At 31.6% G+C, this 72,089-nt stretch overlaps 4 protein-coding genes across 8 annotated transcripts; 3 read left to right on the forward strand and 1 right to left on the reverse strand.

Moving 5' to 3' along the window:
- Positions 1–5,625: 5,625 nt before the first annotated feature.
- On the forward strand, positions 5,626–9,001 carry LOC139848031 (protein TPX2-like). 3 transcript variants are annotated; one of them, XR_011759797.1, is made up of 12 exons: positions 5,626–5,795; positions 6,024–6,094; positions 6,182–6,255; positions 6,577–6,655; positions 6,745–6,882; positions 6,957–7,085; positions 7,172–7,309; positions 7,397–7,499; positions 7,968–8,097; positions 8,180–8,315; positions 8,423–8,541; positions 8,660–8,728. XR_011759797.1 is itself a non-coding variant. In XM_071837766.1 (12 exons), exons 1-12 carry the CDS (start codon positions 5,750–5,752, stop codon positions 8,778–8,780), a joined length of 1,245 nt encoding a protein of 414 aa, XP_071693867.1. In that variant the 5' UTR covers positions 5,626–5,749; the 3' UTR covers positions 8,781–9,001. The 3 variants fall into 3 exon arrangements, 2 of the variants coding, with proteins under 2 accessions (XP_071693867.1, XP_071693868.1); XM_071837766.1 differs by having other exon boundaries at positions 8,462–8,541; positions 8,660–9,001; XM_071837767.1 differs by lacking the exon at positions 6,024–6,094 and having other exon boundaries at positions 5,690–5,795; positions 8,462–8,541; positions 8,660–9,001.
- A 2,086-nt stretch (positions 9,002–11,087) lies between these two features.
- On the forward strand, positions 11,088–15,387 carry LOC139847529 (nicotianamine aminotransferase 1-like). Its single transcript, XM_071837211.1, has 7 exons — positions 11,088–11,413; positions 12,908–13,247; positions 13,860–14,078; positions 14,177–14,236; positions 14,444–14,602; positions 14,691–14,784; positions 15,080–15,387. The coding sequence occupies exons 1-7, from the start codon at positions 11,157–11,159 to the stop codon at positions 15,193–15,195; spliced, it is 1,245 nt and encodes a 414-aa protein (XP_071693312.1). The 5' UTR covers positions 11,088–11,156; the 3' UTR covers positions 15,196–15,387.
- A 1,840-nt stretch (positions 15,388–17,227) lies between these two features.
- LOC139849840 (reticulon-like protein B17) lies at positions 17,228–19,149 on the forward strand. The gene is made up of 8 exons (XM_071839459.1): positions 17,228–17,789; positions 17,885–18,047; positions 18,137–18,211; positions 18,296–18,437; positions 18,524–18,593; positions 18,667–18,732; positions 18,818–18,940; positions 19,028–19,149. The coding sequence occupies exons 1-8, from the start codon at positions 17,303–17,305 to the stop codon at positions 19,147–19,149; spliced, it is 1,248 nt and encodes a 415-aa protein (XP_071695560.1). The 5' UTR covers positions 17,228–17,302.
- Positions 19,150–23,685: 4,536 nt separating this feature from the next.
- LOC139848192 (protein NUCLEAR FUSION DEFECTIVE 6, mitochondrial-like) lies at positions 23,686–26,904 on the reverse strand. 3 transcript variants are annotated; one of them, XM_071837926.1, is made up of 4 exons: positions 26,736–26,904; positions 26,530–26,651; positions 24,512–24,550; positions 23,686–24,066 (listed from the first exon to the last, which is right to left on the reverse strand). In XM_071837926.1, the coding sequence occupies exons 1-3, from the start codon at positions 26,873–26,875 to the stop codon at positions 24,543–24,545; spliced, it is 270 nt and encodes an 89-aa protein (XP_071694027.1). In that variant the 5' UTR covers positions 26,876–26,904; the 3' UTR covers positions 23,686–24,066; positions 24,512–24,542. The 3 variants fall into 3 exon arrangements, with proteins under 3 accessions (XP_071694027.1, XP_071694025.1, XP_071694026.1); XM_071837924.1 differs by lacking the exon at positions 24,512–24,550; XM_071837925.1 differs by lacking the exon at positions 23,686–24,066 and having other exon boundaries at positions 24,181–24,550.
- Positions 26,905–72,089: the final 45,185 nt, after the last annotated feature.

Genomic DNA, 72,089 nt, shown 5'->3' on the forward strand with positions numbered 1-72,089 from the left:
CGAATTATTTTATCCTTATTATTCAATGGTGATAAAACTCTAAATTTCAATTCATATGAGTCATGGAAATATTTTTATTGTTAGTTATGACATCCTCACTCAAATTTCGGGACGAAATTTCTTTAACGGGTAGGTACAGTGACGACCCAGAAATTTCCGACCAAAATTTAAACTTAATATTTATATGATTTCGACACGAGAAGTAAAGTCTATTTATTTGAATCTATAATTTTGAATTTTGTTATAATTCATCTAACATGTGACTATTACCGACGATTCACGAACACTTGTTTGCAAATAAATGTGTATATATAAATAAAAATATAAGTATATATGTATATATATAATATTCCGAATTAATAAAGTTTACTTTAATTAACTGGAATTTAAAATACAAAATAATATATAGAATAATTAAGTATTTATAAGAATGGATATATAAATTCCATATGTAAATAAAAAGTATTCAATTTATATATATATATATATATATATATATATATATATATATATATATATATATATATATATATATATATATATATATATATATATATAATTATAAATACAATTATAATACAAATTTATATTTATATACACACAAAATATATATAAATATATACATATATACGTATCCATACTAATATATAAATAAATATTTAGATAAACACATATCTATATAAATATGTATTTTGTTGTAAATCTTCCAATCTGTAGCTAAATTGATTCTGTCCATAATCCCTGTACCAATCACGACTTTAAAACACACTAACATCCAAGAATTTGTTAACCATCGGTTTCATAGGAGATTTTTTTTGTATTTTCTGTCAATTTATATAGTCGACTAAAATTTCCATAAAATAATTCGTTTCTGTTAATAATTAATACCACACTACTTCACAAAATCACATACAAATCATAGAATCCATTTACAACTCCTAAAATCGAGCGAATTAATCATAAAAGAAGAGGAACAACAGATACGGCCCTGTTCGTGGGTAATTTTTCAAAAAGTTCAATTTTTATTAAACTTTAAAATCTGATAATGCAATTTCGTTTGAAATGCTTTATTAAAACTATCTGCAAACTTCTATTTTCTAATTTTTAGTATCGACGATGAATTCTTGAGTCAAAGTTGGATTTCAAAAAGTCAATGAAATTGTTCATCGCCAAATTCGAATTTAATTCGACGTTTTAGGATCAATTGAAAGTTCAGATAGTTTCTAGGAATCGTTTATAACTTCTTTCATGTTATAACTTTTAACTAAAACGAACTAAAAATCAAGATTTGAATTTGAGTTCATGAAAAGCTTTTACGAACTGTACAGCAATATATATACATATTTTTTTTAATTCTTATTCTATTTTTAAATAAATTGACCAACTACTTGTCCTTTTTGTTCGAATTAATGAATTTAAACTTAGTTAGTAAACAAATAATTTGATTACATGTTCTCTAGTCGATCCAGTCCAGGAAGAAGAAAGATAAATTGATTACGGGTTAAAAGGAAATAAATTGTGTTTAAAACCAGAAAACGGGCACAGCCCAGATGGTTTGATGAGGGTGTCGGGTTTCGAGAGGTTCTGGGTTCGAATCTGTTCTGGTGCAATTCTTTTTAAAGAACCTTTAGAAGGTAGTTTTACATTTTTTTTTTTCTTAAAAAAAAATTATTATTATTATTGTTAGTATGAATATTATAAATTACTATTTTTATTGATTATTATTGTTTTTATTAGTATTATTATCATTATTATTATTATTAAATATTATGAACATCATTTATTATTAGAAATATCAATTAATATTATAAGTATTATTATTATTATTATTTATCACTCATTATTATTATTTATGATTAGGTAAGTATAACTATTGTTAAAATTATTATTACTAATATTATCATTAGTATTATAAGTATGACTTAAAACATAAATTTTTTTTATTTTTTTTTTATTTTTTTTACCATTTTAGTATTAGTATCTTTTTATAAATAATAGAATTGTTAATATTAACATAAGGATTATTAATTGTATTATCACGAGTATTATTATTATATAATTGCTAAAATCAGTAGCATAACTATCAATAACAGTACAATTAATATTTTACAATTATAATTATTAATATCATCATTATTATTAATAGAATCATTAACATTAATATCTCATTAGTAATATTAAGTATTATAATTACTATCATTTTTATCACTATTAATATATATATATTTTTTTACTATTATTAATATACAAATAATATCTATATATATTAAAAATATATTTAATACATATAACTTAACAAAAATTAATATTTTATATAACAAAATGAGTATGTGAAACATATATATATATATATATATATATATATATATATATATATATATATATATATATATATATATATATATATATATATATATATATATATATATATATATATATATATATATATATATAGATTATTAAAATAAAAAGGATATAACTAATAAATTTATATTGTTCGATTACAACCATGTATATTAATAAATACACAAATGATATAGGTTCGTGAATCCGAGGCCAACCTTACACTTGTTCAATGATGTTATATGTATTTTTACTACAAAATACAGTATGGTGAGTTTCATTTGCTCCCTTTTTAATTGCTTTTGCAATATATATTTTTGGGCTGAGAATACATGCGCTGCTTTTATAAATGTTTACGAGATAGACACAAGTACTTAAAATATATTCTACGTTGAGTTGTACCACTGGCATACTTCCCTGTAGCTTGGTAACTACCATTTACATGCGGTATTGTAAACGCAAATCCTGTTGATAGATCTATCGGGCCTGACAACCCCAACCGGACTGGACGACCAGTATTCAACGGTTGTACAGTACTTCGTTTCGGTGACTACACTTGGTACGGTGTAGTGAGATTTCATAATAAAGGGAATATGCGACGTGATTAAATGTTAAGTATGGTTACCAAGTGCTCAACCACTTAGAATGCTTTACATACACTTGCGAGTGTATTATGTTTATGATTATGAAATCTTGTGGTCTATTAATATATTGAAATGATTGTTATGATAAACTAATGAACTCACCAACCTTTTGGTTGACACTTTTAAGCATGTTTATTTTCAGGTACAAATTAAGTCTTCCGCTGTGCATTTTGCTCATTTTAAGGACATTACTTGGAGTCTATCATCGCAATGGGACCAAATGTTGATGACTTCGTCCAGGTGGATAAGGACGGGTCTTTACAGAGAGAATAAGGCATTATTAATTAAAAATGTTGTACCGTTTGGTAATATGAATTTTGCCTTTCCTATCCCTTCTATCAAGTTAGCAGCACCTGATATTGTATGTATAGTTCCTTCCGTTGGTTTCAAATCAATGAAATATTTTTCAGATTTAAGTATAGTGTGTGTAGTACCACTATATGCTATACAGAGATCTCCACTACTTGATTGATGTTGTGTTCCAGCAGAATTCATATTAAACTTCATATATAAGAAACAAACAGTAAGTATATAAATGTTACACAAAATGTTTATTACACACAAATAGATAAAACTGAAACATTTGACATACATAGAATTGAAACATCAAACATAGAACTGGAACATTTGATAAAATATATAGAACTGAAACATTTGAGAAAACATGATGACAAAGGTTAAATCGTTTTATTTATAAAAGAAAACATATTAATTTAATTCAAGAAATCTTCATATAAATCAGATGGTTGTTCAGTGACTGTTGGATCAATATTATCCACAAAATTTACTTCCTTTTCTTTACCTTTCAGCGAATCCTGATACATCTTAACAAGATGTTTAGATGTTCGGCAAGCATTAGCCCAGTGGCCCATTCTACCACATCTGTAACAAGATTCTTCAGAATTTTTAGAAGAATTTTCTTCAACATCTTGTTTAGTGGGCTTGTTTTGTGGTTGATATTTATATTTTCGTGAATTATTATTTCTTTGACCACCACGACCACGGCCACGTCCACGCCCATTCCCATTACCATAAGGATGGTTTCTACCATAGTTATGGCTTTTGGCATGATGATGGCGATGGTTATTATAATCACGACCTTGCCCGCGTCCTTGTCCCTGTTTATAATTATTTGCAGTATTTGCTTCAGGGATTGCAAGTGTACCAGTAGGACGGGATTGCTGATTTTTCATTAATGGCTCATCATTTTGCTCTGCAACCAAGAGATATGAATTAAGTTCAGGATATGTGTTGAACTTTAGCATTCTCAAATTTCTTTGCACTGTGATGTTGGCAGCATTCATTGTGGAGAAAGTTTTCTCCAACATGTCTGCATCACTTATTTCATGTCTACAGAATTTAAGTTGTGAGACTGTATTATACAGAGCTGAGCTGTATTCATTTACTTTCTTAAAGTCTTGGAACCTTAATGTTCTCCATTGATCCATAGCAGCTGGAAGTAAAATTTCTCTTTGATTATTGAATCTGCTTTTGAGACCTTCCCATAAAACATGGGGATCTTCTACAGTCACATAATTATTTTGTAAGCATTCATCAATATGTTGATGAATAAAGCAACATGCCGTTGCTTGTTCTTTTTCAGAACAAGTGTTGTTTTCATTTATGGTTTCAAGAATGCCCATTGATTTAAGATGCATTTTTACTTTTATAACCCATGGCATGTAGTTGTTTCTCGTTGATTCTAAAGAAGTAAATTTAAGCTTTTCCAGATTCGACATTTTCTATTATCAAAAATTAAAACAAACAACATGATAAATTAGAGTCAATTTATATTCATAAGTATATAAACATTAAACATAAATTTAATATAACATAAATGATAAGTAGGCGACAGTGTCGACCATATGTAAGCAATCATAAATAAATGTTATATAACATAAATGATAATTAGGTGACAGTGTCGACCATATAAATGTTAGATAATAGAAATATAAATGTTAGTAACATAAATGATAATTAGGCGACAGTGTCGGACATATAAATGTTAGATAATTGAAATATAAATGTTAGTAACATAAATGATAATTAGACGACAGTGTCGACCATATATTATTCAGGTGGTATAACCGACCATATATCATTTAGGTGGCAGAGCCAACCATAATTAGTATTAAGATTATCGTGCTGATAACGTGTTATAATTCAGTAGGCTTATAACTACCTTTAGTGGTTTGTTTCTTGATGTTATAATTCAGTAGGCTTATAACTACCTTTAGTGGTTTGATTCTTGATTAAGAATACTAATAATGAAGTGTAAGAACAAAGATGATAATGAAGAGAAAGAAAGAAACACTTTGTAAATGTGAGAAAATGGTGCAAGTTTAATGCTTGCATTCATGGCTATTTATAGCAAAAATATCACAAGTTTAGATAATACAATAATATTACTTTTGTGTATCAATAATTGACTATCAATTTATATATATATTATATATTTATATATTATAACAATCATTACCTTTTGTAAAAAGACAGGAGAAAATGCGCTTTCTCCTAACGGTCATAATAATAATAACACAGTAACATTTCTTAATTACAAAACCGTTAACTAATAATTACCTTCTCCTCTCATTCGCCCAATTTCTTAACAAAATCAAATCAAATCAATTTTTCATCAATCATCAATCAATTTTTGATATTCAAATCTCTCACTAACAATAATAATACTACTCTCTTCATTGATCTTAATTGCCTTCTTTGTTTTGTTTTCAAATTTAGCTCCGTCATAAGCTGTGAATCAAATGGCTAATTCATCATTCCACGAACAATTTACCGATTCCCCTTCAAGTAAGGCTTTCGTTCGTTATTTTAATTCACTTAATGATGAATTTTGAGATTGTATACTTAACTTAGGGTTTTGCACTTAGGATTACTTATTTGCTTATAGCACTTTCAGTTGAATAGAGTAATAATATGATTGTTAATGTTAATTACTACAGTAGTAAGTAGAACTGGTGTTGATAGGCTCGCATATGATCGATTTTGTGTTCCCTGGTTTACATTTTGTGCATACAGATACTGCTACAGTTAATGATCATATTGGAAGCCTTTTTGACTCTAATCATAAAGTTGAAACATGTCAAAAGGTTTGGTAGATACAAACTGTGCATTTGAAATGTGATTTTTTATTGTGTTTACGATTATTGATCGTTGTATCTGAACTATAATTGCAGAAATCTGAACAATGTGAGCACACAGGGTTGTTGAATACAGTCAGTAATATCGATTTGGAACCAGAGAAAGAAAGGTCTGCAGATTGCTTTGAAATGTGGCTTTATATTTTTGTTTTCATTGTAACTATATGCTCTGAATGTTGAATAGCTTGTTATGGAAAATGCAATTAACAATAAGTAAAAGATTAACCCATGCATCTTAGATGTACTTATGTTTTGCCGAATGAGAATGTGCTACAAATGGAACACAATAACCAGTTTATCGTTAGAAAGATGGCTAGTATATTATGTTATCTGTTACATCTGCCATTAAATGAATCAGTCATGACTATCAAACGCCAACCGCATATATAACTAACATCTTATGCTTGATTATTCTGTTCTTGTGTCTATAGGCATACTGGGACAACGATTAAGGTTAGACCTCCTCATTTGGCTCAACAAATCGGGATGGAAAAGATTGAGCGACGACAGGTTGGTTTTGATCATCATTGCTCATTTAAGATCCTGTCTGTAAATGGCAAATTTTTAGTAACATTTGATATTATCCGTTGAGCTTTCAGAAACCAAGTATTGGAACACGTCATGCATCTCCCAAGGCAAGAGTAGGTATAATGCTGCAAAGGACGCCAAAAATGATGCAGAAGAGGCCTAAACAGATGACTGTGCAAACCTTTAAGGCTCGACCATTAGACAGAAAAGTAATTATATTATTTGTTTAACATAAACAATATATTTGGATTATATTTTGGGGGCTAATATATTGTATTGACAGAATATTAAAACTCCAATATCCGAGATATCTTTTCTACAGACATCACTGAGTACACGGTCTCATAAGATTGAAAGTGTCAAAGAACAAGAAAAGGCTACAAAATTTAAGGCTAGACCCTTAAACAAGAAGGTATAAACTGATAAGATTTGAACATGTATAAAAAGTTTCTGTTTCAACGCCTTCATTTAGTTTATCATGTCTCTTGCAATGCGTAGATACTTCAAAGTAAAGGGGAGTTGGGGCTCTTTTCAAGCCAAAAACGACGCACTACCGTACCTCAAGAATTTCATTTTGCAACCAATGAAAGAATTCCACCACCGAGAACAGTTAATAATGCTGAATTTTATGAAAAGGTTTGTGAAGAGGTGTATCCCTATGTCATTTTGAATTTTCTTTCTGTTATCAAGAAAACATCTAATGTTTTTTTTTGTTTTCTGCAGATCGCGTCATGCTTAGAATCCCCAAAAAAGAAGCTGCTTTTAAGGAATACTATTCCACGTCCTTTCGATTTCCAGACTGATAAAAGAGGAACAGGGAAAGAAAGTAAACTCGTTTTAGAGATCATACCCAAACGATTAAAATAAGAACCAACTAGGATCCCCAAATCTAATCAAACGATTGGGCAAGTTGGGTAATGGGTCAAAAAAGGCAGGTTCAGAATAAATAATGGTCGGTGGGCTTTAAAATGAAGCAAGCCAGGCCGACCCACAACCACCTTTTGTCCATTTCAATTTATAATAGTAATCAATTGTTAAAATCTTACTACAAAAACTAGATACACATCGTTGGACAGTTTTTAGCTCGTTTAACCGAAATGACTCGTTCTACAGTTAACTATGTTTTTCATCCGACACATTTTACTTTTTTGAGAAAAAAATATCCTAAATTTAATAGTCCTAATTAATGGGTCAAATTTGACGCCTCTTAACATATCATTCTGCATGACTTTTCGCAAGTGGTATTCTGTATAATGTACAATTTTGTGAGTGATGATGGTTCGCTTGAAACCAGAACTGAGACACCACACAAAGCACCCTGTTAGATTGGATACTTTAGTGAGGTGTGAAAACGAGTTACAGAGAGACATGGAAGAAACAAAGCAGTTGAAGTATGAAGAAGCCAAGATAAAAATATTGAAAGAGTAAGAAGTTTTATTTTTGTAACCACACTAGTCCGTAACTAATTAGTCAAACATAAAACTATAATGTTGCATGATCTTGCAGGGAACCTACTCCAGTTTGTGAAAAGATCCGCAGACCTCTAACTTCAGTTCAGGTGTATAATCTGCATGTGGAACAGAGACCTAATGATGGAACAAAATTCGATAAAAAGTTTAAGGAGAAAAACACTGCAAAGATGGTACCTTTACTTAATTATTTATATTTCAATTGTAGTCTAGAGCATATTCATCTACCTTATATTGCAAAGATGGTAACTTTACGTAATTACTTTTCGTTTAATTGTAGTCTAAAGCTTATTTATCAACCTTGTACGGTGCGTAATAGGTGTGCGAAGAGAATTCTTTGAAACATGATACTAGAAATGTGCCTAGGTTTAAACAATCTTTCTTATCCCAGAAGTACAGGTGAGTTTCTTGCATTCGTTATTAAAGTTTATTTATTTTTTATATATAAATAATAAGAAAATGCCAACTCTTATTTTGTTTGTTCCTTGCTAAGAACTAAAGATTGTGTATACTGAAGGTCTTCCGAAGAAGTCACAAATTCCATGTCCCCAAGGCCGGATGTTATTACAAGGAAGAACAGAAGAAGTAAATTGGTTGTTACTACTGCAACTTCAAGTGCAGCTTCAAACATGAGGTAACAATAGGAACACGTGTGTAAAACAGGACCTTTTGTACGCAGCTAAATCGAATGAATGCGCTGAGGTGAAGTAAACGCACTTATGAGTTCTTTAAAATTTTCCATCTTTGATGAGATTTTGTTTGTGAAGGGTAAGCTTAGTATTAGCACACTCACTGTGTGGAGAAATATGATAGTGGCAGAATATAAACAATCTACAATGTTATTACAAAGTTTATTTGATCTGATCCTTTTTACATATCGTTTAGTTGCTATAATTATAATTATTACTCCGTATCATTATCACTATATTGCATTTGAATGATGTTGCTGAATGGTATCATTTACTCTATATAAAGTTGATCATATCTTTCATGTTTCAAGATATATCTAAGAGATAAAAAGGAAGAAAACTGGCAAAGTCCTTCACAAAGGCTAAATGCAGGTTCTGAGTATTGTGTGTAACAACAGATCTTTAGCAGAGTCCATTCTTGCAACATCCCTTACAACCTCATTCAAAAAACTTATTGCAGCGTACACAAAGTTGTTGAGATATGTTATCATCCATCCATATGATTAGAAGATAGGCAAAATAGACTTGATAGGATCTGTTTAGAATTGTTAATGGTGGGGTAGGACTCTCGATTTCTATAAAAGTCTACATGAACGTCAAAGAATTGCTGAATTGCATTTGTTAAAATGATGGATGGTTTTGTTGAGTCAAAAATGATGGAATTGGACATAATTGTATTTGGAAAGTTAAAGTTATTTATTAACCGTTATTTCTTTTAATCAATCATCATGTCTCTTGCTTAAAGCTCGGGTATTTACTATTTATATCGATCATCGTACCTCTTCATTCTTATCTTTTGAAAAAATTAACCAATGGTTCACACATTTTCCTTTACACCTTGTGGTTCGCAAATACCCGATACTTTTACATTTATTAACAATTTTGAATAAATATGACAGTAATTTCTAATGATATGTCACATGGTTGTTCCTAAGAATTTAAGTATTAGAACTAGGCAAAAAATGCTCTTAGGTCGTAACGAATAATATAAGCTATTAAAAAGTCTATTAGAAATTGTGATGTGGTCCAGCGGTTGGTGGTACCTGCCTCCTTTAGGAGAGGTCGGGAGTTCGACCCCCCGTTGGCTACATAATAAAAACACAATATCCATCCATGACACATTTCCCATATCGTTTGGGGGTTAAAGGGGAGGGGGGTTTTACTTGGCCGTGCCCTTGGATCGGTTTCAAGGTTTCCTCCCGGGCAGCGATGGGGGCGGGGTTTATCGCTGCATCGACATAGTCGAAACGGGAGATGATCGCAACGGGTGGTTAAAGTCCCCCTCGGGTGATCTCAATCGCTGTTCAAAAAAAAAAAGTCTCTTAAACCCTAATGAATATTATAAACATTTTTAAAAAAGACCTTTTGAGTTTTGCTAGAATGGTAGTGGGCTTTGATTTATTCTTTTTCTTGGGCCCTTAAATTGGGCCCCTGAAAACCCTATGCCCTTAGCGGTCGATCACTTTGTTCCCCTCCGAGCCTTCCCTGATATGTCATCCGTGCAACGTATACAAAACTGATAAAAAAAACCTTTAAAGAGTAATACCGTTTACCGTAAACGTGATTAAAAGCCATCATATCATGTTCGCGCTAAAAGTCGGTTAACACACAGAATAACCTTAATGGCAGCGTTCAACGTTTAAGCCATATATGACGTAACTATATGCGCCGTTCATAAAAATAAAAAAAATAAAAACGTAATCCGTATGCTTCGAATTTTTAGGGATTGAGCAATCAACAGTCGACTCTGAATTTTAAGGGTTGACTGGCCAATCATGTCATGACTCGTGATATATGGAGGTAAGCCTTAGATTTTACGTATAAATATGACACATGGACGTCCATTATTTGAACACATAGAACCTGGTAGAGCTCATATACTTTCTCACACTAATAAAATGTTTCTCTTTCTAGAATTTGAACAAGACAACCAATTAGGGTTCAGATTATATTTGTATCCCATAATCATCGTTAACGGAGAACGATCATTAACATGATTAAGTGTGCACTCTTACGCAAACCGATGTCCGGAATATGTACCATCAATTTGTATGTTGAGAAGTCCAAACTTCAATTTACTATTTTTGGGCAATTTGTAATTTTAAACTAAATTGTTATTGTTATACGGAAGAACTTTATAGCACGGATAAATTTTAATTTCATGAATTAATTATTATTTATTTTTATTATTATATTACAGTATTATTTTATTTACGTATATTTCACGACAAGAAACATGTGCTAACCAATAAATGAAGAAAGATTCCAGACGTAAAACGAAGTGAAGAAAATTACAGTAGTCCGTACCCCGTAGTTAACTAGAAAATGAAAAGCTGGAAATTGAGAGGGAACAGGGATATAAAAACAGCATCTGAATTCTCAATCGCACGTGTTATTGATGAAGTCAAAACAAATCTTAATCCAAAAGATGAAAGGCCAATTATACCACTCAGCATCGGAGATCCATCCATCTTTCCATGTTTCCGTACAACTCAAGTAGCTGAAGATGCACTTGTTGCTGCTCTTCGTTCTGCTAATTTTAACGGTTATGCACCTAAAGGCGGTCTTCTTCAAGCTAAAAGGTATTATTATTAATATTATAAATTATTAGTGTTTGTTTACTCTGTAATTAGTGCTTTTAGTTCTACATGATTAACTGTTTATTCAACTCCGATCGAGTTATGGATAACACGTTAATAAGCATACTCAATTTGTGCATTATTAGTTAATGATTGTTTTGTTATCCACCCCTTTAGAAAGTAGAAATTCGGAAAATATACCCTTTATTGCGAATAAAGTGTGTTTTTCGGAATAAGCGACATTAACACTCCGTCCTGGTTACCGTGAATAGCCCTTAGCGAGATGAAGATCTCAGTCCAATCGACAAGACCGACCGGCAACATGGAAAACCCTACAAGACCGTAGGTAAAAACCCCCTAATTCGAGAGTAGTCCTCTCGTGTAGATGATGATCCAATCGTGAGGTATGAAAAAAGCGCAAGTTGGAAATCCGTACAAAGGGTTGAGAAGATGTAGGTTTTTACTCCATATTTATATATGGGAGATTAGGTTTTAGGGTAACTTGTGAGCAAAGTCAACTTACAAACTCTAATCAATAAACCCTGCGTCATCAAGTCCCCTAGTTTGGTATGATAACATTGTCAGGTATCATATTGAACTCCTCATTACGTTGTGGAAGAACAAGTTCACAGAAAGTTGTGCGAACAGCAGTGCTTATTTCCGCGGGAACAACTGCGCTAAACAGCCACGCAAAAGAGCGTGTGAAAAAGCTGCACGAAGGATTTCGCGAACAGTTGCGTGGCATATACTATGTACTTGAACCGCATAGGGTGATACATTCCCATATTACATATCATCTTCTTATTCTTTATTATATGTTCAGCTTTTTTTAACGGCGGTTATAAGTCACTGACGGGGTTCAAATGCGATGTCAGAACCCACCTGCCCGATCATTTTCCTGGACGAACCAATAGAGTACTACTGCCCCTCAGAAAGAAACCCCCATGACGGATTCATACGGGCATCCCGTGTGGTAAACCCCCTTGAGTGATTCTCAAACGATAGACGTCCGAAACCTCGGAGAGCCCATAAAATGGCTGGTAACTACAAGGGAAAATAATTTTGCAGCACATGGAAGTCGAACCCCTGACCTTAAGAGAGAAATCAGGTCACCACTAGTGTGATTTGACCCTAAGATTAGGACTCCAACCACTAGACTTCTTGGATAGTCCATCAATCCAAAACAATAAATTTTATTAAATCACTTGCTTTTCGAGTGACCAAGTTGAATTCTATAAGTTCCTACAAATCAAGGGAGAAACAAAATTGGATCCCCTGCATCATGTTTCCATCTAGCTTTAGACTTAAAGGGTGAGAAACAATCAAAATATGAAAAATGGGTTTGCAGCATTCGAGTCGAATTATTATTTGATGTGATTATCATATCTTAAGCTAATATAAATATTGTCTTAACATTTTCCTTTAAAAGCATATATTACGAGTTTGAGCAGGTGCAATTGAGAAGCCTATAATTTAGACTATTGTGTGTTACAACAGGTCTTTAGCTGAGTTCCTTTCATGCAACCTCCCTTATAAACTATCACCTGATGACGTGTACGTAACTCTTGGTGCTAAGCAAGCAATTGACATTGTATTATCAGCACTAAGACGTCCCGGTGCAAATATATTGCTTCCTAGACCTGGTTATCCGGCTTATGAAGCTCTTTCGGTTGTTAATCAACTTGAAGTTCGCCATTTTGACCTTGTTCAAGAAAAAGATTGGGAGGTCGACTTAAATGGAGTTGAAACAATAGCGGATGATCGAACCGTTGCCATGGTCATCATCAATCCCGGAAACCCTTGTGGCAATGTATACACTCGTGATCATCTTCAAAAGGTGAGCTAAATTATAAACAAATTGATAAGTATTATGTACTGCAAAGCCAAAACTTAAAAAAAAAAAAAAAAAAAAAAAAAATAATAATAATAATAATAATAATAATAACCTTCTAAATTTCTTACTTAAACACAAGGTTGGAAAAGTCGCCACATAGACGAGTCGGTTGGAACTTTGAAATGACTAGTCAGTCGAGTCGTGGACTAGTCGACGTTGGCTAACGTTGGCTTTAAATATATATATTACACATAAATATATTTGACATATATATTACACATAAATATATTGGACAAATATATAATTCAAACGTAAATATTTAAAACATATGTATTGTGCACAAAATCTGAGTGAAGAAATATTTACAACTTGACCTAAATTTGACCAACATTTACTTTCACCCGACTTTTTATAATTGACCAACTTATTTGACGTTTTTGGGCGAACTGGGACGGGCTAGTTATTAAACCGCCTAGTTGGCCAAGACGGTCGTTGTTTACAACACTGCTTAAACATAAGTATTCCTTATTTGCCCTTAACATTACACAAGTTTGTGCCTGTTTCTAAACATAAGCATTACGGATCGTTTTATTTGAAATTTTTGCTTCTTTAAAGATTGCTGAGACTGCTAGAAAGCTGGGAATACTTGTGGTAGCGGATGAAGCTTATGCACATTTAACCTACGGTAGTAACCCGTTTGTGCCAATGGGGGTATTTGGGTCTATTGCGCCTGTTTTAACACTCGGGTCTCTATCAAAGAGGTGGATGGTTCCTGGGTGGAGGATTGGCTGGATTACACGAAGTGATCCTGATGGTATTCTTGAAGAACAAGGGGTACGTGTGTATGTACTTTATTCATTTCGACTTAAATTTGAAAAAGATATGTGGTCATACTGTATGCATAAGTGAGATATATATACTTTTGCCTTCAGATTGTTGAGTGCATCAAGAGATCTCTTAATACCAATACGGAGGCTGCAACATTCATACAGGTATGCAACTCATTAGAAATTTTCTTGAAACAAAACTGTATGCTCTTTAAAGGTCTTGATGAATAATTTCTTTTAACACACTTTAAGACTAAAAATACTACTAATTTTAGCATATGATTTTCCTTTATATATACATTATCATACGAAAGACATTAAATCATGAGGTACAGAACATGTCAAAATTAATGATGTGATTTATGGGATCAGGCTGCACTACCTCAGATTCTTGAAACGACAAAAACAGACGCTTTTTTCACGAAGACTGTCAACATATTGAAAGAAGACGCTGATGTGTGTTATGAACAGTTGAAGGAGATCCCTTGCTTTACATGCCTACAAAAGCCTCAAGGATCTCTCTTTTTAATGGTATATCAAATACTCCATAAATTATCATATTTGCTGAAAACTGTATATTCTAAATTTGATGTTTAACTTGTGAAAAAACTTATTGCAGGTGAAGTTAGACTTGACCCTGCTGCAAGGTATAAACAATGATATGGAGTTTTGCTCAAAACTTGCTAAAGAAGAGTCTGTCATTCTTCTGCCTGGTAAGTGGGACCTGCTTTGAAAAAGTCAAACGTAGAAGTGTATTTCAAGGTGTTGATTAATTTTGAAATGGGTTACATCAAGCTAAGTATTGTGGTTATTAAAAAGGATTTTACTGACGAGAACCCTAAGGCTGTTGTTAAAATGCAAAAATGATTTGTAAATTTCAATAACCGCCATTAAAAAGTCAATATTAACCGTTATTTACAACGTATTAATGCATATTAACGACAACTCTAAGGGTTGTCGTTAGAAAAATCCTATTAAAAAGGCAAGTATTGTTGATCATTTGTGTAGGGTTTGTTTTGAGGATGAAAGATTGGGTGCGTGTGACATTTGGTATCGAGCCATCGGCTCTTGAAGAGGGACTAGCGAGGATTAAAGCATTTTGCCTGAGGTATGCAGCCAAGTGACCAACCAACACTAGACAAGTTTTTAATTTAAGATGCAGATCATGTATTTAAACAACACGAAGTTACCTGTAATGGTGTTATATGATTCATACACCCCCAAAGCAACTGCAATAAGCACAAATACTACAGAGTGATAAATGAAGTGATATAATGGTGGTGCACAAATAATTGGATATGAAGTTTGGGTGTTGATCTATTGTGATGTGCGTTATATTGTGTTATATCTTGTATAAGAATTTGAGGTAAGATATTTTTTAATTTGATTATGATATGATAGGAGAGGACACTTCGTTTCATGTGAAACACTAAATACGAAGGTTGCAAAATCGCTATTCGGGGAGTAATCGATCGAGATTTTGGAGGAAGTAATCGGAAATTTCGGGGTTTAATCGCATTGGACTTTTTATACGTTTAAATAATAAATTTCAAAACTATATGTGTGAGTATAGAAGAAAACCGTAAACTTTTACATAATTGTTCAAAAACGTACATATTAGCGTTCAGTTTGTTCAAAAACTCTAAGGGTGTGCTTGGTTGGCGGGTATTAAGGGGTGTGGAATGGTAATAGTAATGATAGATAATGCTTGGTTATAATAATATAATAATACTATCATTACCCATTAATATATAATCCATCATTCCCCACTAATTCGGGGGTAATCAACTAAAGGAATGAAAAATCACAATTTTATCACTCTTATTTTCTCTCCCACTACTCACATATGGAATAACTATCTGATATAGTTAATACTTATTTTTTGAACCTCTACAAATTTGCAAAAACGTAACATTTTTAAAATTATTTTTTTAGTAAACAGTTAGTAGGATTATATACTGTTTTAATCTCAATAACAAAAATTTCAAGTGCTACTCGTATTATTCATAGATATGTAATATGTATTATAAGTTGGTGTTAATTAATAAAAATCTATTGCGTATCAGTCTGTTTATTTATTTATACATAGCTTATCATGACAATTAATTACCTTACATAGGAAATTTATAATTTTATGTAGTACTTTAATTTTAATAATGTTATGTATTATACAAATATTATGTATTATGTATATGGTAAAAATACTTGCGTTATAGAAATAGGTTTGTACACTTAAATAGTACATATTGCATGTATAATAAAATTACATATTATTGATTTAACTTACCAAGCAACGTCAATGATAATGATATACTATACTATACTATATTGATTCCATTCCTTTAGTAATCCCTTTCCCTTTCTCATTCCCATTCCTTTATTAGAACCAAGCGCACCCTAAATTTCAAGCTTAAATTAATGTTGAAATGTTGAACAATTTTCATTTTCACCGACTTTGATCAATAAATTCGATTTTGACTCATTAACCAACAATGATTAATTAAATGAATTATGCATGTTAATAAGTTGTACAACACAACTCATCAATACATGATGGTGGTGGTTATAAAAAGGCATTTGATCTAAGCGGTTTTGATGAGCTCTTTTGACCTTAAGATCATGAGTTCAAATTCAAGTGTTGAACACTATTATATAATTATTCGTGTAAAATTTGTGTTAGCTGTGTGAATTTGTCTTTAAATACATACATACATATGTGTGTGTGTGTGTATTGTATTGAATTTATCACCCTCATCTCATATAACAAAATTATAATTGGATTTTAAAAAATAATTAGATTAGATGTTAAAAAATTCAAAATGTTTTTAAATTAATTAGCTAGTATTAGTCCTATTATCGCTTTCCAAAAAAAAAAAAAAAGCATTACTCCTATTATTGTAAAGTTCGAAGTATTTAGAAAGTAGTTCAAAATCGTTACCTATAATTTGGTAAATAAAAATCACTTGGGCCAATGGGGGACATGGAGAATATTTTCATCACACACCGCATATTTATCCCAAAGTTAGCAAACCTTTTGTCAAAGTTTCTATCCGTTGATTGATTTCTTTCAGATGTGCACAAAACCCCACGCCCCACAATCATCATCTTCATCCCCTCCTAAATTTTCAAATATATATCTTCACCCCAACGGCTACCTGCAACAAAGTTTCCACCTTTTTATATCACCCAAACAAACCCACAAATATTTCTTCTTTCACTCAACCAAAATCAATGGATTCACCGATGAATTCACCTCCACCGTACACCCGATCCGACCCTAAAAACCGGACCAAATCTGCATCCCGTTTGGCTAGAACCAGTAGCCAAGAACCACCACCAACATTATCTCTTGATTTGGTCTCTTACTCACCCAAAAACACAGTTTCCCCTAAACCCCAAAACCCCCTTTCACTCCATGATCTGTTACTGCTTTCGCCTTCCCCTGCTAAGAAATCAAGAACCCGCGATATTGGTGAAGAGATCTCGGACCTATACGGGTCCCGCAGGCGATGCAAGAACCGGTTTACTAATCTGGGTTCACCGAGAAATAGTCGTAGATCGAGGAGGCGAATTGAGCAAGAGATTAAAGAAGATAAAGATTTGATTTGTGATGATGAACTGGTTGCTGCTGCTAACAATGTTAAGGCCAAGAAAAGGAGGCATAGTAGTAGATCAAAAAAGGAGAAATCGATTTCTTCCCATTCGGTTCCATCTCCAAGTAAGAAAAAAATTCAATCTTTTTCCGTTTTGGGTTTCGATTTTAGGGTTTCTTAATTTCTTGCTTAATTTTCTTGATTGTATTGTGAATTTCAGAAGGAAATGATGGTGATGATGAATATGGGTATAATTTCGATCGAATTGGATTACTGGTTAATGATTTAATAATGTGGAATGATGTTGCAAAATCAACACTTTGGTTTGGGTTTGGTTCACTTTGTTTCATATCTTCCTGTTTCACAAAAGGTATTAGCTTTAGGTGAGTGATGATGATTATTTCCTCTCTTTCGATTTCTACTAAATTTCATGCTTTTTGGTTTAAAGTAAAGGTTCAATCTTTATTTTCAGCATGCTTTCTTTGATATCTCATATCGGCCTTCTTTGTTTGGGCGTTTCATTCTTCTCAAATATAATCGCTCAGAGGTCAGAAGTAAACCTTGATTACATTGAATTCGTGTAACGTTTATATTGGTTTTTGTTTAACTTGATGGAGTCACAAATTTACAGAAATGGTATTGAGAGCAAAAGAGAATTTAGACTTAAAGAAGATGACATATTAAGAGCTGCAAGAGTTGTACTTCCAGCATTGAATTTTGCACTTTCAAAAGCTCGAGACTTGTTTTCAGGCGAACCATCAACGACCCTTAAAGTAAATCGATGTCCATAGTACTCCATAATTCATTAACCTTAATTTACAATATGAATCACTAACAAAAAATGGTACATGTTTTTCAGGTTGCTCCATTATTACTACTTGGATCTCAATATGGGCAAATTGTAACATTCAAGAGGCTTTGTGCACTTGGTAAGATCAATCTCAACATGTCCTTTTCGGGATGATGTATGAAAACTTACATTTCATGTTTGCCATTATGCAGGGTTCTTTATTGGCTTTACAGGTCCAAAACTGTACTCGTTATACTCAATACAAATATGCAAGAAAGGTAAGGATGAACTGAAACCAGCTGCAATTTTTTATTTTTAGCACAACGTTAAAATCTTATATTGTGTAACGTTTATACGAATCAGGTGAATGCCTAAAAGAGAGGATATTAGAAACATGGGGAGGTTGTTCACACAAGAAAATTGTAGCAGCATCGGTCGTCACAGCCTTTTGGAATCTGACTTCGATCAAAACTCGCATTTTTGCAGGTAAATTGTTGTTGTGCTAGTCTTAGTTGACTTTGAAAGTCAAAATTTTTCTAACCAGATGGGTCGGGTTTGGTTATCTGTATGCAGCATTCATATGTTTGGTGATCTTTCGATGGTATAGACAAGAGTTGCCATGGGAGGTGGAATTAGAGAAGGAAAGTCAACAGCAACAGAAGACGTTGACTGTGGTTGAAAATGTTAAAGCTTAATAGAATTTTGTATACCTATTTTGTATTCTATGTAAAATAAATGTATCTTCTACTTCTATAATGAAATCGATCGTTTTATAGCGTTGGTATTATTCTACTTCTACAAGACTATCTTCTTTTTTTCGCTTTTGTCAATTTCATGATTTTCGACAAGTGAAATGCTATACTTTGGAAAATGGTGTATAACTTTGAATGCCAAAGTTGCTGAAGCTTTAGTTAGCTGTTGTCTTAGTTTTAAACTTGAATGTCATAATAGTAACTAAGTAACTATAATACAATTATCAACAATAAGATCAACTTTGAAGGCAGAATACTTGTTTTGGTACTCACAAAATTAAGATGTGAGATTAGGGAGGTACAGTTGCATTTTGAGGGAAGAAAAGGGAATCGGACCCCAAATGTTGATTTGTTTTATAAACGGCTCAGATTCATTGCATCGTAATAACACTGCATTTTAGGTGAAATGCGGTATTGTTAAGATGCATTATGTGCATACTGCATTGATGCAATTTTGTTAAGAAACAACAAAGGCTAAGATCATCTCCCCTCATTCCCCTTTGAAAGCAGTTGCGCCTCAAAAACTTGCCATATAATGAAATATGGCAATTATTAGCACATTCATTTCATATGGTTGCTGCTTAGAAAGCCATTGATGAACTGAATGGTTCTAGAATTTACGGTCGTCCAATTTTTGTAGGGAGACCTAGAAAACCAACGAATGGCCGCTTTGAGAGGTCGAAGGTTAACCCTGTTACAAGGCTTCGCTGTAAAATTTTCCCTCGTTATTCGGTAACTAGTTTCTTACAGTATGCGGTTCTTTTAATTGACGTCGTCCCTTTGGTGGATACGAAAGTATCGAGCTTTCTGATTTCCTGTAACGCTCATGCGTCTAAGATTTCCAAGTTTGGTCCGTACGGTTGTATTTGCTTCTGTGGAGATTCAACTAGTTTCAAAAATGTGATCAATGCTAGTTCTGATGTTTTTTGTTTGATCTCTCCTAATGCTTTCTTTCGATTTGTATGGATTGAGATTACGGGTATCCCTTTTATTTGCGCGTCCAAGAAGAGTGTGTTAGCTGTGGCGGAGTTGTTCGGTGATGTTATCACTGTGGCTCGTTCATCCTCGAAATTAGATTTTGTTAGTTCATTTTACGCGTTCGTCAAAACTACTACTGTTAAGCACATACAAGACTTAGTTTTGGCCTACGTGGAGGACTCGGTTTGTTCTAGAAGTGAAGTCTTGGTCTCCGAAGTTTCCGACGTTTCTACTGTGAGTCATTTTATTCCGATCATCATTTGTTGGTTTCTACCAATCGTTTTGTGGTTTCTAGTGGCCCGTTGGTTGATGCTGGTTTTCGTTGTGTTGAAGACACTTTGAAAAATAATACACATGAGACATTATATGATTTTTAATATGTGGACGTCCATAATGGTTTGAAGATATCCTCTTTATTTAATTTAGATGGTGCGCCTGCTGTTGATTACAATCAAGCATGTGGTTAGGATAGCGATTTGCATCCGGAGATCCCACCTTCGGTCATTAAATTTGGTACTTTGGATGACGTTGTTGTGGGTGATTCTGTTTCTGTTTCGATTTTTTCTGGTATCAACACGAATGCCTCCCCTGGATGTTGTAACGACCCGTCAAAATCGCTATTGACGCGGCACGTTAATCATTGATTCCACAGTGAGGTTTTGACCTCTATATGATACGTTTTGATAAAATATTGCATTCATTAAAATAAGTGACTTTCTAAACATAGAAAGTTATAAACATGTGGGCGAGTGCTTAGGTATAAGCAAAACCCCGAAATACATAAGTCTTTAATTTACAGGTTGACATCACAGTCCAATTATTTATTACACAACGCAGTTTTATTTTGAATGCAATAAACTTTGTACAAAGCATGAGAGACTCCATGCAGGCAACAAGCACATCACAGCGGAAGCATTCTAAGGACCTGAGAATAAAACATGCTAAAAAAGTCAACACGAATGTTGGTGAGTTATAGGTTTAATTGCTCGAGTCATAAACATGTATAAAGATAGACCACAAGATTTCATCAAAAGTTTATCAATAGATTCTACGTAACAGAGCACCCTGGTAACTAAACTTAACGCTATAGTGATAATTACCCCATTCGTTTTAATACACGCAAACCAACGTGTCTTAAACTCAAATAACATACGTCCGTTAAAAGGCTAGCGCTCTAGCTCGGACGGGGATGTCAAGCCCTATGGATCCATATACAATTATTCGCGCCCACCAGTCCATATCCTATGTACTGGCAGTTACTAGTTACCAAAGCTAAGGGATTTCCGGTTTAACCCAGTGTAGAATTTAGTATGTACTTGTGTCTTATCGCGTTTAAAATAAATTGCATATATTCTCAGCCCAAAAATATTTAAAGTATTTAAAAAGGGAGACTATAAACTCACAGTTCAATATTGAGACTCAATATTGTAGGCAAATTGCGTAGACGTAATGACGGTAGATGACTGTATGGTTGGCCTTGGATTCAAGAACAATACCCCAAACAATACCCAATATTTCCTTAGCTTAAAGCGGTTTGAAACCCGAATTAAAACACCCTCGAATATACTTTATTATTATTAACTTAAATTAAAATTATAATTATAATTATAAATTAAAATTTATATTACATAAGAAAATATATTGTGAAGTATTTCGTCGAACAAACTGGCCTTTTTATAGTACTTTTCGATTTACTGTAGCTCATGCGATCGCATGAGTTTTCAGTGTTTTTGCCATGTGATCGCATGGCCGCCTTTTCTGTTTTTGTTTGCTAGTTCGTCGACATCAAATAGTATTTTACTGTAGCAAATAGTGTTTTACTGTAGCAAATAGTGTTTTACTGTAGCAAATAGTGTTTTACTGTAGCAAAGTCATTTTTACTGTAGCAATTAATGTTTTACTGTAGGAAAGTCGTTTTTACTTGTACATCTTATAATATATATATATATATATATATATATATATATATATATATATATATATATATATATATATATATATATATATATATATATATATATATATATATATATATACACATACATATATGTATATTTACATAATATTAAATCATAAAGAGAATTGGTTTAAATTAGTCGAAATTTTTCGGGTCATCACAGATGTGGTGAAGAGATTAACTTTGATGCTATAAAGAAAGAAAGTGGGTGTTAGAATTAATGTGGGTTCTATACAGGTGGTGAATGAATGTGGTGATAACATAGACGACACTATTGCCGTTTCTAGGTGTTTTGGAGTCAAATGATGATAACATTACGTTTGCAATTAGATTGGTCCGAGGTAATTCATCTTCGTTTGGATAGCAGTACGGTACACGCACCAAGATATGATCTTTGCTTTTCCACTCGAACCATAACCGGGACTGGAACCTCCATCTAGACCTAAACCTGACACCCGCATACCGCATATGCCATTGGTTTGTCGGTCGCTGTGTAGAAGTTCATTCGTGGTAAGCCACGTAAGGAAGGGATCGCCTGTACCTTACAATTATTTGAAAGATATTCACGTCGCCAGGGAGTACGTGCCACGAACGATTCGTTGGTCGGAAGAGGGCGAAAAAGAAAAAGAAAAAAGAATTGTTGGCTAAACGTCACTTAGAATTGAACGAAGATAGTCCGTTACCGATTTTGATTGGTCGTTGTGGAAAACGTTATTGCGATTGCAAGGTCCCCTCGTGCGAAGGTTTTTGTAAATTGTGGTACGTCTTGAATAAAGACGTTTCAAGAAGTTTACTTGATGAAGCCAATCAGAGGTTAAGAAAGAAGGCGGATGAGGCTTCCACTTCCATCACTTATAAGCTTAAAGATCACATCAATGACTTGGATATTAGGACGCGATTCAAAAGTTGTTAATGGGTTCACATGATGGAAGAGACGACGTTCATCGGCAAATGGTATAGGAAATATGTCCGTGGAGGCTTTGCGGCTTTCGATGACATGATGACACGTTTGGCCGGGGAGAGCGTACCGGGTGATGGATCCGTCAAAGTGTTATCTTACAAGATAGAGAATCGGTCCGAGAAGAACACTTTGAAAAAGACGGTTAATTGTAAGTTGCATAGAGTAGGACCTAAAAGTTGAGAACTTGTGTTTGTCTCGTGATCCTTCGTTTATTTTTTCTGTTTGTTGATTTCTACTTTAGATCGTTTGGTTTGGATCATGTTACTATCGTGTTGTATCGCTATAGAATTGTTTAGTTTGTTTTAAGGTTTTTCGGGTTTTAGTGAAGACTCGTTTATAGATAGCTTTTGTCTTGATGATTGATTTCTAAACGTGAGTTTCCGTTCCCCCCTTTCTTTTGCAATCTTTGTTGACGGCGTTTTCCTTTGGAAAACAAAGTTTTAATTTTTTTCGCCAAAAAAAAAAAAAGAAATCAGTTTGTGTTTATGATTTATAGTGACAGCAATCTAATTTATCTTCGGGTAAACCAAAATCAGAGTATTAAAGTATCACAAGCATCTAATACAAGTTCACTTAATGACTTAATAATATAATTGTAATAACACTTTATAACTAAAACACAATGTAACATGTATCATAGCACAAAAACTTTGGGTTCTACATCATATAAGTACAATTGTAGAAACCCATGACGTAGAGATCGGTTGGTATGGCTAGTGATCTTCAACATAAACCATAAACCATATAACAAGGTAAATTATTAATTTCAAATTTATAACTTGGTTGAAAGTTATACAAGAAGTCAAATCAAAGAACACTAGTTTGAGTCATATTCTCATCAAAATGGCGAAACAGTTAAAATTTGACTGCATTCTCCATTCTTCTGCTTGTAAGCCCCTTGAACACTAATCATACGTCACTGTTGCAGGCTAATAGGCAAGAATAGAATGGTATTCTCATGAACCTATAACAAGTCAAGTAGCAGATAATATGGATTACAAACAAGATGATAAAATAAGAACACTAAAAAAAAGTTAGCAAAATTTAGAACCATAAAGCAATCAATTTTAAAGATAAAAAGATCATAACCATATCACTTCTCAAGACTGTTGAATCTGCCTCATTGGCATATATTTACACCTATGTAAAATTCAAACATATTATGCTTCAACATTTTCTTGATATTATGCTAGAATCCCAATAACAAATATTACAAAGAACGGAATTAGTAACAGATCTTTGAAAGCTAAGTATGCAACACTGCATCACCTCGTGAGAATTTGTATGTAAATGTCTTTAATCCACAATTTCCTTATTGCCTAGGTAATTAAGTAATTAAAGCATGGGTTGACCTAAACGTTCCTAATGGTCGAATGCTTCAGAACAAATAAAATTCCAACTTTTTTCACCTTCTGGTTCTTGATCTTTTGGTGAGTTCTGTCAGCTACCTACAAGAGAGCATCCAAAGTATTTTATCCCAGCAAAAGTGAAATGTTTCTATTACAACTAAATAATAAAAAGAATACTAACTTTTCATTTACTTGCGAAAGCAGTACATTTATTCTAAATCAACTCTTGAATCAATAATCGAAACTCAAATGAATACCAAACTCCAAACCATTCAGTTAGATAATGCACTTAAACTAGAGTTACAAAACGAGGTCACGTCATTTTTTCCTCAAAAAGGCCATAGTACCTCCGAACTAATTTCCTAGAAATCTCCCAGTGTATTTGAGATAATATACAAGCATCATCATAAATGAATTAGAGCCCTTTTACGTACCAAATAAAACATAGTACCTCGGTCTCATGTACCAACCAAATATAAGAAAATTGTGTTCTTACAAACACATGTATAGTCAACTAATTCCTAATAATCTTCCACTTGTTCACTCCACACTTCTTTATAATAACATCCCCCAACTATGAGTGCATAAGATCATTTGGTTGCATTTCTTATCCTTATACTATTGAAAAAGAGAAAGATAGATCGAAACCTAAAATTATGAATCACAAAAACCAATTATGCTTCATTTCATAAACATATGCAAAAATAAACATATGGAAATCACATTTCCATATGCAAATATATATATATATATATATATATATATATATATATATATATATATATATATATATATATATATAGTGGTAGGATCAAGAGGGAAGTAACCAATCGGGGGGAAGCGGGGGGAAGCAAAAACTTTTTTTTTTTTTTTTTTCGTTTTTTGAAAAAACTTTGTTCACGAACATTATAGATGAGATGAAAATATGAACATTTAGTAGAGACACTTTGTGATAAATGTTTTTATTTTGGCGGGAAAACGCTCGAAGAAGTAATATATAACAATTATCGTGTTTTTCGAGCGTATGTTGAGGTTTTAGCTATTGGGGTTTAGATATTAGGGTTTATAGGGTTTAGATATTAGGGTTTAGAAATTTAGGGTTTAGGGTTTAGATTTAGGGTTTAGATTTAGGATTTAGATTGAGTTTTTAACACGAACGGTTTAGAGTTTAGGGTTTAGGGTTTAGGGTTTGGGGTTTGGTGTTTTGGGTTTATGGAATAAACCCAAAACACCAAACCCTAAACCCTAAACTCTAAATCGGGCTAAATTTTTACTTCACAAAACATGGAGAAAAAAAACGTTCATATTCTTCACGAACAATATTACCTTGAATGTTATTTTTGTCGATCGTTTTCCCGCCTAAATAATAATATTCATCACGAAGTGTCTCTTCTAAATGTTCATATTTTCGTGTGATCTTGATGGCGGAAAAAAAAATTCCAAAAAAAACGAAATTTTTTATTTTTTTTGCTTCCCCCCGCTTCCCCCGATTGGTTACTTCCCCATTGATCCTGCCCCTATATATATATATATATATATATATATATATATATATATATATACGAAATTTTTTATTTTTTTTTGCTTCCCCCCGCTTCCCCCGATTGGTTACTTCCCCATTGATCCTGCCCCTATATATATATATATATATATATATATATATATATATATATATATATATATATATATATATATATATATATATATATATATATAAAATAAAAAAACTTGTTAACTTCATCCAGACTCTATTTATGCGATGAAGATTCCCCTATTTCCCAATCTGAAAACACCACAATTTCTATTGCAATCAATCAAAAATCACTATGTTCTTTATAATTTAACTCCTAATTTATCTCCCACTATTCACTCATTTCATTAACCACCTAAAAACAGTCCTAAACACTTTCAAAGCCCCAACCTGTATGTTAAAATTGCATGTCTACTTCAAGCTAGCAACTTACACATGATATACAAAACAATTATTGCACATACTAACACTCAAATTAATGTTACAATAATGAACAAATAAAAAGCTTAAAAATTAGTGAAATAATCAATTACAAGTATTTTATTACCTTCAGGGAGCCAACCAAAGCTAGCACGAGAGAAAATGAGCATAGAAGTCATTAAAGCCGATGACGTCACTGTATGAAACGGTTGCACCGTATCCAAACAAGCACTCAATTCAACTGGACACCTTTTAATTAGATGAAATTAATATTTTAACAAAAATAATGTACACTTTTAAATTGAGTAATTTTTTGTGGTTATTATTACGTACCTGAAAATGCGATTAGAATTAGGTTTGATTGATGGAAAACGGAACGGTGAGGATTTGGCACCGGCAGAGAATTTTCCGGCGACGCTACGGACGGAAGTTGATCGTGTAAAAAACCTAACGGCGGCAGCACCACCGGACATTTTGATAGCTTTTTCGATTTTTTTTTTTATATCAAATTGGATCGGTGCGAGTGGTGTGGTAAATCTTACCGGCAAACCCTATATGCATAAACTACATTACAGTCCCTAAACTTTAACTACATACCAATAAACTCCTAAAACTAAGTAAAAAACTACCTAAAAATTTACACTTCTAAATTCATTAAAAAGGTGTTGATAATAAGTTGCATTTTTTTAACAACAATATTGGCATTAACCACCTTCGCGATCATTTGTCACACACGCGTCAAAGAGAAATCATCCCCCGGAGGATAAATCTAGCGATTTGGTCAATGCCAGAGATTGAACTAGTGACTTTTTAGAACCCAGACTAGTTAAGGTATCGTTCGGGGCAGTGCCTACTTGGTAATAAATTGTATTGTATACCATTTTCAATTTTAATGCATATTTATAATTAATTTATTAAAATTATAGTAAAATGATCATTTGACGTTGAGAATAGAGTCGTAAAGGTGATCTTTACACCACTTAATGTGTTTCAAAGTGGTTTATTGTACAATGCTTTAATGTTTTAAGAATATTTAGTTGTTTTTTTGGCAAAAATAACGAAAACTTATTTAAATATGGAAAACGTTTTCGAAAAGAAAATGTTTTCAACAAAAGATACAAGATGGAACTTGAAGAGGCTCGTACCTAGAAAGCGGCACACTTACAAACTATCTATACCTTAGTGCCGATGAACCGCCTTTACTACAATCTTGAGGACTCGTAAACAAGTTTTGAATTGCTTCACCGTAATCCAAGTCTTCGATGTGATCTTTAAGATTATAGGAACCCGAAGTGGAAGCATCAATCGCCTTCCCTCACGACGTTGTTTATAACTAAAAGCGATGTTAGAATTACTACCCTTTTAAAAGTTGAAATTTTGGCATTTTATACATTTAACTTTCTAATACCTCATTGTATATGATTAGGTATTGTAGTTGTTTAATATGGATCTAGGTCATGAAAGTTATTTTTCGAAGAAAACATGTAATTTTTGATTATATAACTTTTTTTAAAGGTAAAATAATATCTATATTAACACTATTAACACTATTATTATTAATTATTAATTATTAATTATTATTAATTATTAATTATTATTATTAATTATTAATTATTATTAATTATTATATTATTATTATTAATTATTATTATTATTATTATTATTATTAATTATTAATTATTAATTATTATTATTTTATTATTATTATTATTATTATTATTATTATTATTATTTAATTAATTAATTTCCATACATACTAACCACCACATGGATTTTGGTCGTTTCACCCCACCCCCGCCCAAAAAATACCCAAAACGACATGGGACCAAACTTCCACCCAAAATATCCAAAAAACCCCCCACACTATAACTAACTTAAAAAAAATACCCTCAAATCCAGGGGGGGTAAAACGCCACTTTCCTTAATTAAAATAAAAACTCCGCCCAACCATTTCGACAGTCCGTATCTTCCTCCTCGCTCCGAGTTAAATTTCACCGACCGCACCGTTAAACTCGAAATATTTCTGTGAACAAAACGAAACTAACTACGTTCAAAACGGACACTTTTAAAAAAACGCTAAATACACAACAGCCCGTATCTTCCCGCTCGCCGCGAGTTAAATTTTTCCGAAAGCAGCGTCGTACTCGAAATAATTTTATGAACAAAACGATAAAAGGTACGATCGAAACGGACACCTTTTAAAAAACGCTAAAGACAACGATAGCCCGTATCTTCCTGCTCGCCGCGAGTTAAAATTTTTCCGCCAGCACCGTTAAACTCGAAATATTTTTGTGAACAAAACGAAACTAACTACATTCGAAACGGACACTTTTTAAAAAACGCTAACCACAACGACAATCCGTATCTTCCCGCTCGCCGCGAGTTAAAATTTTTCGACAGTAGCGTCTTACTCGAAATAATTTTATGAACAAAACCATAAAAACTACGTTCGAAACGGACACTTTTAAAAAAACGCTAAACACAAAGACAGCCCGTATCTTCCTCTCGAAATAAATATATCAACAAAACGAATAAACACAAACACAAACAGAGCACCCACAATATGACCCGAACACCACTGCCGCAACGCGCGGTCGATAACTTTCTAGTTATTAATTAAATATGGTGGGGATTTTGGTCGTTTACTCAAGAAAAAAACGATAACAGTATGTTGCCTTTTCACACTAGGAATTTGCATTTTGCCCCCCTCAACTAGAACCAACTTACACAAATTACACTAAACTTCAGGGGTTTAAACTGTAAATTCTCTAAATTAAAATAAAAACTCCACCCAACTACTTCGACAGCCCGTATCTTCCTCCTCGCTCCGAGTTAAATTTCACCGACCACACCGTTAAACCCGAAATATTTTTATAAACAAAACGAAACTAACTACGTTCGAAACGGACAATTTTTAAAAAACGCTAATCACAACGACAGTCTGTATCTTCCCGCTCGCCGTGAGTTAAATTTTACCGACAACACCGTCAGACTCGAAATAATTTTACGAACAAAACGATACTACCTATGTTCAAAACGGACACTTTTTAAAAAACGCTAAACCCAACGATAGCCCGTATCTTCTTGCTCGCTGGGAGTTAAATTTTGTCCTCAGCACCGTTAGGCTCGAAATAATTTTATCAACAAAATGAAACTAACTACATTCGAACAGGACAGATTTTAAAAAACAATCAAGACGACAACAATAACAACGACGCATAACACATGGGCCGTTTCCCCTTCTGTAAATAAAACTGCGTTAAATATGAATACACCGGCAGAAATCCTCCGCCGCATCGCGCGATCCGGTCCGGACTAGTTAGAACTAGAACCAACTAAAACAAAGGAAAATGCCAGTTTGCGGCTTGTTGTGGTCTAGTTGTCGGGTATCACCTTGTTCGTATTTGGTTGCGGTTTGCGGTGGTCTAGTTGTCGGGTATCACCTTTCGGTTGTCTAATTGGATGTCGTTTGGCGATTGTGGATCGAGTCTTAGTTTAGAGTGTGTCACATGATTTGTGTTTGATCGATTGGTGTCTCGTTCACTAGAATGATGGTTAGTGTATTGATGTGTCTCGTTCATTAGAACTTTTAATGGTGTAGATTGGTGCAATGGTGTAGATTGGTGTAGTGGTTTGTGCACACGGTTGTTTTAGGGGCTAGCCGGCTAGGTCACTGTGGGTACACGAGATTGTTGGATCTCCCAATAAGACATTGGTCTGAGTTATTCGTAATATTTATAGATCTTCTAATCTGTTTTTTAATTTTAACCAAAAAATGAAGGAAAATGCAGACACGAACTAAACAAACAGCAGCTAAACAATCGAAATTAAATGAAAAACCAAACACGTAGGCTAGAAAAAAAATGTAAGGTTATGTTAAGTTCCAGCCGTAATCTAGATTTTTCTAAATGTTCAAAGAAGTCGGTTGAAAAAGCAAAGTTGAAACAATTACGGCTAGCTAACTTTGACAACTCATGTAGAAGAAGCAAAGTTGGAAACAATGACGGCTAAACCAACTTTGACAACTCATGTGGAAGTAGTAAAATTAGAAACGATGACGGCTAGCCACCTTTTTTGCGTTCACACCAATCTGCGTTCACACCTTCCACCTCCTCAAATTTTCCTTATAAATAGGGATGCAAACCTCATTTGTAATTCATTCAGAAAAGTGTAATCACACCTAGTTAGTGTGTGTGAGTTAAATGTGTAATCCTAACCAAGAGTGAATACATCCCTAGAGAGTGGTGAGAATTCCTAGTGTGTTAGTTTGAGAGTTTTTTATTTTTTGAGTTTTGTAATACTCTGTAATCTATTCTTGTGAGTAATAGAGTTATTTTCTCTCAAATTTGTGTGTACCAACGTCCAGTCGATCCCCTCTTAATCACAATAAGTAGTATCAGAGCTAGGTTAGAGACGTTGGTCGAGTTTTTGAGTTTTATGAAGTTTTCAACCCCGTTTGTGTTGAAAAATTATTTGTAAGGTGATAATGTCGACGGAAGAGTCAGGATCATCTTCCGGAGCCATGATTATGCTCACTGCCACCAACTACACGCTGTGGAAACCTCGAATGGAAGATCTCCTCAGCTGTAAGGATTTGTTTGACCCTATTGAATTAAAAGGTACAAATCCTGATTCCGCCAAAGAGAAAGAGTGGAAGAAATCAAACAGAAAAACTACTGGTCAAATCCGTCAATGGATTGATCATAGTGTCTTCCACCATGTTGCACAAGAGACAGAAGCAAATGTCCTCTGGAAAAAGTTGGAGGACATGTACCAGGCCAAGACTGCTCGGAATAAAGCCCTGTTGATGAGGCGTTTAGTCAACATGAAGCTTAAAAGTGAAACTTCAGTTGCCGAGCATACCAGTGAGTTCCAGAGCTTGGTCAACCAGTTATCGTCTGTAGAGATGTTGCTTGGCGAAGCAATTCAGGCGTTACTGCTACTTAGTTCTCTTCCTGATAGTTGGGAGACGCTGGTCGTAACACTCAGCAACTCAGCCTCGAATGGCAAACTTACCATGTCAATGGTCAAGGATGCCATATTCAGTGAAGAGGCAAGGAGAAAGGACATGGACACAGATCAGACCCATGCCTTTGTCACAGAGAATTGGGGGAGACAACGAATGAGTGGCAAAAATAAATGGAGAGGCAGAAGCAAGAGCAGAGGCAGGTCCGCTGATACCAGAAAACCAATATATAAATGCTATCATTATGGATTAGAGGGACATATGAAGAAGAACTGCTACAGACTGAAAGAAGAACAAGGTCAGAGCAGTTCACAATTGAAGAATAAGGGTGGAGAAACATTAATTACTATCACTGGTGATGTAGCTTATTGTTCAACCCATGATGAGACATGCCTTCACGTCTCATAAGAAGACACGGAATGGGTGGTAGATACGGCAGCATCCTATCACGTGACTCCATACAAGGAATACTTCACAACATACAAAGCTGGTGACTTTGGAGCTGTGAAAATGGGAAATTCCACTTCCGCTGAGATTGTCGGAATTGGAGATATCACAATAAAGACAAGTTCCGGGAGCACAATCACTCTGAAGGATGTTCACCATGTGCCAGATCTTTGACTGAATCTACTTTCTGGAGTAGCTCTAGACAAACAGGCCTATGATAGTCATTTCAGTAGAGGCACATGAAAATTATCAAGAGGCGCTATGATAGTCGCTCGAGGACACATTTGTGGCACACTATACAAAACTCATGTGAAGATCTGTACAGAGGCCTTAATGTTGCAGAAAAAGAGGTGTCACAGAATTTATGGCACCAGAGACTCGGTCACATGAGTGAAAAAGGGTTGTCTACCCTAATAAAGAAGGAGCTTATCAATGTAGACAAGGACACTGCACTAAATTCTTGCAATCATTGTCTGTTTGGTAAGCATCATAGAGTCTCATTTAATTCCTCTTCAACGAGAAGATCAGAGTTACTCAGTCTGGTGCACTCTGATGTTTGCGGTCCCTTGGAGGTTGAATCAATTGACGGCAACCGATACTTTCTAACATTTATCGATGATGCTTCTCGAAAGGTGTGGGTATATTTCTTGCAGACGAAGGACCAAGTTTTCGATTACTTCAAACATTCCATGTCATGGTAGAACGTGAGACAAGAAAGAAGTTAAAGTGTCTTCGATCCGATAACGGCGGTGAATACTCTTCCAGGCAGTCGATGCCTATTGCAGATCATATGGCATCCGACATGAGAAGACAGTTCCACGTACCCCTCAACATAATGGTATAGAAGAAAGAATGAACCGAACAATCATGGAACGTGTTCGGAGCATGCTCATTATGGCTAAGCTGCCAAAGCCATTTTGGGGAGAAGCAGTCAGAGCCGCATGTTACTTGATCAACCGATCTCCATCAGTACCACTGAATTTTAAAGTTTCGGAGAAACTTTGGTCTGGAAAGGACCCATCATACTCTCACTTAAGAGTATTTGGATGTTTGGCGTACGCACACGTATCCAAGGAGCTCAGGCAGAAGCTGGATGCAAGGACCACTCCATGCATATTCATAGACTATGAAGATGAAGAATTTGGATACAGATTATGGGATCCAAAGGAGAAAAAGGTGATCAGAAGTAGGGACGTAGTGTTCCATGAAAGCCAGACAATAGAAGATATTGAAAAGCTCACAATATCTCAGAAATCAAATGTTGCTGCTCAGGTGCCAGAGGCAACAACAGAATCATTCATGAGAAATGAATATACAATGCAAAATAAAATACCGAAAGTAGAAGATAATGAGAAAAATGACGGTGCTGAGCAGGGGGATCCACAACCCCATCTACCAGATGTTCCAGGACCACCACAAGACGAAGATGATGGTGGATCTCCTCAGCATGTTCCAGAAGTCCGTAGATCTGAACGAGGTCGGATTCCATCGAGTAGATATTCGGAATTCGAGTACCGTCTACGTACTAAGATTGAGAACCAGAGAGTTTTTATGAAGCAGTATCTCATAAGGACAAAGAAAAATGGTTGCTCGCAATGCAGGATGAGATGGATTCTCTACAGAAAAATCAGACTTATGAGATCATAGAACTTCCACAAGGGAAGAAGGCACTTAAAAATAAATGGGTGTTCAAGCTGAAAAAGGATGGCAGTGGAAAAGTGGTGAAATACAAAGCATGACTTGTAGTCAAAGGATTCCAACAGAAGAAAGGGATTGATTTTGACGAGATATTTTCACCAGTAGTCAAGATGACTTCAATTAGAGTCATACTTGGTTTGGTCGCAAGTATGAACTTGGAGCTTGAACAGATGGATGTAAATACGGCTTTTCTTCATGGAGATTTACATGAAGAAATTTACATGGAGCAGCCAGAAGGTTTTGAGGTTTCAGGAGATAATCTCGTATGCAAGCTGAAGAAAAGTTTGTACGGTTTAAAGCAGGCACCTAGGCAGTGGTACAAGAAGTTTGACTCGTGCATGGTGAGTCAAGGGTACAAGAAAACTGCAGCAGATGAGTGTGTCTATATTCAGAAGTTTTCTGAAGGAAATTCCGTTGCTCTTCTACTATATGTAGACGATATTTTGATCATAGGGAAAGATGCGATGAAGATCAACCAGCTGAAGAAGGAACTCTCTAAGTCTTTTGACATGAAAGACTTAGGACAGGCTCAACAAATTTTGGAAATGCAGATTACCCGAGATAGAAAGAATAGAAGGTTATGGCTATCTCAGGAGAAGTATATTGAATAAGTCCTTTCACGATTCAATATGAACAATGTCAAACCTGTTAGCATCCCATTAGCTAACCATTTCAAGTTAAGTAAGAGATCATGTCCCTCATCCAAGAAAGAGATCGTGGAGATGTCGTCAGTACTATATTCTTTAGCAGTTGGAAGTTTGATGTATGCAATGGTGTGTACAAGGCCCGATATTGCTCACGCAGTGGGAACAGTGAGTCGTTTTCTCTCGATGTGACAACCTAAAAATTTCCGACCAATTTTAAACTTAATCTTTATATGATTCGAACACGATAAACAAAGTCTGTTAGGTTTAGTCTCAAAATTTTTGAACTGATTCATATATTCATTTGACCTTCGAATGCTCTCAACGATTCACGAACAATTAATTGTAAATAGATATGTGTGTATGTATATATAAATAATAATTCGAAATATAATTTGAAGTATTATATGTTGTTGTTATTAAAAATTAATAAAATAAAAATAGGATATTATAATAATTATTATTTAAAATATATCTATATATATAAATAACGTATATTAAAAATAAATATTAAATGATTGTAATACTCGTTTGATGTTCCGATTGATATTAAGCAAGTAAAATTCAAACTTATGTAATTTTAAAATAAACGGTAATACGAAAATAAGTTCTATAAATTTTAGGCTTATTAAAAAATGTATTTTAGGAACTATTTGTTAAGTTTTAACACTTTTCATATTTTACCCAGAATTGAGGGGGACAGTTGATGTAATTTTTATTTAACAAATTAAGGATCGAATTTTATACCATAATGACCAAAATAAATAAATATAGTTAATCTAAAAATTTAGAATTTTTCCGTAGACTTTTATCCTCCACTGATAATCAATGGAGCACGAAATAATACCCTAAATCTTAAATCGACTGAATAGGAAATGATGGCTTTCCTGTTTTCAAATTGAATGCACGTTTCATTTAGTTTATATTTTTATATCTATTAAATTATTGATTGATGACTTATAGGCGAATATATATACATATACATCAACTCTCTAATCACCAACTACCACAACCATTACCACACTTCTTGTTTCATTTCTATATGTCTTTCCCGATCACCAAAATAGCTACCATATTGAGTTGCAACTGCTATTACTTATGTTTATGAATTTCATGTCGAGCAAGAACAATCCATAACCAAATCCAACATCAAACCGGCACACCACCACCCTTGATCACAACCATCCGCCACCTACAATACCATAAACGTCGCCTAAAACCACCTTAATCATCCACACAACGTCACCACAAACCTGTGACAATCCGAAAATTTCCGACCAAATTTAAACTTTAACTTTATATGATTTAATGTTTCCGACACGATAAGCAAAGCCTGTAGTGTTGAAACCTCAAAAAAAAACCTTGAACTGTGTTCATGTATTCATTTACCCTTCGACTGCTCTCGACGATTCACGAACAATTAATTGTAAATAGATATGTGTGTGTGTGTGTGTGTGTGTATATATATATATATATATATATATATATATATATAAATGGTAATTGAAAATATAATTTGAAATATTATATGTTCTTGCTATTAAAATTTAATTATGTAAAATAAAATAAAAATAGGATATTATAATAATTATTATTTAAAATATATCTATATATATAAATAAAGTATATTAAAAATAAATATTAACTGATTGTAATACTCGTTTGATGTTTCGATGGATATTAAGTAAGTTAAATTCAAACTTATGTAATTTTACGAAAATGTGTTTTATAAATTTTAGGCTTATTAAAAATGTATTTAGGAACTATTGTTGAATTTTAAAACTTTTTATATTTTACTTGGGGTTGGGAGTGAATAATTAATGTAATTTTTATTTAATAGTTAATGACCGAATTTCATACCATAATGACCAAAATAAATAAATATATTTAATATAAAAATTTGAGATTTTTCTGTAGACTTTTATCCGCCACTAAGTAACAACGGAGTACGAATTTTAGTCCGTAAGAGATGACGGATAATATAGTCACACGTTTTTATTTTAAATTATATTATTAATATTATTATATATATATTTCGGATCTCAATTGATTCCGTTAATTGAATCAACTCAATATTATTAAAGTGTATTACTGTATCCTTTTAACTCTATTATGCTAATCATTTGTTTATACATCCGTTTCATTACTGTACAACATTCAACTCATCACCTTTATTAAACTATCCCTTCTTTCCACTTAAATATATCAACCCATCTATTCTCATTAGATATGTAATAATATATATACATCTATATATTCATACTCAGTCACACTCCTACACAATCACAAACCCAGTTCACCTTCGCCATGTTTCTGTTTTCGATGATAATAATCGACAATCACTGTTAACCATCGACCCTAACCAAACTACCTTCATCTTCCATCCGCCACCATCAACACCCTCAAAAACAACTACAAGTCACCACTTTATCACCTTGTGTACTCTAGCTTCTAATTCGGTTTATGATCGAAACCATCACCACCATGATCACCACAACCATAACACCACTGTTACCTTCGATCAACACTTTCTCTTTCACCATCTCTCTTTTCTCTCTCTCTCTCTCTACTATATTTTCTTCATGAACCCAACCCAAGTTAACCCTAACCATTTCGACTACAAATTCCTGTTGAATATGCTCGATCAGTCATCACAAAAACCACCACATTTACAAACATCACATGCCACCCCGTCATCATCATCGTTGAAATCATCCACATGACCACCAAATGAAACCGTCCACCTTTCTTCACCGTCTTCTTCGTAAACCCACTAGACACCATCACCTTCACACCACTCTTTTAATCACCATTCAAACATCAAAAATCTGCACATTTGCAGGGACTATAAACCGACTGTTTTACAATTTATATCAATACCACTGCCATTTAATTACTCAACATCAATCTTAGTGAAACCCTTAAACCCACCCGTCCAATTACTGCCCAATTAAACCGAAACCCTACACACCTTTACTTGATGATCAATACAAACCTATATATTAAAAGGCCGACTATTACTAATGCTATTTTATTTTTATGGTTAAACGCGACCACTTTTTTGTTTTTACCTCCTGTTACGATAATAAGAATAAATGAAGACAAAGATTATGGACAGCGGGGATGAACAAATGATTGATGGTGAGTGATACAATACTTTTGTTTATTTTATGGATAATGGAATGTACAATTGGATATTCCTTTCTGTGTGAAGACTACTACGATGCATTAAACAAAATTTTTAGTTATTTATGTTGTGGGCCGATTGAATTAAATATTTGGACTTGTTTGACTTATTTATCTACACAAAGATGGGCTTTTGATGTGGGACGTTGGTTTGCTACTTTCTTTTCTTCGTGCTCGAATTAGAAAACGCTGTTGAAAACATGAGATGTGGTATTAGGATTTCATGTGTATGATTACAATGATGAAGGTGAGAAATCACAAATTAGAATGATGTTAAGATTAGAATAAGAACGATGATGATATACGGTGTATGTTAATAAGTATGATGATGAGATTAGGTTTACTTTAGAATGATGAATAGTATTAAAGATGAATGAGATCGTTGTTCTTACTATTTGGCTTCTGTTTTCTGTTCTATCAATCGAAAAACCATCATCACATACTCATTATTGCTGCAGTACAACCTCGTTTCTGTTCTATTAAGTTAACCGTCATTAGGATGATTGATGATGATATATATGATAATAATTTGGTGATGATACTGTTTGGTTACTACCACTTTTTTCCTGGTCACTGCTACTACTCTGGCTTGTTCCTGTTTACGGAGAAGATAATGACTGGTGAAGAAGATGATGGGTTAAGATGAAAATGATACACAGTGTTGTTACGTATTAAGTAAATAAACATTACGATGTATAACAAGAATTCAGGAGTTCTTCAATGGTTTGGGTGTGTGTGGTTAACTAGAGGTCGTGGGTTCGAACCTAGGATGTGGCGTATTTTTTTTAGGAACTTGTTTTCTTCAAAGGTTGTATTCTATCGTTATCATTATCATTATTATTATTATTATTATTATTATTATTATTATTATTATTATTATTATTATTATTATTATTATTGTTAACATTAATATATTTATTAACAAGTATTATTATTAAGTATTATTAGTATTAAGAATTTTTATCAAAATTAGTAATTTTATTGTAAAAAAAATACAACCTTTTTATTTTATTATTATTACTGTCATTATTAAAATTTTTATATATTTTAGTATTATTATCATTTTTATTATCAATATTAACATTATTATTAGTATTATCATTATTATTATAAGTATCATTATTATTAATACTATTCCTATTATTAATATTATAACAAATAAATATTAATTATATAAAAATATATTTAATACATATAACATAACTATATTAATATTTTTAAAATTATATAAAATAAATATACTTAATTAATTAATAAAACCTATAAATTATTAAATATAACAATTATATTACTAATAATAATATATAAGTTTGTTCGAATACAATCATAGATGTTATATATATATATATATATATATATATATATATATATATATATATATATATATATATATATATATATATATATATAAATGATATAGGTTCGTGAATCCGAGGCCAACCCTATACTTGTTCAATGACGTCATATGTATTTTTACTAAAAAATACAGTATGGTGAGTTTTATTTGCTCCCTTTTTAAATGCTTTTGAAATATATATATTTTGGGACTGAGAATACATGCGTTATTTTTATAAATGTTTGACGAAATACACACAAGTACTCAAAATTACATTCTATGGTTGGATTATCGAATCGAATATCAACCTTTTAGCTTGGTAACCTAAGAATTAGGGAACAGACACCCTAATTGACGCGAATCCTAAAGGTAGATCTACGGGCACTAACTCCCCCCATACTGGAAAATGGTATGCTTTATACAGATGAATTTCTGTTCTGGGGATATTCTATATGCATGATGTTAATGTCGGTTACCAGTGTGACGACCCGGAAATTTCTGACCAAATTTAAACTTAACCTGTATATGATTTGGATACGATAAGAAAAGTCTGTAATGTTGAGTCTTAAAAATTTTGAACTGTTTACATGAATTCATTTAACCTTAGACGATTCCCGTCGATTCACGAACAATTGTTTGTAAATAAATATGTATATATCTATATATATGTAAGTATATATAATAATTTGAAATCAAGGAATATAAGTTAAATATTAGAATTACATATGTACAATAAAATATAAAATAATTATGTTGTAATAAATCTATATACAAATATATAGGATTTCTATGTATAAGTATTATTATTATTATATATATATATATATATATATATATATATATATATATATATATATATATGTATATATATATATTGAAGCAACCCGTCCTAATCCATAAGGATGAATACGATAACATATGATTCCAATGCGAGGTATTTGACCTCTATATGATACATTTTACAAACATTGCATTCATTTTTAAAAGACAAACTTTCATTACATCGAACGTTGACGGCATGCATACCATTTCATAATATATCCAACTATAATTGACTTAATAATAATCTTGATGAACTCAACGACTCGAATGCAACGTCTTTTGAAATATGTCATGAATGACTCCAAGTAATATCTCTAAAATGTGCAAATGCACAGCGAAAGATTTCTTTCGTACCTGAGAATAAACATGCTTTCAAGTGTCAACCAAAAGGTTGGTGAGTTCATTAGTTTATCATAAATAATTATTTCATAATTTTAATAGACTACAAGATTTTATATTTCCATTTCTCATAAACATACGTCCCATGCATAGAGACAAAAATCATTCATATGGTGAATACCTGGTAACCGACATTAACAAGATGCATATAAGAATATCCCCTATCATTCTGGAAAATCCTTCAGACATGATAAAAACAACATCGAAGTACTAATGCATCCGGTACTTTGGATGGGGTTCGTTAGGCCCAATAGATCTATCTTTAGGATTCGCGTCAATTAGTAGACTGGTTTACTAATTCTTAGGTTACCAAGTAAAAGGGGCAAATTCGGCTTCGATCATTCAACCATATAATGTAGTTTCGATTACTTGTGTCTATTTCGTAAAACAGTTAAAAAAATTGCGCATGTATTCTCAGCCCAAAAATATAAAGGGTAAAAAGGCAAATGAAACTCACAATACTGTATTTTGTAGTAAAAATACATATGACGACATTGGACAACTGAACAATGCATGGTTGGCCTTGGATTCACGAACCTATATCATTTGTGTACATATATTAATACACATAATCGTAATCGAATAAATTTATATATATAACCTATTAATGATATTATTTTAATATTAATAATATATTTATATTTCATATATTCCTTTTATATAATAAAATATTTTGTTGTGTTATATGTGTTAAATATATATATCTATGTATTTCATTTGTTTATCAATACAGTAGTTCAAATTATACTAAGTTAATATTAGTAAAAATAATGATAATAACATTAATAATATACTTACGTTAATAATAACCCTATTAGTGATAATAACGATGATATTGATATTAATACTTGTAAAAATATTAATTTTACTGTTAATGATAGTTATGATATTGATTTTAGTAATTACATAATAATAATACTCGTGATAATATAAATAATAATACTTATGTTAATATTAACAATTCTATTATTTGTAAAAAGTTACTAATACTAATATTTACAAAAATAATAATAATTTGTATTATTTTCATAATGATAATAATAGTAATGATAATTCGTATGATAATAATAGTGATGCTATATGTTGGTAATCTTATAATAATAATGATTTCGATAATAATACTAATAATAATAACCTAAATAATAATGCTAGTAATAATACTTATGATAATATTAGTAGTAATAATAATAGCAATCTGAACATTAATATTTATAATGATAATAATAATTATAGTTATGATAATAACACTCATTTTAATGATAATAATATGTAATTGCACTATTATAGTAATATTGATAATTAACTCGACCATAATAATAATAATAATAATAATAATAATAATAATAATAATAATAATAATAATAATAATAATTATTATTATTATTATTATTATTATTATTATTATTATTATTATTATAATTGTAACTACAATTATGATAATAATAATATTTGTTAGTTAATACTTTTTATTAATGATAATAATAATATTAGTAATTATAATACTAATAATACTAGTAACAATCAAATTCATAATAATAATAATGATAACAATAATAATATTAATAATAGCATTAATAATAATCATGATAATTACTAATAATAATAGAAATAAAATTTAAGAGTGTATACCCTTTCAAATGTTTTTCTAAAAAGAAATGCCCACGACAGGGCTCGAACCCGCGACCTCCCGCTCACACAACCACACTCTAAACCACTCTGCTATTTCCATTTTTCCTGAATTATTACTATTTTAATTGTATAAAACCCAAATTATTTCTGTCTCCTCTTTCTTCTTCTTCTTTCATACATACACGACTTAGAGTCAACCCAATATCTAATATAATGAATTCTTTGATTTGTTGAAGACTTGTAAACAATCATAAGAGTAGAAATATAGGTTCTTGATAATCAAAAAAAAAAAATATTCAACAGCTACTGGTTCGTCGCTGTCTTCTTTAAAAAAAATTGATTTTGATTTTGATTACGTATTAGGCTATGATTATAACTTGAAGTAGTTTAGAAAACCTTTGTGGAAACATTCTAAATCATCAATTTAACTTGAATTGAAACAGATAACGCGAATTCGATTGAAGAACAAGGTTTGACTTTTTATTTCAAAAACTTTGACTCAGGAATTCGAACTTGATATCAAGAGTTGGAACTTGAAACTTTGCAGAAAGATTGAACACATAATTCCTAACAACTTTGCTTTCATAGTTTTTGAAAATTCATTTGATATTGAGCTTTTGACAAAATAGAATAAGAACAGAGGTACAAGTTTTTTAAAAAAAATCTGTTTAATTGGTCTGATAAAAAAAATAGATGTAAGTGATAAGTGTTAATAGCAGAATGAAATGTGATTCGTTTACTTCATGAACTGATTAATTATATAGGAATGCAAGTATCGATTTCCCCTTTTTTTTTTATCAAACAACAAGGACATGAACTAAAATTAAAAAAAATAAAAGCTGATTGATACTCCTAACTGAATCAGATAAAGATAAAAAAACCTGGAACAGAATTTGGACTATAGTCGATTGATAGTACAGAGGAAAAACAAAAAGTTTAAAAGTGATAGGGATGTGAAACAAATTTGATTCCCTCATTTGATTTTATACATATAATTAATATTAAAAATATATAATAATAATATTTAAAAAAATAATAATGATAAAAAAAATACTAATAATAATAAATACAGAAAAATGATAAAAATAATTGTATGATAATATTACTAATAACAATAATGATAAAGATAATAATAATAATCATATTAACACTAATAATAATTATAATAATGACTAAAATCATAATATTTATTACTAAGTATAATAAAAATGATATTAATGATGATAACAATAATTTTAGTAATAATAATATTATAACAATTTAAATGTATTAACTTTCATATTTATATATCATATATAGTAATACTAGTAATATTAATATTAATATTAATAATCATAAAGTAATAATGATAATATTAGTATAACAACTATATTTATTATTGAATTTAAATCAAATATATAAATATTACATATTATTAATTATGTAATATAATATATATTAAATAATAGAAAATAGTTAATATTTTTACATTTTATACATATTATACTAGACGTACAATCAATAATTATGTATGTTAATCATAGATATATATACGTGTGTATATATATATATATACATATATATATCTATGATTAACATACATAATTATTGATTGTACGTCTAGTATAATATGTATAAAATGTAAAAAAATTAAATATTTGCTATAATTTAATATATATTATATTACATAATTAATAATATATATATATATATATATATATATATATATATATATATATATATATATATATATATATATTCAACTACTACATAATTAATCATGTTTTAAACATCAAGTTTAAGTTTTCTTTCTATATCACATAATAGTTTATTAATATATTTAATTCATAGTATATAATTATTTACAAACAATTATTCGTGAATCGTCGGGAATAATCAAAGGTCAAATGATTTCAAGTAAACAGTTAAAAAAAATTTAAGACTTAACATTATAGACTTTGCTTATCGTGTCGAGATCATATGAAATTAAGTTTAAGTTTGGTCGGAAATTTCCGGGTCGTCACAGTACCTACCCGTTAAAGAAATTTTGTCCCGAAATTTGAGTAAGGTGGTCATGGCTAACAATAAAAATGTTTTCATGACAAATATGAGTTGATAAATAGAGTTTTATCATTATTGAGTAATATGAATAAAACAATTTGATTATTCGAAGAGTACGAATGAAGCTATCACAAAATAATGGAATGAGAAAGACAAGTTTCATCATAACTTTTGACTAGTCATGGTTGAAATTAGAAAATAAGGTGCGTCTTTAACTTTTACGTTGTCTTGGTTGAATTCCAGAATTCAAGGGATTTAAAGAAAATCTTCGAAATCTAAAAGATTTGATTCTTCGGCGAGTAAGGAAATTAAGATCTCTATAATTAAATACGGTGATCTGCCTCGACTACTCTGTCTGATATTTCCATTATAAATTAAACTTTTTCCGTTCCATTATTTTCACCATTCCTATACTTTATTTCTTAGTTCATAGATCCAAAAGATTGTGAAAATGCTTAATCCCGTTCTAATCCTTGATATTTTTTTTTCTAATTATCATTTCTGTCATCCTTCTTTTAAATCTTCCACCAGAAAAATCTGTTTACTTCTACTATTACCTTGGGGTGATACTATTCTTAATTCTACCGTGTCTTTATATTGCTATTCGTATTAATATCCACGGTTTGTAACCTCCGTGTGGTTTTTGGGCTTTATATTTTCTCTTATATTTTGGAGCTCTTTGCCTTTTTATTCTCCTCTTGTCATCTAGTAAAGTGAGTAATGGTCCAAAATTCGTAAGTACGGAGTTTCGAATGAACTTAATGTTCTAAACAAGAAAGAACGTAATCGCACGATTTGATTTTTCAAATTACCAGAATCACTGAGAATAGAACTATCAAGAATATACTTTCTTGATATGTTCAGAAATTAAGCAGAATGAAAGAGTTATATAACATGGCACATGATGACGTTATGATCTGTGAATCATCATGTACCATTAGAAACTCAGCATAACTTACTGTAATATAATCACGTTGATCAAGTGTCATTATATTATACTAATTCATGCATCAATATCTTTACATTTCTCCAGAATTCATTCATAAATTAAACTTAGATTTTACAGAAGTTTCCAATATAATGAAACACAGGAAGTACGAAGAGGTATATAATTTCGGACGAGAATATTTATGAAAATATCCTCAAAAATATCGAAGATATTTATGATGATATTTTGGAATTTCCAAGTTCGAAGGTTGATGAAGAAAATTTTTTCGCAAGATTTTAACATAACTTCGGAGCAAGATATTCTCTAAAGATTTCAACGGATCCAGAATTACATGGATTCTTTGAACATAGGGTATGGTCCTTGTATTTGTCCTTGATCTCCTTCGTGGTTAGCTCAATCCGTTTTCCAGTTCCAACTTTTCTGAGCTTTACCAACATACTATTCTTTATCATCAAACTTCCGATGATTAAGGTTGTTTACGGTTTCTGCTGCTTCATTCAGCTTTTTCGACATTCGGAGTATTGTTTTGTAGACTGGGTGCTTTTCAGAATTTCAGAATGAAAGATCATAATTCTAAGAGATAAATGTTATACATATAACTGTTGATGTAGGTATGTTGTGAGTTTTCAAAGTACTGATTGCTGATTCTCAGTAATTGGTATGGAAATTCTTGTTTCAAGATGCGAACGAGTATATGATAGGGTTTCAATGACTATAATGATTTTTCGGAAAATCAAAGATCGATGAGATTGCTGGTAGGTTTACTGCCAATGTGGTGGGACATAAACGGTTCCCCGATAACGATGACGACAGGCAAACTTATATACCGAGGGTATAATAAGGCTAATTCGAATGGAAAATCGAAGTTGACTTGTTGGAGCTGTGACAAAATTGGCTAATTTGGAAAGGAATTGCAAAGTTATTTTCGGTAATAACAACGCCAAAGGAGTTAACACATCAACATGTTACACGTTTACTCAGGTTCTGAGTGTTTTCAGGTGCATAACTATATGCATTAATCTTTTCTTCCGTAGATGAAGTGCTGTTGGTTCATCCTCTCGATTGAGGTGTTTTCAAGAATCATGAAAGGTTTGAACGCAGATTGGAATCGTCAAGATACAAATGAGGTTTAAGATGAAATCAAGTGGCAAGCTTGAAGAATTGTTTAGTTTCATATGTTATTATCAATATTTGAATTCATTTTAATTTTCCAATGTTGGTAGTCCTCAGTTGATAGTCCATAGTTAGCAATTCAATAATTCATATATAGTTAAATATATAATATTCGAATTAATCAATACGTATCGTGACCCGTGTACATGTCTCAGACTCGATCACAACTCAAAGTATATATATATTATTGTAGAATCAACCTCAACCCTGTATAGCTAACTCCAGCATTACTGCATATAGAGTGTCTATGGTTATTCCAAATAATATATATAGATGCGTCGATATGATATGTCAAAACCTTGTATACGTGTCCCGATATTTAAAGTGCGTAAAATAAATAACAGAAATTAAATGACGATAAATAAAGTGCGTAAAGTAAATAACCGAAATTAAATGACAATAAATAAAATTGCGAGAATATAAATTGCAATAAATAAACTGCGATAAATAAATTGCGATAATAAAATGTAATAAGGAATTAACAGTTAGCTAGGATTTTGTTAGCGTGGATTCTTAACAAAATTTCTCATAGTTAATTTGTTTGTTTCTAACAATTTTTATTTTGTCCAATGTTTTCTTCATTATGCCACTTGTCGAATTCTGATAGGTCAAAATCCAAATATGAAATTGAATGAAAATGGTTATTCTGCGGTGAACAGATACGTATCTCTGTAGATGTAAGTAGGATAGTAAATGACTGTTGAACCAGCTTCTAAAAATGTACGGTGTAACTTATTAATGTGAAATCTAAACATTCCTCGGGTATTACCTACCCGTTAAAATATTTTCACCATTAACAGTTTGTACGAAAGAATTTTTAATTACAATCTTTGTGAAAATATACTTACATATATATTTTCTTCAGATGTAATTATGGATTTAATATAGTATTAAACTCATTGGGTTTACCGTCAAAACTAGAATACATAATCTCTATAACATTAGAGATTACATAATCGCCATGAAGAACGAAGATAATTGATGTAGAACGATACGCAGAACGATGATTATATTCGAGGTACAGAATGAGATGTTGAGGCATGGATTGTTGATGGTATTGGTGCTGTTACTGATGGTACTGTTGGTGCCGGTGATGTTGCTGAAGCTGGTAAATTTTGCACCATATTCTCCGAATTTATTATTCGAGCGCGAAGCTCGTTGACTTCTTCCATTACTCCAGGATGATTGTCAGTCGGAACGAGCGGATGAATAAGGTTTAGAATTGTGGATAATATATAATAGTTACGATATCCTGGAAATGAGGGTGAAAATGGTGTTTCGGACTGATTTGTCGGTAAGTGTTTCAGGTTCTTCGACTAGAGGGAAATTTGGTTGGTGGAAAGGAATTGCCTTCTTCTCGTTTCCATTGATTAAGTCGACTACGAACTCATCAGATGAATTGGGGATGGATGATTGGTTGATTCATTTTGGTGACACTGCTTTCGGAGCTTAGGTGAAACTCCATATCGGAATACCTGTCGAAATCCGAGGAATTCAAACTGGTTGAGGGATTCATCTCGTACGATCAGGTGAAGGATTTTCGATAAGAAATATATTATAGGATGTAGATTAGTACCCTGCAATACATAGTTTACATATGCATATATAATACTAAAATCCCATAAATTACGGAGGAATCTACGGAAGCTGTCAGGCAAAGGTAACAATAACAGATACGCTAAGATATGAATTTATCTATACACTGTCTATGCAATAGAGGTAGTAAGGTGTGTCTAGACTTTAAGGATGATAAGCAAATAATTTTTGACACTAATTGATAAGCAAAACTTTTGACATGCAGACACGGTCGAAGTCCAGACTCACTAATGCATCCTAACGACTTATCAGTTAGACACACTAATGCAGACCAGGTTCGCTAAGACCACCGCTCTGATACCACATGAAGCAACCCATCCTAATCCATAAGGAGGAATACGATAACATATGATTCCAATGAGAGGTATTTGACCTCTATATGATACATTTTACAAACATTGCATTCGTTTTTAAAAGACAAACTTTCATTACATCGAACGTTGATGGCATGCATACCATTTCATAATATATCCAACTATAATTGACTTAATAATAATCTTGATGAACTCAACGACTCGAATGCAACATCTTTTGAAATATGTCATGAATGACTCCAAGTAATATCTCTAAAATGAGCAAATGCACAGCGGAAGATTTCTTTCGTACCTAAGAATAAACATGCTTTCAAGTGTCAACCAAAAGGTTGGTGAGTTCATTAGTTTATCATAAATAATCATTTCATAATTTTAATAGACCACAAGATTTCATATTTCCATTTCTCATAAACATACGTCCCATGCATAGAGATAAAAATCATTCATATGGTGAACACCTGGTAACCGACATTAACAAGATGCATATAAGAATATCCCCTATCATTCCAGAAAATCCTTCGGACATGATAAAAACAATATCGAAGTACTAAAGCATCCGGTACTTTGGATGGAGTTCGTTAGGCCCAATAGATCTATCTTTAGGATTCGCGTCAATTAGTAGACTGGTTTACTAATTCTTAGGTTACCAAGTAAAAGGGGCATATTCGGCTTCGATCATTCAACCATATAATGTAGTTTCAATTACTTGTGTCTATTTCGTAAAACAGTTATAAAAATTGCGCATGTATTCTCAGCCCAAAAATATAAAGGGTAAAAAGGCAAATGAAACTCACAATACTGTATTTTGTAGTAAAAATACATATGACGACATTGGACAACTGAACAATGCAGGGTTGGCCTTAGATTTACGAACCTATATCATTTGTGTACATATATTAATACACATAATCGTAACCGAATAAATTTATATATATAACCTATTAATGATATTATTTTTATATTAATAATATATTTATATTTCATATATTCCTTTTATATAATAAAATATTTTGTTGTGTTATATGTGTTAAATATATATATCTATGTATTTCATTTGTTTATCAATACAGTAGTTCAAATTATACTAAGTTAATATTAGTAAAAATAATGATAATAACATCAATAATATACTTACGTTAATAATAACCCTATTAGTGATAATAACGATGATATTGATATTAATACTTGTAAAAATATTAATTTTACTGTTAATGATAGTTATGATATTGATTTTAGTAATTACATAATAATAATACTCGTGATAATATAAATAATAATACTTATGTTAATATTAACAATTCTATTATTTGTAAAAAGTTACTAATACTAATATTTACGAAAATAATAATAATTTGTATTATTTTCATAATGATAATAATAGTAATGATAATTCGTATGATAATAATAGTGATGTTATATGTTTGTAATCTTATAATAATAATGATTTCGATAATAATACTATTAATAATAACCTAAATAATAATGCTAGTAATAATACTTATGATAATATTAGTAGTAATAATAATAGCAATCTGAACAATAATATTTATAATGATAATAATAATTATAGTTATGATAATAACACTCATTTTAATGATAATAATATGTAATTGCATTATTATAGTAATACTGATAATTAACTCGACCATAATAATAATAATAATAATAATAATAATAATAATAATAATAATAATAATAATTATAATTATAATTGTAACTACAATTATGATAATAATAATATTTGTTAGTTAATACTATTTATTAATGATAATAATAATATTAGTAATTATAATACTAATAATACTAGTAACAATCAAATTCATAATAATAATAATGATAACAATAATAATATTAATAATAGCATTAATAATAATCATGATAATTACTAATAATAATAATAGAAATAAAATTTAAGAGTGTATACCCTTTCAAATGTTTTTCCAAAAAGAAATGCCCACGACAGGGCTCGAACCCGTGACCTCCCGCTCACACAACCACACTCTAAACTACTCTGCTGTTTCCATTTTTCCTGAATTATTACTATTTTAATTGTATAAAACCCAAATTATTTCTGTCTCCTCTTTCTTCTTCTTCTTTCATACATACACGACTTAGAATCAACCCAATATCTAATATAATGAATTCTTTGATTTGTTGAAGACTTGTAAACAATCATAAGAGTAGAAATATAGGTTCTTGATAATCAAAAATAAAATATCCAACAGCTACTGGTTCGTCGCTGTCTTCTTTAAAAAAAAATTGATTTTGATTTTGATTACGTATTAGGCTATGATTATAACTTGAAGTAGTTTAGAAAACCTTCGTGGAAACATTCTAAATCATCAATTTAACTTGAATTGAAACAGATAACGCGAATTCGATTGAAGAACAAGGTTTGACTTTTTATTTCAAAAACTTTGACTCGGGAATTCGAACTCGATATCAAGAGTTGGAACTTGAAACTTTGCAGAAAGATTGAACACATAATTCCTAACAACTTTGCTTTCATAGTTTTTGAAAATTCATTTGATATTGAGCTTTTGACAAAATAGAATAAGAACAGAGGTACAAGTTTTAAAAAAAAATCTGTTTAATTGGTCTGATAAAAAAAATAGATGTTAGTGATAAGTGTTAATAGCAGAATGAAAAGTGATTCGTTTACTTCATGAACTGATTAATTATATAGGAATGCAAGTATCGATTTCCCTTTTTTTTTATCAGACAACAAGGACATGAACTAAAATTAAAAAAAATAAAAGCTGATTGATATTCCTAACTGAATCAGATAAAGATAAAAAACCTGGAACAGAATTTGGACTATAGTCGATTGATAGTACAGAGGAAAAACAAAAAGTTTAAAAGTGATAGGGATGTGAAACAAATTTGATTCCCTCATTTGATTTTATACATATAATTAATATTAAAAATATATTAATAATAATATTTAAAAAAATAATAATGATAAAAAAAAATACTAATAATAATAAATACAGAAAAATGATAAAAATAATTGTATGATAATATTACTAATAACAATAATGATAAAGATAATAATAATCATAATAACACTAATAATAATTATAATAATGACTAAAATCATAATATTTATTACTAAGTATAATAAAAATGATATTAATGATGATAACAATAATTTTAGTAATAATAATATTATAACAATTTAAATGTATTAACTTTCATATTTATATATCATATATAGTAATACTAGTAATATTAATATTAATAATCATAAAGTAATAATGATAATATTAGTATAACAACTATATTTATTATTGAATTTAAATCGAATATATCAATATTACATATTATTAATTATGTAATATAATATATATTAAATAATAGTAAATAGTAAATATTTAATATTTTTACATTTTATACATATTATACTAGACGTACAATCAATAATTATGTATGTTAATCATAGATATATATATATATGTATGTATGTATGTATATATATGTATATATATATATATATATATATATATATATATATATATATATATATATATATATATATATATATATATATATATATATATATATATATATATATATATATATATATATATATATTTCAACTACTACATAATTAATCATGTTTTAAATATCAAGTTTAGGTTTTCTTTCTATAACACATAATAGTTTATTAATATATTTAATTCATAGTATATAATTATTTACAAACAATTATTCGTGAATCGTCGGGAATAATCAAAGGTCAAATGATTTCAAGTAAACAGTTAAAAAAATTTTAAGACTTAACATTATAGACTTTGCTTATCGTGTCGAGATCATATAAAATTAAGTTTAAGTTTGGTCAGAAATTTTTGGGTCATCACATATATATATACATAGTGTATGGATATTCAATTATATATATATATATTGTATATTTAGTAAACATTATATAAGTAAATATACAATACAAGTATAACTATAGCTGATATAATATTATTGTTATTACTTTCTATAATTAATAACAATACTAGTATTATGAATACTAATTTAAATATATAATCTATAAATATGAACTTGATATATATAAATTGTTATCGTATTGTTATTACTAATAGTATTATTATCATTATCATTAATACTATAGTATAATTAGTATTATTACTATTAATATTAATATCAGTACTATTAAAATTATTATTATTATTTTTTTTGAAATATGTAATTTAGTATTATAAGTAATGATGTTATTATTATCATTTTTTTCAAATTAAAACTATTATTTATATTATTGTTATTAGTATTAGTATTATTATTATTATTATAAGTGCTAATAATGTTAATATCATTAATACATTGATAATTACTAATATTAGTTAAATTTTAATAAACAGATAATATAACTACTGATATATATATAAATACATACCATATATAAAATACAGGTTATATAAATCTATATGCAAAAATAGATATATAAATATATATATAAAAACGGAAATTTATAAAAAAATATAAATATAGATAATTACGTAATTGAAAATCTTGGAATCCAAAATCTGTTAGTGATGTCGAACGAGGTGTATATAAAATAGCTTATATTTTACTAGGAAAAACTATTAAATACGATACAATTTTACACAAGATATTTATTTATTTATAGAATGGATATACTTAAACCTTGCTACAACACTTATAGGCAGTGTACCTAATCGTACAGTAGTGTAGTTTTTAGTAAGTCCGGTTCGTTCCACAGGGAAATCTTTAAACAAAGCTCAACGCTATATTAGTTTACTTTTATAAAAATACAAATATATATATAAGTAATATTATTATTATAAAGGGGGGGTTTTTACCGTTTAATGACCGGTTTGTCGATTTTAAAACTTTAGTCGCAGTTAAAACCTAATGTAAAATATAAAATAAATACAAGACTTAAATTAAAGCGTAAAGTAAATAACGATAATGAAATTGCGAATAATAAAAGTGCGATAAAATTAAATTGCGATAATTAAAAAGTACGATAATTAAAAGTGCGATAAAATAAAATAACAATAAATAAAAGTGCGATAATTAGAAGTGCAATTAAATATAAAATAAAGGAAATTAAATATGAAATAAAAGAATTATGCTTATTTAAACTTCCGTAATCATGATGTTTGACGTGTTGATTTTAGTTTTATGCCCATGGGTTAATTGTCCTTTGTCCTGGATTATTTAATATGTCCGTCTGGTTTTTGTCCATAACAGTCCATCAGTCATAAATATAAATTGCAAGTGTCCTTGTCAAATTATTATTATACCCGAAGATAAATATTCCAACTAATTGGGGATTCGAATTGTAACAAGGTTTTAATACTTTGTTTAATGAATACACCAGGTTATCGACTGCGTGTAAACCAAGGTTTTACTACTTTGTTAACAATTACACCAATTACCCTTGAATGTAATTTCACCCCTGTTTTGATTATTCTAGTGGCTATTAATCCATTCCCGTGTCCGGTTAAATGAACGATTATTCGTACATATAAATACCCCGCCCATCGTGTCCGATCGAGTTTATATGGTAATTTATAGGGACGCCCAATTGTAAATCTTTATATTAACATTAACAAACTTTCATTTAGTTAAACAAATATAAAGCCCATTAATAGCCCATAGCCTAGTTTCCACAAGTGTCGTTCTTTTGTCCAAACCCCAATTATGGTACAAAGTCCAATTACCCAATTTTAGTAATTAGCCCAACATCATGATTACTTCGTTTTAAATAAGCATAATAATAACTTAGCTACGAGACATTAATATAAAAAGGTTGAACATAACTTACAATGATTAAAAATAGCGTAGCGTTACACGGACAGAATTTCGACTTACACCCTTACAACATTCGCTAACATACCCTTATTATTAGAATTATAATTAAAATTAAAATTAAAATATAAATTATATATATATTACGTATATATTGAGAGAGAGATTGAAAAATAAGATATGAAATTTGATCAGAATTCGGTTGGCTTTATAGCCAGAAGTGAAATTTGGGGCTCCGCGACTCGCGGCAAAATGGCCTTAAAACTCCGCGAGTCGCGGAGAGGTATTTACAGCTCACACCCTTGGAGTTTCTGGCTGCCGACGGTTTTTAATATATATATATAATATATATATAATTAATATAATTAATTATATATTATATTATATTTATATACATAGTTAACTTGTAATTTTTAGTCCGTTGCGTCGAGCGTTAAGAGTTGACTCTGGTCCCGATTCCGGATTTTCGAACGTCCTTGCGTACAATTTAATATCTTGTACTTTGCGTTTTGAATCTTGTACTTTTGTGATTTCGAGACGTTTCTTATCAATAATTGGAACCTTTTTGATTGTCTTTTGTACTTTTGAGCTTTTTGGTCGTTTGCGTCTTCAATTCGTCGAATCTGTCTTTTGTTTTCACCTTTTATTATTTAAACGAATATCACTTGTAAATAGAACAATTGCAACTAAAAGCTTGTCCTTCTTGAGGAATAATGCTATGAAATATATGTTCGTTTTTAGCATTATCAAATATTCCCACACTTGAGCGTTGCTTGTCCTCAAGCAATATTGTCTTGAAATACTAGAATCACTTCTTTATTCTTCACACTTTGTACATCAGTGATTTCTATACGGCGGTATAAACAATGGTAGTAACGATATGGTTTACAGTCCCACATGACTATAAAAATTTAGATCCATTAAAGAAATTGGATCTTTATGAAAACATTTGATCTTTTGAAAATTAAATCTAGTTTTTACCCTAGATAAGTTTTCCGGGATAACCCTTTACCGGTGTTTGCAAAATATTTTTGTGGGTTTGGTGGGTTACAGATTTGAAAATTTTAGCTCAAAACTTGCGGTTTTGTGTCACCCACTTGCTAACCTTGTATTTGGAAAGCAACACGTCCAGTTTACTTGTTCCGTATATTACCTTTCGGCAAACTACCGTCCGGTTGAAAGGAAAGCGTTGAACAAGCAACTGTTAAGGCAATGTCCCGTGACATGCTTTTGATTATGGTCTATAACGTGTCGGACGCAATTACTATCCTTGGTAGGAGCAATAGTAAAGCTCACCCTTATAATTTGTCGGTTTGGCACAAAGTCCTGTCTTTGACCATGCTATGCAACCACCGTTCTTACGGTTGACACCCGATTTAGTTCAGGTGACCTAATGAATTCCAGGTGAATTCCTAGGATTTTACGTTCAATGGTAATGAACGCATTGAAAATAGGGTTTTCAAAAAAAAACAAATCGGTTTATAATTTTGATCAAAATATTTTCTCGTTTAAGCTCGAGTTTAGATATCATCGAATTCCATGAGTTTGTAATTCTCAATCTTTAAGGTCAATCTCTAGGATTGAGTAATATCAGTCTTAAAAGCTGATTTTTAATCTTTAAGGAGATTATCCTTTCTGGGGATCTGATTCATTAGTCTTATCCAGCTAATTTGCATGGTGCCCCCCATTGTACGAGATAAATCCTTCTCATGGTTAGGATAAATCTGACCACTTGGCGACCCTGTTTTATGCTGAGGTCCGTGGATTTCCTGCTGATTTTAGTGATGACTTTTCTAGATTTTTCGTCAACCTACAGCTGGTCTGGACGACAACTTCATGACCTAAATCAAGAAGCGCGTTTCTTTTTCGGAAGACTTTACTTCCTTTTAATGATGGAATTGATTCATCGTGTAGATCCATCTCTTCTTTTCTTTCATCGGGTAAAACAGTTTAGTTTAGTCCAAAGCAACAGTATTTTCAGTTATTTGTTACAGATATATGTGACATATGTTTAAAATAACTTGGTAAATTTTCCCACACTTGGCTTTTATTTTCCTTTTTATCGTCCTCTATTCCATTTTAAATGAATTTTAACATTTTAGTTTGTTTCTCAATTTATGTCCTTTCCGAGGTAACAATAATTTCGGTGTTATAACCTAGTTTTATCGTTCATAAATATGTATAAACATGATTTTAAATTCATTTAATTGAAAATTTTGAAAAATTTTACTAGAATTGGGTAGTCAGTATATAAGACTAGGGCTGTTCTTTTTTATCAGAGAGCACTAGATTCTAATACAACTACTGCTTTACTAGTATTTTTAATGGTAACCAAGTGTTTAATATAAAAATTTTAAAATCCGAAAGAATTTAATCCCTTCCCACACTTAAGATCTTGCAATGCCCTCATTTGCAAGAAATCAGTAACAATTTAAATTATTGAGGGTGATTTGTGTGAAAATGATTAAATTTTTACCAAAGTTTCCAAATATATTGGCGTTTGTTTGCTGAATGATAAATGGTGCACATCATTTGTTCATTTCGTCTTGTTGTTATTTCACATGTATTTTGCATCTTGTCGTCAAAATTAGTTGCTTTTGCTGAACTTAATGCCAGTCTTTGAAAATGCGTTGTTTTACCCTGTTGTGTACATAAGATAAACTGCAAACATATATACATATTTTTGAAGTTTGGTTTATTACCCCACATTCAAAAATTCATTAAAATCTAAGAATAAAAGTTAGATAATTATAAAAATGATTACAATATTAACAAAAATATTAAATGTATCAATAATTACAAATTACAAAATAATAAAAAATAATAAGTAAACTAAGGATGATATTGGTACCAATAGGGGTTCCACGCATAACCATAAGTGCTATAGAATGCTTCGGCAGGGTCATACGTAGGATATGGTGGCTGCATCTCTATCGACCAAGGAGGGAAGACGGGTTTCGGTGTAGGAATATAGTTTCTACCTATATGTTGGCAATGCGCTATGATCTGGTTCTGATGAACTTGCCAATCTTCAAATGCTCTCTGTCTAGCATTTTCGTATTCCTGAGAAGCTATAAACCTATGCATTTCTTGCATCTCATTCCCCCCTCCTACATTACCTTGTTCCTGGTTTCTCTCTACCTGTGGATGTCTACCATTGTATCGTACTGCGGCGTTATTTCGCCGCTTCAAAACTTTTGCACCATGGTATACATTTAAACCTATAGTGTCGCGGGGTTCCGGCTCTTCTACTAATAATCCCCCCCGACTTATATCCACACCGAGATATTCACCAATCAAAGTAATAAAAATACCACCTCCTATTATGCTATGTGGACGCATCCCCCGAACCATAGCTGATAAATAATAACCCACACAATATGGTATACTTACAGCGCTGTGTGGGTCTCGAATACACATATGGTAAAACAAATCTTGTTCATTTACCTTTTCTTTGTTTTTACCCCTTTGTGTAATCGAATTAGCTAAAAACCTATGTATTACTCTTAATTCGGCTCTATCTATATCCAAATAAGAGTAGTTTCCCCCCTTGAAACGGTGATGGCTTGTCATTTGACTCCACACACCGTGTGTATCAAAATTCTCATCTATCTTTCTACCGTTTAGTATCAATCCTCTACAATCGGCAGACGCTAATTCCTCAGGCGTATATATACGTAAAGCCTGAGCCATGTCCAGTAAAGACATGTGGCGCATCGAACCGCCTAACAAAAATCTAATAAAAGAACGATCGGTTAAACTAGCTACCCGATCATTCAACTCTATACTACATAACAACTCTTCACACCATACTTTATATACAGGTCTGCGTATGGTGAATAAACATATCCAGTCATTAAAAGAAGAATTACCATACCTCTGTACAAGTAATTCCCTAATTGGCCCGGCCAATTCTACAGCTTCTAAGGGTCCCCATTCTATGACCCTCGGTACCTCAACAACCTTGGAATGAAGAGTATGCAAACCCCGTTGATATTTTGGATAATCTATCCAAAGTCTGTCAAATCTCAGGTTCGGGTGCAACTCTTCCAAATGCATATCGGAAAAGGTCATGACTGGATGAGGTACATCCTGCTTGTAGTAGTTATCTACCTCCTGTTGTTCCAAATTCTCGGCAGGAACATTGCGGGCTTGGGATGAAGATTCACCCCTTTCATTCTGCAAAACACATCAAACACAAATTTTGTGCATCCAAATATGCATTAGTGTCAGCAAAATCATCAATCAAAATAATTACAATGACATTATCAATTTATATCAAACTTAAGCTCATTTTCACATTTTTATCAAATCTACACTTTTTCAAATAAGCATATACGAAAATGTTCGCCAAGTTCATAAACATTCAACTCAAATAACATGTCAAAATAATTTAAATTGTTACTGATTTCTTGCAAATGAGGGCATTGCAAGATCTTAAGTGTGGGAAGGGATTAAATTCTTTCGGATTTGATCCTACGGTTTTCTCTAGAATACGTTTTAAAGCTCGGTTGGTATTTTCAACTTGTCCACTTGTTTGTGGATGATATGCGGTGGAGATTTTATGAGTTACTCCATATCTTTTAAGAACTTTCTCAAGTTGATTATTACAGAAATGAGTACCCCGATCACTTATTAAAGCTTTCGGTGTTCCAAACCTTGCAAAAAGATGTTTTAAAAAGTTGACTACAACTCGTGCATCGTTAGTTGGGAGAGCTTGTGCTTCCGCCCATTTAGATACATAATCAATGGCTACGAGTATATATAGATTATTATGAGATTTTGGAAATGGACCCATAAAGTCAATACCCCAAATGTCAAATACTTCACATACTTGGATGACATTTTGTGGCATTTCATCACGTTGACTTATTTTTCCGGTCCTTTGACATGCATCACAGGATTTTCAAAGAAGGTGTGCGTCTTTGTAAATTGTAGGCCAATAGAATCCAGCTTCATAAACTTTTCTTGCTGTTAGTTGAGGCCCATAATGCCCTCCTGTTGGTCCTGTGTGACAATGGTTTAAAATTTTACTAGCTTCATCTCCAAATACACATCGGCGTATTATTCCATCGGGACAACTTTTAAACAGATGTGGATCTTCCCAGAAATAGTGTTTTATATCACTGAAGAATTTCTTTCGTCTTTGGTACGATAATCCTTTTTCAAGGAATCCACATACTAAATAATTTGCATAGTCTGCAAACCATGGGATTTCTTTATAATCTATCTTCAATAGATATTCATCAGGAAAGTTGTTTTGTATGGCTGATTCATTTAGAACTTCTAATTCGGGATTTTCAAGACGAGATAGATGATCAGCGGCGAGATTTTCTGCTCCTCTTTTATCTCGGATTTCAATATCAAACTCTTGTAAGAGTAAGATCCAACGGATTAATCTTGGTTTAGCATCTTGTTTTGAAAATAGGTATCTAAGAGCAGAATGGTCGGTATAGACCACCGTTTTTGCTAGAACGAGATATGATCGAAATTTGTCAAAAGCAAAGACAATAGCAAGGAGTTCTTTTTTAGTAGTTGTATAGTTCGTTTGTGCTCCTTGTAATGTCTTACTAGCATAATATATAGGTTGAAATCGTTTTTCAATCCTTTGTCCTAAAACGGCTCCCATTGCAAAATCACTTGCATCGCACATTAGTTCAAATGGTAGATTCCAATTTGGTGTTATCATGATTGGTGCATTAGTGAGTTTTTCTTTAAGAATATTAAAAGATTTGATACATTCATCTGAAAAGATGAATGGCGCATCCTTTTCTAGGAGTTTATTCATAGGAGTGGCAATTTTAGAAAAATCTTTTATGAAACGTCGGTAAAAACCGGCATGCCCTAGAAAACTCCTAACTCCTCTAACATTGGTGGGATGTGGAAGTTTAGCAATTACATCTACTTTAGCTCTATCCACTTCGATTCCTTCTTTTGAAATTTTATGTCCAAGAACGATGCCTTCTTTAACCATGAAATGGCATTTCTCCCAATTAAGTACTAGATTTGATTTTTCGCATCTAATTAGCATTCGTTCCAGATTAACTAGACATGATTTAAATGTATCACCGAAGACTGAAAAGTCATCCATGAATACTTCCATGCATTCTTCTATCATGTCGTGAAAAATCGCCATCATACACCTTTGAAAGGTTGCAGGGGCGTTACAAAGTCCAAATGGCATGCGTTTGTAAGCAAAAGTACCATAAGGTCACGTGAATGTGGTTTTCTCTTGATCTTCGGGTGCTATTGGAATTTGAAAATATCCGGAAAATCCATCTAGAAAACAATAGTAACTATTTCCGGCTAATCTTTCCAACATTTGATCTATGAAAGGTAAGGGAAAGTGATCCTTTCTGGTGGCGTCATTTAATTTTCTATAATCAATACATACACGCCATCCTGTTACAGTCCTAGTAGGAATAAGTTCATTTTTCTCGTTTGTAATGACAGTCATGCCACCCTTCTTAGGCACGCATTGAACTGGGCTTACCCATGGACTATCAGAGATTGGATATATCAAACCTGCATCTAGCAGTTTAATAATCTCTTTCTTAACTACATCTTGCATATTAGGATTTAGTCTTCGTTGGCGTTGCACATACGTTTTATGACCTTCTTCCATAAGGATTTTATGTGTGCAATACGAAGGACTTATTCCTTTAATATCATGAATCTTCCATGCAATGGCTGGTTTATGAGCTTTCAACACAGAAATGAGTTGTGATTTCTCATTTTCAGTAAGAGAAGACGATATTATTACAGGTAATTCAGATTCACCATGTAAATAAGCGTATTCCAAATGGTTTGGAAGTGGCTTTAACTCTAATTTCGGAGGTTCTTCTATCGATGATTTATATCGATATCTGTCTTCTTCTTTTAGCATTTGAATTTCTTCTGTTGTTGGTTCATATCCATTAGCTATAAGTGTAGCTAACATTTCAGCTTCATCAATTGGTTCATTACTTTCTCCTAAAGAACATTCTCCTGTTCCTTGTAATTCTGGAAATTCTTCTAATAATTCTGCATGTGCATCTATAGTTTGAATATAATAACATGTATCATCTGCAGATTGTGGTTGTTGCATTGCTCTATCAACTGAAAAGGTAACACTCTCATCCTCTATACTTAGGGTCAATTTCTTACCGAACACGTCTATCATTGCTTTAGCCGTGTTTAAGAATGGTCTTCCTAATATGAGAGGAACTTGAGAATCTTCTTCCATGTCTAAAACAACAAAATCTACTGGAAATACTAAAGTACCAACTTTAACTAGCATGTTCTCCATTATCCCTCTAGGATATTTTATTGATCTATCGGCTAGTTGTATGCTTATTCTGGTTGGTTTTAATTCTCCAAGGTCTAGTTTAGCGTATAGTGAATACGGCATTAGATTTATACTAGCACCTAAATCAGCCAATGCTTCTATTGAACTAAGACTACCCAGAAAACATGGAATTGTGAAACTTCCTGGATCAGATAGTTTTTCTGGTATCTTATTCAACAGCACTGCTGAACAATTAGCATTCATAGTAACAGCCGAGAGTTCTTCCATTTTCTTTCTATTCGTGATTAGATCTTTCAAGAATTTAGCATATCTTGGCATTCCTGAAATCACATCAATGAAAGGAAGATTTACATTTATCTGTTTAAACATATCCAAGAATTTGGATTGCTCGGCTTCAAGTTTTTCCTTCTTCATTTTACTCGGATAAGGAAGTGGTGGTTGGTATGGTTTAACATAAGGTTTATCCTTAACTGTGTTATCTTCATTAACCTTTTCAACTACCGGTTCTTTTTCCTTATCTTGATCAGGTTGTGGTTCTTGTGTAGTAGGAATAGTTTCATCAGAAGTTACAGGTATTTCAGGTGGTTTAAGTGTTGTACCACTTCTTGTGGTAATAGCTTTAGCTGTTTCATTCCGGGGGTTAGCATTTGTATCACTAGGTAAACTTCCCGGTTTTCTTTCACCTATTAACCTTGCTAGGTTACTTACTTCTTGTTCCAGATTTTGAATAGAAGCTTGTTGATTTCTAAATGCTTGAGCATTTTGTTCATTGGTTTGTTTTTGAGATGTGAAAAACTGCGTTTGAGTTTCAACTAGCTTCGTCATCATATCTTCTAAATTCGGCTTTTTATCATCGGTTTGTTGTGGTGGTTTGTTTTGAAAATTCGGTCTTTGCTGATTATAAGTATTATTGGATACTTGTTGATTGCTAGGACCTTGTTGGTTGTTGTATGGAATATTTCGGTTATAATTCTGGTTTTGATTGTAAATCGGTCTTGGCGGTTGATAATTATTCTGATAATTATTTCCAGGCCTTTGGTTTATGTATGAAATATTTTCTCTTTGTTCCATTGTTAATTCAATACTGAGACAATCTTTTGTCAAATGTGGTCCTCCACACTGCTCACAACTAATTCGTATAGCATGAATATCTTTAGTCATCTTTTCCATTCGTCTCTCGAAAGCATCTATCTTTGCCGAAATGGAATCTAAGTCATGGCTAGAATCGGCTCTAGCTGCTTTAGATGATCTAATGATATCTTTTTCTTGATGCCACTCATGTGAGTGGGAAGCAGTATTATCAATAATTTTGTAAGCATCAGTTTCGGTTTTCTTCATAATCGACCCACCAGCTGCTATATCTATGTCTTTCCTTGTAGTGATGTCGCATCCTTGGTAAAATATTTGTACTATTTGACAGGTGTCTAAACCATGTTGCGGACATCCTCTTAACAACTTTCCATATCTTGTCCACGCCTCATATAGAGTTTCATTTGGCTTCTGTGTGAACGTAACAATTTCTGCTTGAAGTCTTACGGCTTTAGATGCAGGAAAAAATTGTTTAAGAAATTTATCAATTAAAACATCCCATGTATCAATCGCCCCTTCAGGTAATGATTCCAACCAATCTTTGGCTTCTCCCTTTAAAGTCCAGGGAAATAACATGAGATATATCTGTTCATCCTCCACTTCTCGTATTTTAAATAGTGTGCAGATCCTATTAAAGGTACGTAGATGTTCATTTGGATCTTCCTTCGGCGCACCACTAAATTGGCATTGATTAGTCACCATGTGTAGAATTTGTCCTTTGATTTCATAATCTGGCGCATTAATGTCTGGATGAGTAATTGCGTGACCTTGGCCAGTGCGTTTAGCTCTCATTCGGTCTTCCATACTTAAAGGTTCCAGATTCTCCATAATTGAATTTGTTGACTCGGTATCACTAGATGCTTCAGATTTAATGGTTCGTTCCTCAACAATCTCTGTTTGAATGATTGGTGGTTCCGGAGGAAAGTTTAATGGTTCAGGATCTATGAACCGTTCCTGAATATTCTCTGGATTCTCAATTGTGAGGTTGGGTTCAAAAAATGGATTATCGGTAATTTGAACTGAAGTACTTGGTCGACTGGATGACGATTCTAAAGAAAAATCAACGGCGGTTATATTTGTTAAACGATGTCTTGATCGAGTTACAGGTGGTGAACGTACAAAAGGTGATGAACGTCTTGCTCGGTGCATTCACAGAATATCCTATTAGTTTTTAAAAGGAAAGAAAAATTATAATAAGTTATCCAATCAATAGACTTTTCTGATTTTGCCCACGTTTCGAATAGCCAAAAGATGCAGCAGAGGGGCAGGATTCGTTTGGTCTCAATATAATTGAGGACTGTTTGGCTCCAATAACCCGGTCCACGTACAAATCCAACTATTACTACGAACCAGAAAATTTTGATGTCTATTAATTTAACCACTCAAAATAAATTTTCGTAATTTTAAGAAATTTAGATAAGAAGTATAATAAAATTCTAAGTCCTAAAACTAGAATGGCGAGAAATAAGAAAGAAAAAGAGTTCGTCGCAAAAGGTCGAAAAAGAAAAAATGGTTGAAAAATAAAAGGTGACGGAAAAATAAAAGAAACTTAAAAATACTTAAAAATACTTAACTAACCTAACCTTATTACTACAACTAACTTAAAATTATAATCGCAAATTGAAATTACTAATTGGAATGATAATTGATACATAGTAAACGGTCTAAAAATATTAAAGCTTACAGGAAAAACTAAATCCCAAATGGAAATAACTTAAAAAGAAACTAAAACTTAAAAAGGCGTCGCAAAATTCTAAAGCACCTAAATCTTAGTCTAAAGAAAAAGCACTTAAGGAATTCTACGGCAAAGCCTAAAAATATAGGAGTAAAAATAATTATAGCAAAAACTAAGTTTAGAATTAAATATGAGCTAAAAAAAATACAAATATTACGCTACAACGATTAAAAAGGTACAAAATATAAAAATATACAAAAAGTTGTAAAAAGTACAATTTTTATAAAAATATTATTTTTATATTATTTATTTAATAAAACTACTAATTTTACAATTTAATAAAACTAATTAAACTAAAATATATAAATAAATAAAAAGTAAAATAAAACTAATAATAATAATAATAATATTTAGGTTTTAATAATAATAATAATTAAAAATACCCGTAATCAATGCTTGATTAGGGTTTTTGTCCGTGTGTCAGAGGGCCTCCGCGAGTCGCGGCAAATAAAGAATAAAACCCCGCGAGTCGCGGGGTTCAGGAATTCAGTTGACAGTTTTATCTTTTTACGCGTTTTTCTTTTTATATTTTTTTTTATTATTTTCTGTTTTCTGTTTTTTAATTAAATAAAAGATATTAAAATTAAAACTTATATTTTTATAAACTAAAATAAAAATAAAGAAACTTATAAAACTTAAATATTTAACAAAATCCTAAAAATACTTATATTTTTTTGTTTTTCTTTTTATATTTTTTGAATATTTAAAACGTATTTTTACAAAAGCGAATTTTTAATAAAAGTAACTAAAAATCTTTTTTTTTTTTTTTTTTATATATTAGCGTTGCGCTTCCGGTTTTTAAGATAATTCCCCGGCAGCGGCGCCAAAAATACTTGATGTCGAACGAGGTGTATATAAAATAGCTTATATTTTACTAGGAAAAACTATTAAATACGATACAATTTTACACAAGATATTTATTTATTTATAGAATGGATATACTTAAACCTTGCTACAACACTTATAGGCAGTGTACCTAATCGTACAGTAGTGTAGTTTTTAGTAAGTCCGGTTCGTTCCACAGGGAAATCTTTAAACAAAGCTCAACGCTATATTAGTTTACTTTTATAAAAATACAAATATATATATAAGTAATATTATTATTATAAAGGGGGGGTTTTTACCGTTTAATGACCGGTTTGTCGATTTTAAAACTTTAGTCGCAGTTAAAACCTAATGTAAAATATAAAATAAATACAAGACTTAAATTAAAGCGTAAAGTAAATAACGATAATGAAATTGCGAATAATAAAAGTGCGATAAAATTAAATTGCGATAATTAAAAAGTACGATAATTAAAAGTGCGATAAAATAAAATAACAATAAATAAAAGTGCGATAATTAGAAGTGCAATTAAATATAAAATAAAGGAAATTAAATATGAAATAAAAGAATTATGCTTATTTAAACTTCCGTAATCATGATGTTTGACGTGTTGATTTTAGTTTTATGCCCATGGGTTAATTGTCCTTTGTCCTGGATTATTTAATATGTCCGTCTGGTTTTTGTCCATAACAGTCCATCAGTCATAAATATAAATTGCAAGTGTCCTTGTCAAATTATTATTATACCCGAAGATAAATATTCCAACTAATTGGGGATTCGAATTGTAACAAGGTTTTAATACTTTGTTTAATGAATACACCAGGTTATCGACTGCGTGTAAACCAAGGTTTTACTACTTTGTTAACAATTACACCAATTACCCTTGAATGTAATTTCACCCCTGTTTTGATTATTCTAGTGGCTATTAATCCATTCCCGTGTCCGGTTAAATGAACGATTATTCGTACATATAAATACCCCGCCCATCGTGTCCGATCGAGTTTATATGGTAATTTATAGGGACGCCCAATTGTAAATCTTTATATTAACATTAACAAACTTTCATTTAGTTAAACAAATATAAAGCCCATTAATAGCCCATAGCCTAGTTTCCACAAGTGTCGTTCTTTTGTCCAAACCCCAATTATGGTACAAAGTCCAATTACCCAATTTTAGTAATTAGCCCAACATCATGATTACTTCGTTTTAAATAAGCATAATAATAACTTAGCTACGAGACATTAATATAAAAAGGTTGAACATAACTTACAATGATTAAAAATAGCGTAGCGTTACACGGACAGAATTTCGACTTACACCCTTACAACATTCGCTAACATACCCTTATTATTAGAATTATAATTAAAATTAAAATTAAAATATAAATTATATATATATTACGTATATATTGAGAGAGAGATTGAAAAATAAGATATGAAATTTGATCAGAATTCGGTTGGCTTTATAGCCAGAAGTGAAATTTGGGGCTCCGCGACTCGCGGCAAAATGGCCTTAAAACTCCGCGAGTCGCGGAGAGGTATTTACAGCTCACACCCTTGGAGTTTCTGGCTGCCGACGGTTTTTAATATATATATATAATATATATATAATTAATATAATTAATTATATATTATATTATATTTATATACATAGTTAACTTGTAATTTTTAGTCCGTTGCGTCGAGCGTTAAGAGTTGACTCTGGTCCCGGTTCCGGATTTTCGAACGTCCTTGCGTACAATTTAATATCTTGTACTTTGCGTTTTGAATCTTGTACTTTTGTGATTTCGAGACGTTTCTTATCAATAATTGGAACCTTTTTGATTGTCTTTTGTACTTTTGAGCTTTTTGGTCGTTTGCGTCTTCAATTCGTCGAATCTGTCTTTTGTCTTCACCTTTTATTATTTAAACGAATATCACTTGTAAATAGAACAATTGCAACTAAAAGCTTGTCCTTCTTGAGGAATAATGCTATGAAATATATGTTCGTTTTTAGCATTATCAGTTAGATATATCAATCGAAACTGTAGATGATTTTTGTATTCTATCTGCTTTTTATTTCTTCACGGATTAGATTATGTCGACTAAATCTTAGCAACAAAACAAATTCTGTTTAACCTCTCTTTCTATTTTTTTTTGTTTTTTTTTTCCTGAGTGTTAGTTGTCGACCCATTCTTCACTATATCATGATCGATTGCTCATTATTATTGAGGAATGCATTCGATATCCCCACCCTCTGTATCAATTATAATTGTAATCGTCTCTTTTTTATCTGGTAAATTAAAAACACAATTTAAAAAAAAAGTCGAGTACCTCTGTTCACGTAACTTTTAACCAATAGCTCAAATTCGATTTTATCTTTAAAATCTAGAAATGCAGGATTGTTAGGAATTCTATATTGAAGATCTCTGTAAATTTTCAAGCCTCGATTTATCACATTGATTGTTAATTTTGGAGTCAAACTTTGAAATCAAAAAGTCAACAGATTCGTTCATCAAGAAATTCGAGTTCCATTTTATGTTTTAAGTGAAATTGATAATACAGAAAGTTTCTAAAAAGGATTTTGAACCTCTTTCATGTTATAATCTTTAGCTAAAACGATCTAAAAATGCGAAATTGATTTTTGAGTTGTATACGTTCTTCATGAACTACTATACGGTTTTTGTTATTGTTGTTGTTGTTGTTGTTGTTGTTGTTGTTGTTGTTGTTGTTGTTGTTGTTGTTTGTTATTTGTTTCTGTTAAATCCAGCTACCCAATACGAGTTGTATATATTTCTATACCATATCCTAAATCAAAATATTTAATGGCTGTTAATTTAAGTTGGCTCCAGTTGATAATAGTTGTGAAGAAGATAAAATAGGAAATAAAGAGTATACGGGTTAAAAACAGATGGAAAGGATTTAATATAGAAAAGTAGAGTTGGAGGAATGGTTAAGGGAGTATGCGGGTGTGCGAGAGGTCGCGGGTTCGAATCCCGGCCAAGGTGTTTTTTTTAAGCTCCTCTTCAAAGGTTGTAACATTTACTATTATCATTATTATTAATTTTATTTTAATCATTATTATTACTATCATTAATATTATGAATATTATTACTACTAAAATTAATATTAATATCATTATTATTAGTATTATAATTATTATTATTGTCATCTTAATTATAAGTATCATAACCATTATTAGTATTATTATTGATATTATGAGTATTATTAATTATTGTTATTGTTATGTTAATATAAATATTATGATTGTTATTATTATCCTTTTAGTTAGTATTATGTAATATCACTAAGTATTGATAGTATTATTATTATTATTATTATTATTATTATTATTATTATTATTATTATTATTATTATTATTATTATTATTATTATTATTATTATTATTATTATTATTATTATTATTATTAACATTGATATAAATATGATTATTATTATTGTTATGAATATGATTATTATTATTATTATTATTATTATTATTGTTATTACAAAAATAACACAAACTATTATTATTGTCATTAATATTAATATTAATATCTTTCTATAAATAATAGAATTATTAATATTGACATAAGTAATATTATTATCACGAATATTATAATTATGTAATTACTAAAACCATTATCATGACTATCATTCACAGTAGATTTAATATTTTTACGGTTATTATTATTAATATCATTATTAAAGAATTATTAACATTAATATCTTTATTAGTAATATTAAGTATTATAATTGTTATCATTTTTACTATTATTAATATTACTTTAGTATTATTATAACTATTATTTTACAAACAAAAGATGTTTCATATAAAAATATATATAATAACCATCACTTAAATATATAAATACTTTTATTTAAAATATATAAAATGAAAATATAATGAGGTAAATAAGTTATTGATATAAAGATTACATCACTAATAATAATATATAAATTTGTTCGATTACGATTATACGTTTTAATATATATATACAAATGATATAGGTTCGTGAATCCGAGGCCAACCCTTCATTGTTCAGTTTCGTCATATGTATTTTTACTACAAAATACAGTACAGTGAGTTTCATTTTCTCCCTTTTAAATGCTTTTGCAATATATATTTTTGGGACTAAGAATACATGCGCTGCTTTTATAACTGTTTTACGAAATAGACACAAGTACTTAAACTACATTCTATGGTTGGATTATTAAACCGAATATGCCCCTTTTTAGTCTGGTAATCTAAGAATTAGGGAACAGACACCCTAATTGACGCGAATCCTAAAGATAGATATATTGGGCCCAACAAGCCCCATCCAAAGTACCGAATGCTTTAGTACTTTGAATTTATCATGTCCGAAGGGAGTCCCGGAATGATGGGGATATTCTATATGCATCTTGTTAAGGTCGGTTATTAGGTGTTCAATCCACATGAATGATTTTTGTCTCTATGCATGGGACGTATATTTATGAGAAATAAAAATAAAAATCTTGTGGTCTATTAAAATGATGGAAATGATTATTTATGTTAAACTAATGAACTCACCAACCTTTTGGTTGACACTTGAAAGCATGTTTATTCTCAGGTATGAAAGAAATCTTCCGCTGTGCATTTGCTCATATTAGAGATATTACTTGGAGTCATTCATGACATATTTCGAAAGACGTTGCATTCGAGTCGTCGAGTTCATCAGGATTATTATTAAGTCAATTATAGTTGGATGTATTATGAAATGGTATGCATGCCGTCAACTTGCGTTGTAAAGAAAGTTTGTCTTTTAAAAACGAATGCAATGTTTGAAAATAGTATCATATAGAGGTCAAATGCCCCGCGATGTAACCAAATGTAATGTATTCGTCCAGATGGATTAGGATGGGTCGTTATAGGTGGTATCAGAGTGGTGGTCTTAGCGAACCATGTCTTGTATTAGTGTGTCTAACTGATAGTTATTTAGATGCATTAGTGGGTCTGGACTTCGACCGTGTCTGCATGTTAAAAGTTTTGCTTATCATTTAGTGTCGAAAAATTATTTGCTTATCATCCTTAAAGTCTAGACACGTCTTACTGCCTCTATTGCATAGATAGTGTATAGATAAATTCATATCTTAGCGTATCTGTTATTGTTACCTTTGCCTGACAGCTTCCGTAGATTCCTTCGTAACTTATGAGATTTTAGTATTATATATGCATATGTAAATTATGTATTGCAGGGTACTAATCTACATCCTATAATCTATTTCTTATCGAAAATCCTTAATCTGATCGTACGAGATGAATCCCTCAACCAGCTTGAATTCCTCGGATTCCGACAGCTATTCCGATATGGAGTTTCACCTAAGCTCCGAAAGCAGTGTCACCAGAATGAATCAACCAATTATCCATCCCCAATTCATATGATGAGTTCGTAGTCGACTTAATTAATGGAGACGCGAAGAAGGCGATACTTTTCACCAACCGAATTTACCTCTTGGCGATGAACCTGAAGCACTTATCAGCGAACCAGTCCGAAACACCATTTTCACCCTCATTTCCCGAATATCTCACCACGATTATATTCTATCTAAAATTCTAAACCTTATTCATCTACTCGTTCTGACCGACAATCATCCCGGAGTAATACAAGAAGTCAACGAACTTCGCGCTCGAGTAATCAATTTGGAGAATATGGTGCAAAACGTACCAGCTTCAGCAACATCACCAGCATCAACAGTACCACCAATAACACAAGTTTCAACATCACATGCCCCAATATTTCATTCTGTACCACGAGCATAATTGATGTTTTCTAGAGGGTGTGTATGAAACGGCTATCAGTTTTATATTTATTTACTACAGGAAATCACCTAAATTAAACTAAAACACAAAAGGCAAGTATACCTATCGTGTAATAATATAGCTAAGGTAAAGTCTGGGAGGTCGATCCGTGGACACTATTATTGGGTGTCTTACTAGGTCAAATTAGTTAATTAAGTAGTTAAACTAGATTTAGTGATATATAGTAATTATAGGTAACTTTGGGGGTTTTTACCGTTTAATGACCGGTTTGTCGATTTTAAAACTTAAGTCACAATTAAAACCTAATGCAAAATATAACTTAATTTAAAGTGTAAAGTAAATGACGATAATTAAAAGTACAATAAATTAAAAGTGCGATAAATAAAATGACAGTAAATAAAAGTACGATGAGATATAAAATAAAGGAATTATGCTTATTTAAACTTCCGTAATCATGATGTTTGACGTGTTGATTTTAATTTATTACCATGGGTTAATTGTCCTTTGTCCTGGATTATTTGATATGTCCATACGGTTTTGTCCATAATAGTCCATCGGTCATAATTATAAAGTGTGAGGGTCTTCGTCCAATTATCCTTATACCCGAAGTCAAATATTCCAACTAATTGGAGATTCGAACTGTAACAAGGTCTTAATACTTTGTTTAATGAATACACCAGGTTATCGACTGTGTGTAATCCAAGGTTTTAATACTTTGTTAACAATTACACCAATTACCCTTGAATGTAATCCACCCCTATTTTAATGAGTCTAGTAACTATTAAATCATCCCCGTGTCCGGTCAAATGAACAATAATTCGTACTTATAAATATCCCGCTCATCGTACCCGATTAAGCGTATGTGGTTATATATAGATACGTCAAATCATAACCTTTATATTAAATTAACGAGGTATCATTTAGTTAACATAAAGCCCATTAATAGCCCATAGTCTAATTTCCACAAGTGTCGATCTTTTGTCCAAACCCCAATTATGGTCCAAAACCCAATTATCCCGTCTTTAATATTTAGTCTAACATCACGATTACTTTGGCTTAAATAAGCATAATAATAACTTAGCTACGAGACATTAATAAAAATAATTTAAACATAACTTACAATGAGTATTAATAGCTTAGTGTTACACGGACAGAGTTTCGACTTACAAACTTAAAACATTCGCTAACATAACCTTATTATTATTAAACTTTAATATTAAAATTATAATATTAATATAAATATATTGAGAGAGTAAGAGATTTAGAAAATAGAAAAGGTCTATCTTTCATTACTCCGTAGTCTCATTTTATAGGCAAATGATGAATTTGAAATTTTCACTTATGACCCATTAACTATGCTCAATTAACAACTTTTTATTATTTATTATTATTCTTATTATGAATTATTTAAATATTATATTATATTCTTGTGCATAGTTGATATGTACTTTCAGCTCCGTTGCTTCGAGCGTTGAAAGTTGGTTCATGTCTCGGTTCCGGATTTTCGAACGCCTTTTCGTATAATTTAATATCTTGTACTTTGCATTTTGCGGCTTGTACTTTTGTAATTTTGAGACGTTTCTCATCAATAAATTGAACCACTTGAATTGTACTTTGTACTTTTTAGCTTTTTGGTCATTTGCGTCTTCAAATTGTCGAATCTGTCTTTTGTCTTCACCTTTTATTATTTAAACGATAATTACTTGAAATTAGAACAATTGCAACTAAAAGCTTGTCTTTCTTGAAGGATAATGCTATGAAATATATGTTCGTTTTTAGCATTATCAAATATTCTCACACTTGAGCGTTGCTTGTCCTCAAGCAATATAGAACTTGAATATAACTTTACTAGAATCACTTCTTTATTCTTCACACTTTGTACATAAGTGATTTCAATACGGCGATTATGAACAATGATGGTAACGATGTGGTTTACAGTCTCACATGACTATAAAAATTTAGATCCGTTAGGAAATTGGATCTTTATGAAAACATTTGATCTTT

The sequence above is a fragment of the Rutidosis leptorrhynchoides genome, chromosome 5 (genome assembly GCF_046630445.1).
Source record: "Rutidosis leptorrhynchoides isolate AG116_Rl617_1_P2 chromosome 5, CSIRO_AGI_Rlap_v1, whole genome shotgun sequence".
Classification (NCBI taxonomy): domain Eukaryota; kingdom Viridiplantae; phylum Streptophyta; class Magnoliopsida; order Asterales; family Asteraceae; genus Rutidosis; species Rutidosis leptorrhynchoides.

Bases quoted from the DNA above. Each gene is read 5' to 3' on its own strand.
- LOC139849840 (XM_071839459.1), top strand. From the start codon at position 17,303: ATGGATTCACCGATGAATTCACCTCCACCGTACACCCGATCCGACCCT. The intron at 18,212-18,295 runs GTCAGAAGTAAA...ACAAATTTACAG, and splicing joins TCAAATATAATCGCTCAGAG to AAATGGTATTGAGAGCAAAA. The intron at 18,733-18,817 runs GTAAGGATGAAC...TATACGAATCAG, and splicing joins AATACAAATATGCAAGAAAG to GTGAATGCCTAAAAGAGAGG.
- LOC139848192 (XM_071837924.1), bottom strand. From the start codon at position 26,875: ATGTCCGGTGGTGCTGCCGCCGTTAGGTTTTTTACACGATCAACTTCC. The intron at 26,652-26,735 runs GTACGTAATAAT...TCTAATTAAAAG, and splicing joins AATTCTAATCGCATTTTCAG to GTGTCCAGTTGAATTGAGTG.
- LOC139848031 (XM_071837766.1), top strand. From the start codon at position 5,750: ATGGCTAATTCATCATTCCACGAACAATTTACCGATTCCCCTTCAA. The intron at 6,256-6,576 runs GTCTGCAGATTG...TTGTGTCTATAG, and splicing joins TTGGAACCAGAGAAAGAAAG to GCATACTGGGACAACGATTA. The intron at 7,086-7,171 runs GTATAAACTGAT...TGCAATGCGTAG, and splicing joins CTAGACCCTTAAACAAGAAG to ATACTTCAAAGTAAAGGGGA.
- LOC139847529 (XM_071837211.1), top strand. From the start codon at position 11,157: ATGAAAAGCTGGAAATTGAGAGGGAACAGGGATATAAAAACAGCATCT. The intron at 13,248-13,859 runs GTGAGCTAAATT...GCTTCTTTAAAG, and splicing joins CTCGTGATCATCTTCAAAAG to ATTGCTGAGACTGCTAGAAA. The intron at 14,079-14,176 runs GTACGTGTGTAT...TTTTGCCTTCAG, and splicing joins GTATTCTTGAAGAACAAGGG to ATTGTTGAGTGCATCAAGAG.